Below are 70,837 nucleotides of genomic sequence, written 5' to 3'. Positions count from 1 at the left end.
GAGCCAAAAGGAGAGGTAATATTGTATCTACATTCACAAGGGAACCCGAAAAAAATGACTCACAATAAACTGTTGCTCTCCCTCTGCTGGATGCGTAAGTGGGCAGCTCTTTGCTGATACATCACCCATATCATATTTAAAAGTTATGTCACGTTTAAGAGGACATCAAAAGAGAGTGTGGATGGATATCATGAGTGAGTTATGATTAGGCCTGCACAGAGAGCTGAGGTCCTGTCATATCCTGGCAGTCTCTGTTCCACTAGCTTCTGTAATTCAGTCTCTCATTCAACAGTTGTTTTAGCTGTGTTTCTGAAAAAAATTTTGCTGTTTGACCTAAATTAATGTTTTCAGGGAAGAGAATTAAGTATTTAGAGACTGCACAGGTAACAGATCACCTAACACTGCACCAAACACTCCTTCATAATGTGATACCTGCAGGACAAAGTCAGCGGCGCAATGCACTCATGGCTTTGCTTTTGAAAAGCAGTTTGTTGTTTGGCCCATTTACACCATGAAATCAGAGAATGGAGGGCTCTTTCAGCACACAAAAGGAAATATCATAGGGCATGGCAATTACAGTATTTACTCCACCCAGCATGTTATATGAACTTTGTGGTTCTGTGGTAAAGTACCATTCAAGCGTATGAGAACAGTGAATAACAGAACTGAGAAAACTCTGCTTCCAGATTAATTTTTTCAACCAACACCTATTACATATTTCCACCACACGCCACTGCTCCTCGGGGGATGCAGAAAAAGTAAAGAAGAAAAAGCATTGACCATTAAAAGAGGGCAGAAGGTGACCTATGTAAAGGAAGCGTCTGATCGTGGGTGGCGGGCCTGAGCACAAAAGAGGTGGATGTGAGGGGGGAAGAAAAAGAGGAGAGAGAAAGACTCAGTCACCTTGAATGAGTCATCCAACAAACCTCAGCACTTCATACAGAGACATATTTACAGTATTATACTCCCTCCGTCCCTCTCCTTCTTCCCCTTTTCTGTTTAGTCAAGCGTCACGACACACATCCACACATACACACAGTCAGTGCCTCCTTGTGAAAGAAATGTCACGGTCTGCTGACACACACACGAACTGGATAAAAACAGCATTTAATTTCATTTTTCATCTCTCCGAATTGGCCTGTTATTGGATTGAAAGGGTGTCCTTGACTAACACCACTGTGACTCACTGCAGTGAGGATGTTCGTCACCCAGACACAGTGAAGCGGGGTCAAAGGGTAAAAATAAGCTAAAAATGAAGAGCAGAGAAATAGAGTTGGCTGATGACATCTCATAAATAATGCTGAAGGTGGTCTGAGTTAAAGTGTTTGAGTGTTTGCATCCCTACTGTGAAGTGCTCATATCCTCAAGTAAGTAAGTTTACTCTGCTGGCTTCACCGGCTTTCACCTTTTTTGGTATATATGAGACTTTCAAGGTAAAAGTTGTGATGTGAAGGAACATCAAACAACCGGTTTGTAAATCATACCATGGTTAATGATTCCACTTGTTTCTTAACAGAATCAGCCAGGTGCAAATTATATTAAATTAGTCAGGTTGGATAGCTTAAGGCTGTATTGACAGGTCATATCTAATACCATCTCATACTCAAACACAATAATCATCACAGGAGAAAAATCTGACATGAGATGGAGAGTATCAAATATTTTGCTGCTGCTTCTGGGTCTCTTCAGGTTGACCACATTTTGGGGTCCCATATCAATCAGCTCTTCTTTTGTAAACTGGTTAATATGGGCTGAAAAGGTGCTCTTATCCAAAGCATTTACATCCAAAGCAGTTACCATTTGCCTCCCATTCACCCATCCACACAACCCCGCTGAGATAGCTATTGCAAAGGGCTACCATGCAAGGCCTGCCCATCAAAAGCAGTTTGGGATATCTTCCTCAAGGACGCTTTACACAGGAGGAGCTGGGTATCGGACCAGCAGCCCTGCAACCACTGGACTGAGTCGATAAGCCTCAGCACATAGAAGGCACCTTCATGACCTCCCTTTAGCATTTTTAACAAACTGAATAAAGATTATTTTATATAACTGCCCCTTCCAAGCAAGCAATTATAAAGTGAGCTATAACAGTGTGTGCTAACTGCATATTTTACAAAAGTGTTTCTTGAAGAGTATGGTATGAAGCTGCAGCCACCAGTCAGTTGCTTTAGATTAGCCCAAATACTGGAGAAAGGGAAACAGTTAGCCTGGCTTTGAAGAAAGGTTACAAAATCTGTCAAGAGTAGCACTTAGTTTGTGAAAATCAGTCATAAATAACAAACTGCATTATTATGGTTGTAATAAGTTAGACTAACCAGTTTCTGGCTTCATATTTATTGTTCAGACATGAGTGTGGTCTCATGGTATCATCTGATTCTCTGCAAGACAACAAATGAGCATATTTTCCAAAATGTCAAATTATTCCTTTCTAAACCATGAATGAAAACAGTAGCCAGGTGTTCTGTGAAGGAAGAACAAACATATCCGCATGATATATGATATGATATTGATTACATTATATCAGTTTTAATACATGCAACATCTAAAAATAAGGTTGAGAAACAAATAAAAAAATTCTCTGGATGTAGACCAGTTCACAATGGAAGCCTCAATAAGCCACAGCTGCTAAAATGAGACGTGTATTCTGAAATCATCGGGGAAGAGTGACAGCGAGGGAGGAGGGCTGTCTGTGTTCACTGCAGAGATCACAGACCAATAACGGGGCTCATTTCCCTCCTTCTGTCCCAGAGGATTCAGCCTCTAGGGTCACAGGGGTGTGTCGCTCTGGTGAAGCCCCAGCAGAAGGAGACGAGTTGGGCCATAACCCACCTGATGACCCAGCCCTGTCTGTTTCCACAGTAACCATCCTGCCTTATAGGCAGGCAGACTCAGACTTGCACAGTATATAGTTACTGTGTTTCAGAGGAGACACTTGAGCTGAGTGACCTGAAGACATCACTGATGTATCATCAGGTCCCTGCAGGACACGGAAATGCAGGTGACCCACAAGTACATTTACCCCTTGTCTCAACTGTTTATGTTAACCCCTTTGAAAATCTTCTTGATTCATGGGACTTGAAAAAATCCATGTAATTAAATATTTTCATTATCATTTGCCATATCAACCGCAGAAAACTCTAAAATCTAAAATAGCAATAGTTTCAGCAGTTTTATATTTGCCTTCAGCAATATTGCATCATAGCTCAACCTGCTGTACATCTCTAATATTTTTACATTAACATTTCACTTTACTTGAGGTAACCACATACAATTTTTTAGGACTGTTGCCAGCAAATACTATGACATTCTACTAAGAATGTATTACTTTATACACTGTACATTTATCACCTTATGTAACTAATTTTGTAAAATGAAGGCATACAAACCTCACAAATGACTTAAATGTAATGAAAGGGACAAAACACAACATCAGACCAACAAGGATCATCATTTAATAACAAAAATTATAATACAAACAAGTTACAAATAAAGAGTGGACTCATTTCTGACCATGTCATGTAATCAGGCACAGAATTATCATCGGATAATATTTGCATTTGATAATCATGGCCATTAGAAACCTGAGCTTGATACAAAATGTCATGAACTGTGTGTGATACAAAGGTATGTTGCACAATGAATAGGAAGCATTACAAAAGGTAGAGTGTAAGAGTATAAATATACTATATGTACAACTGATGGAGTAAATTCCCTAATGTGGAATCAGACCAGGGCCTTGTGGTTCTTCAACATTTTTGTCTGTATAGATGGGTGTAGAAATTGCTCTGCTGCTTACTAAAATTTCATGCATCAGCAGGGACATTAAAAACAAATGTGTCTCCTGGCAACATGAAATTAATGAATATCCTCTCTGCTTCTCCCTCACTGTTGATTTGTATTTCTTTAAAGTTTAAAGTTTAAATGTAGATAAAAGGGGAGGATTTGCGGAGTATATTTTGCGGAGTTTTGCGGAGGTGCTGAGCAGAGATAAAACCTTCCCCCTCACTGTACCGGTCAGCAACAGCATCACAATATTTACGAGTAATATTAACGGGTTCTTATCATATTCTGGTGGAAACCACAGAGGTTCCCACTTGGTCAAACTCCATTCAGGCTTTCATTTCAAGGGTCACAGATTGGAGGTCAGGGGTTATGGTGCAGCACTCATTAGGAGGGGGCATCCTCTCCGTGTATAGCCTTATACTTAGACATCTCTTCTGGGAAGACTTTGCTGAGCTCGGAGATTAGAAGGCTCTTGAATTTCTGTCATTAAAGAACAGTAGGTGTTAGTTTATTACACATTTACACTAACAAAGACATGACAGACACAGCTGAATATAAAATAATTACATCAGTTAACTGATGTGTGGAGCAGAGCTAAATGAAACACAAGAAGATTTAAGCATTGTGTCCAAAGACGGTTAATGTATCATCAACACACAAGGCCATATTATCAGACAGGGCTATCTCGAGTATGCGTCACTTTCTACAATTAAGATGATCCTTGAAAGGGACACTTTTATCTTTTTTTTTTTTTAAGACGTTCTGAATATGCCTGGAAGCATTTAATCAGTGAAATAGTTTGTTGGGTCTGTTTACTCTTGCAGTGTCATTGGAGGGGAATCTCAGGGAGCCTGGGATTATCTCTTACCGTCATAGTGTCAATCTTCCCCTTGACCTGCTCGTTCCTCGCCAAGGCTCTCTCCAGACATTCCTTGGTGTACAGCTGAGGGTTTCGGCCTTGGTCAATGTATCTACAAACATAAGGCATAAAATCAGTCGTTGGGACAGTGATGAGGCTATAAAAAACAAATCAGAAATTAGAAATTCCATTGGGTTTGGTGTTTTAGTAATTCGGCAGGTTGCATATTTTCTATTGTTTCAACAATCTTTTACCTAAATAATGTACACTACGAAGAGCAAAAGTGAAGCAATAATTAAAAGTTGGAAATGTTATTATGATTTTTGAATGTTTTTGGCTTGACTTTAACTCTCAACACAACAATTCCGTGTATTCAAAGCAATATAGCAATAACAGACAGCGCAGAGGTGTAAATATATATAATATTTGGGTTATAAAGGCGCAGAGCCACAACAATTTAACAGCTGCTGGACTCACTCAAAGACCTCCAGCGGTACGTTGATCTCATGGAGCTGCTGCCGGCACTTCTCGATGTCTTGTAATCCGGATATCATGAAATTGCTGACGAGACAAATTAACAAAACGGGTTAATATAATTCGCATTTGCATGTTCGTGCCGTTATAGCGTTCTCAAGAAAACATGACTCACAGTTTTTGGTTAAGTACTGCTTGGCTGCTAGGCTGGAAGTCGCTGACGATGATTCCCAGTTGTCGAATATTTTCGATAAATTTCTCCAGATGCTCCTCCAGATTATCAAATTTTTCAGCCATCTTAAATAACTGTGCTCGAATAACAAAAAATAAATAGAAAAAACTCAATTTACAAGAATCCCTTTGTCAAATTATCGCTGTTTACTGTCACCCACCCACTCCACGACAGTCACAGAGCTGAAATGCTTTACGGCAATAAAATAGCCAATCGTTGAGGGTACTGGTCTGCTGCCGTGGTAACGACCAATGACAGAATGCCGTTAACTGACTCTTAAAGCTTCAAAGTGTCGTGCTGCCAGTTAGGAAGAAGCTTCTTTGCGAAGACCACCAAATAAACTGAGTATCGGTGACTTGACTGCATTTAATCAGTGATGTACAGTTACTTTACCACATATAAATGGCCAATTTCTTTAAATCATACTGAGAATATATATTATTTCATTTGGAATGAGTTTGAATACTGATTCAGCATATACAGAGCACCAGTGGCGGTGGTTTATCATAAAGAAAATAGAAAACTGCTTTACAACGTGTCTCTGCCTTTGTTAATACGATGTGTGTGTTGGTAGTAAATATGCAAATACATTAATGTATGTACTTATGTACTTGGTGATTTACATATATATGTTCAAAGGCAATTGATTGATATGCGATATGCTGTGTATTTGTGATTGTTGTTGTCATATGTTTTTGACGGTCAGCTGTCAATATGGTGTCTCTACTATTTTTTGTTTGTTTTTACTGTTCACTGCACATTGTCCTGCCTTCTATCGTTTTGTTACTTGTGGATTTCTATACTGATTTTTTTTCTTTCTTTTTTGTTACATTTAATTGGTTTTTCTTACTGGTGTCAGTCAATATTGATTTTCCGTGGCTATGTGATGGAAAATGAATGACATTGTTTATTATGAAATACGGTTTACACCTTTGAAATCTTCTATAATGTGAATAATAAATTGTTTTAGAAGTGTGCGCTACTACAAGTCATGATATGAGGGAAGATTATAGTCAACCCTCCTATTTAAATCCTCCAATACATTCTGTGAAGGAGAAAGAATCCGAGTACCCTGTGTTTTCCAGTTATCCTCCAAAATAATGCTGAGCTCTGCCCGCATTGTAGGCTAACTTCAGTGTTCATATGCAGTACCGGCTGCAGTCAGCTCAGGAAACTAAAAGCGAAAGTGAACGCCACATATTTTCTACACTCCACTGGCATGTTACCTCGCTGTACTGCCGGGTAAGAACACAATACCAACCTGCACTAAGTTAGCCCGAAGAAACAAGGAAATAATTCCATGAACCTTCAAAATAAAGGTAATGATATATTAACGTATATTGCAAAGGCTAAGGATGCTGTAGTCCTTATTTTAGAAACCACAACGTTTATTTGTGGATACAGTTTTGCTGAAAAGGAAAGAATTCTGAACTTAAATGGGCCTTTTCAAATTAAAATCAGGTTAAAAATGATCCTTTTTCTTGTCTCAGCAAACTGATCCTAATCATCATTAATGCCGTTTCATCTCTTCATTTTTGTCCTCGTGTAATTTGATATACATGTGTTTTTTCCCTCTTTGGAATCATATTTTATTGTGTCATCACACACCCTATAGTTGCTGTAATCGACTGTAATTTTCATCTGGAATATATCAATCCATATGCCGCATATTTATCCGTAAATGTACTCGTTTTTGCTGCTTGGCTTGCCTTGAACGCAATCTAACACCGTGGATTTTATTTTGAAACGGCGCCGCCTTTGCAGCGTCTCACCGGTGAGAACTGACAAGCTGAGAAGGATTACCGGGGGCTGGTTCGTCCTCGGCTGCATTAAAGTAGGAGCTGCCGCAGCTGCATACACATCAAAAGCTCTCCTTCTCCTCCTCACTGCAGCTCCCACCGACGGCACGTCCACTGGATGGTGGAGCCATTTCTTCTTTTAACACACGGCATCTACATAACGGGACATTAAGCGGACATAGTGCGAATTTCACCCGTCCACGGTAAGCACTGGCTGCTGTCCGATTGCTGGTTTAATCTCGGCTCTGTGTGGGCGAGAGAGAGCACATGCAGGAAAATGTATGATATTGTCATGATGAGGACCTACTGTGCAGGTTGTGTTACATTGTGGACGCAGATCTTGTAGTGACTTCATTGGCTTTTGTGGTATTGTAATCCTGTGTGATAACACTATGTAATCTAGAATTTAAGACCAGTTTGTGCATATCTTTATGTCCAGTTTATAGTGACATTAGTAATATTTATATTTCTGTATTTCAATCGTCCACAGTCAGTTGATACTATACATTTCCTGTAGTAGTATAGTGCATCTCCTGTAATAATTAGTCATTATAGACAGTCATGTTATGCTACAACTTTGCGATGCTTTAAGGTGTTTTTCTCTCCCATAATGTTCCTTGTGGTAGCCTTTGGCTCCTGTTATGATATCCCTGCAGTGCATTTTTAACATGCTATGATAACATGGTATGTAGGCTACCGTTCTGTTAAAACAGGATCACCTCAGTGCTTCTGCGTAATGCATCGTCCTGTCGTTGAACAACTGCAGTCACGGTCATGATGTCGGTCCACTTGTAGAGAAAAAAATGACTGAATGTCATTTATCTCTTTTGACATAATTGTTTTATTTTGGTGCCAATAACCAACTAAACTCGCATAAATGTGTTGCTTCGTTGTCTCTTCTTTAGTCGAGTCTTGTCGAGATGCTGCACTGAGGAGAAAACAGCACAGGGTCCCCGGTTGTGTTCATCCTGAGGCTGCAGTGAACGGAGGGGGGATTGCGGTACAGCAAGGTTAATAATCATCGTCGATAAAGGTCTTTTCTGTGAGCGGGAATCGACTTGAAAGGGTGAAACTTGCCCCTGTGCGGGGGGATCGGCGGAGAAATACAGTTATATTAAAAATTATGGCCACCCTACTGCGGAAGATCGGTCTGATTCGCCTGCACGATCGAGACACCGAGGACCCAAAGCACCATCAGGGCTCGTTAAAGGGAACCAAAGGGAACCAGAAAAACAACACCAACAAACACTGTCAGACCGCCAACGAAACCAACATCCTGAGCACCCCGGAGATTAAGGCGAGGAAGCTGGACCAGCTGGGAAAGGACAAGCCGTCCGGCAAGGATAAGCAGGGCAAGGATGCAAAAGAGAAGCAGCAGACGGGAGGAGGCGGGAGTAAAGCGACCAGTGCCTCCTCCATACCACCGCTGGCGCCTCACCGGCAACATTGCACCCAAGTCCGGACGCGGAGGCTGATGAAGGAGCTACAGGAGATCAGGAGGTTAGGGGACAACTTCATCACGGTGGAGCTGGTGGAGGACAACCTGTATGACTGGAACGTCAAGCTGCACCAGGTGGACAAGGACTCGGCGCTGTGGCAGGACATGAAGGAGACCAGCACCGAGTTCATACTGCTCAACGTCACCTTTCCCGATAATTTCCCCTTCTCGCCGCCGTTCATGCGGGTCCTGACGCCACGGTTGGAGAACGGCTACGTGCTTGACGGCGGGGCCATATGCATGGAGCTGTTGACCCCCCGCGGATGGTCCAGCGCCTACACGGTGGAGGCGGTCATGAGGCAGTTTGCAGCCAGCCTCGTAAAAGGACAGGTGAGAGGAGGAAGGGCTGGTGGGTGAGGGTTCTCGCATGGAGTATCATCAATCACACGGCATGTTAATCATCTCTAGTAGATTTATTTTTAGCCATGGCACGCACTGGATATGAGCAGTTCCATTTGTGCGTCATTCGTAATTAACGCGTAAAACAGCTTTAATACACGTACAACATGGCGAGGCTTTCAGTCCAGTATAGATGTTTAAATCAGTATTTCGTTTAATACAGCTGAAAAAAAAATTGAAAATGTGTTTTTGGTCCTTTAACTTATCTCCATTGAGTATTCCAACTTGCAATTGCAGTTCTAATTTGAATTTGTTTCGTTTTTGGACACAAACTTTTTACTTTTAGAGAAAAATATTACAAGACCAAATCATTCAGTCAAACTGATGTTTTTTTTCCATGCAGTCTACTGATAGCTTTTATGTGTGCTCATTATGAGCTATAGGTGTAATATCACAGGCCTCCAGTCTCCTCATCCCCCCTCCTCTCTGCTCTGAGCAAACCCATGATTGTGAATATTATTAATCTTTATGTGACTTTATGGCCGCCATTTCGTGCAGTGCAACTCAGTATCTCCTTGATGCCAGCTCTTCGGTGCAGTCTGGGTTTGCTCCTCTTTTTTATTGCCTCCATAAATCAGCATCCTTTGACAACAAAGACCTGCTATCATGCAATGGAAAAGTCCCCATGCAGGCTCTAATGCAGTCTCACAATATCTGTAGTCCTATCAGATTATCCGAAAGGAGGAAAAAGACAATTATTCAACACATGTGATGATGGATAGAAAGATTGTGGAATAAACAGAGACAGCAGGTTGCTTACCTACCAGCGGTCTTCTGTGACTTAGACTGACTGGATTATGTAATCCCATCAAATCTGTTTTTCACATCCTCAGTCCACTGCAGCAGCAGCAGCAGCTCTGCAATTCTGATGGAAATGGCTGCATCTCCAAATGCACTCCAGGCTACAATCATTTAAATTCTGAATAGATTTTCACTTTTCGCATGTGCTGTCAAATTGTCACTGTTGTGTCATAAATCAGTCATTTCACGTGTACCGTCTGTCTCTTCCTCCTCACAGCTCTGTCTTTTGATGTCAGCTGTATGATGTCACAGTGGCAGAAGACCTTATGTAAACCGTCACGGATTCTCCTGCTCAGCCCCCAACCCTTTTTTGCCTGTGGTGATATAACTAAACATTATTCTAGAGTCATTTGTGGTCATTTAGCATCTGCTACCTAGAGAGGTCATACAAAAACTGTACCCACAGCAGAGAGAGGGGGAAATGTGTGTGTGTGTGTGTCTTTGTCTTGATTTGCTGCTTGAGGAGATGAGCTAGCAGCTCTGCAGTGCTCCCTAATTATGTTGCAGTGTCTTCCTTCTCCAGTTTGCTAATGGAAACAATATTGATTAATTATCCTTGTGTGTGTGTGTGTGTGTGTGTGTGTGTGTGTATACGAACATCTCTTTATCTCTTTGTTTGCCTCTTTCATGGATATGTGCCTACACAGGCCCTTGCTTGTGTTTCGCATCCTGATTTTCTGGAAGATGTACTTTTCTGTCATGCATTGTGACAAGCAGCCACACAGGACTAAATATAAACGTAAATACACTGAATATATTTATTTGTCCTTGGGCAGCAGTTCACAGTGACAATAATGATGTGGCTTGTTTAGAAGGACCCCCCCTCCCACTATTTTTAGAGTGAGAGGATACACGCAGTGACAAAGTGATGAGGTGAAAGTCAACAGAGCTATACGTGTCTTCACCCACAGATGTGAGGAAACACACATGCACACACTTACACACCATACACTCATACAAGCTGAGACGAGATGACATTTTAAGAGGTCTGACTGAACTAAAGGCAATCAGGAATTCATCAGTCTCGCCTTCAGACACTTAATCTTTTAGTTTTAGGGCTGTGACGGTGTAATCTAGCTTGTATGGCAGTGCGTTGAGCCCCACAGTGCTGTGCAGGTGGTAGAAAACAGTTGTCTAGTACCAGGAAACTCTGTGTCATGTTCAATATTGACATCTTTGTAGTGTGAGCCAGCTTGGTAAATGATCTGTCTTGCTGTATAGTTGTCTATACGGCAGAACACTGCAGTGCACTAGTGTCATTTAGACTTATAGTCTATTTACTACTAGCTATAACACATTCTCTTCTTGTCAGTTTGCACTGGAGGCACTTCCAATGGGATTTCTTTGCAAAACATTTCTTTACTCAACACAATTGGCAGAATAAATTTTTGCACTGTACGTTTCTGCAGACCACAGATATGTTGTCATTTTTCGTTTGATATGTTTATACTCCACGCTTCTTTATATTTTAGTTTTCAATTTTATGTTGTGACAGTGCTGGGCTTAAGGTCTGGTTAGGTTTATTCACACAAAACACTTGGTTGGGGTTCAACAAAGGTTGTGTTTTGATTTCAGTTACCCAGTTTTGTCCCCACAAAGATGGCTGGAAAATGTTGGTTGACATAGCCTCAAACAGTGGTCTCTCACTTGGCAGCCATCTTGCTTAAGCTTTCATGCAATATCACATGTACTGCACACATGTTGATATGATTTGCAGAAATGTACAATGGAACTGTGCTGCTTCAATGATCATCTCTGTAAAAAAACAAAGAATCAGTCACTCTTCACTCAACATTTCAGTATTCAGACTTGTTCGATGTTCTGACTGTTAGCTGTTCATTATTCACTTGAAAACACAAACTCATTAAATATAGCTTGAAATGAACTCCAATCAGATGCTAGAAACAACACCCAAAGTAAAATGATGCGAGCAGCAAGGTGATAATTACATACACCATATAAAATTGAAAATGGAATGTTTGGGTTAGTGTGTAATATTTGCATTTTGAGTTCTAGAAACTTCTATTGAGTATGTTTTATTTTTGTTTTACATCTTACAGACTAAGTGATAATTTCACCTTCAGAAATATAACTGACAGATTAACAGATAGTGAAAATTATCAGTTTGTCAGTTTATCAGGTTGTCCCAGCAATTTAGTGTGTCATATCAAGTTTAGGGCCTTTCTCTCAAAGATTCTCCACAGCCCCTAATGACATCAGCAGGGTTATTTTTCAGACTTGGAGAAGTTCCCTCACAGCTACAGGACACAGTATACTGCTTAACTGTATAACTGTTTTCACAGGTTGAATAGCACTGGGCAAAGTAAAACGGATGTGTGAAAAGGGTGGAGAGTCCCTTTAAAGCGCCCTGCTGACTATGTGCCGACAGATCAACTGAGGCGAATGACACTAACTTTGAAAAAAAAAAAAAAAAACAGTGGTATTACCCTTTAATGACCCCACCATCGGTCCCACGGGGCTCTCCTTAATGATCTGATGAGGATGATGATGATGACATTGATCCCTGTTTGTTTATCCCAATCCCTTTAAGCACATGGCTGCATTATGCAATAACACCCCCCAACCCCAACCCCCCCTAACAGCAATTTCCCAACATGCACTGGGGCCTTGCCTGCTCTGCCCATTGACTGATCTCCATTCACACGATTACCCAGCAGCCACTTTACACGAGTGTGTACCTCTCAACGAGCAGGCGCTTAGCTGAAATAGATAAACACTGACATGGCTCTGCATAGGCCCGAGGCGCTCACTCAGTTGAACCTCAACACACACACACGCACACACTCTTTTGTTTGCCCGTTCTTTCTGTCATGAGCAGATATTTTTACTTCTCTCTCCGGCCATCTTTGGATGTTTCATGCTGAGCCACTCTCGTACATGACTGTGAACACAGTAGCACTAATTAATGCTCCGCTAATTTCCCCTTTTCATGCTGAAGACATAGACTTCTGTGCAGGCTTAATACACGCACTCATGAATGTATTTTGACAAATTCTCTTCCTCTGCTTAAGCCCTCTCCAAGGTTCTTTTTCTGTCTCATTCACACCCACATACACAACCACTGTTTTCAATGTAGGCGTGTGCAAACAGTCCATCGACTTTGTCTCCACACACACACACATTGTCCCAATGTTCTCCTCGGGGGGAACAAACCAATGAGAAATTGCCAGCCACTGTGCGTAAAAACAAATACATGATTCTCACAATGATTGGTTTAATGACAACATGTTCAGCTGCAGGTAAAACCGCCCCTGCCATTGATCACCATAGTCACACCTCTTTAACAATGGCTAATTGCCATAATGACATCCATCCGAGGCAGCGGCCGACATTTTGAGGTGGTAAAAACAACCATATGGCGCAGTATGAAGATTTACATGGTTATGGGGCTGCTTTGAAAAAAGAACAACATATCGCAGCTTTTCACCAACACTGCCTGACAGCAGCCAACCGGTGCATTATCTATGTTTGTCAGCCAGGGTAATCTGTATTACAGGCCTCTGGCTGCACAGAGAGGTAGAGCAGGTTTCAGACAGCACTGTTTAGTTGGTTTGTTTGGCAGAAAAGGGGAGGCTGTCTTTTAATATCATTTAGTAAAAGAGAGGAACAGAAAGCAAGTCCCAAAAGAACGCTGCATGTAATATCTATTTGAATGAGTCACTCATTGAGTCATGCATCAGGTTTTTCAAAACAAGTGAAAAACCCTACAATGAAGGGAAAGTTTTCTGGATTCCAGCACAAATCAATTTCCAGAATCAAGTCATTGTCTTACCAGTGCTAAGATGAGTCATATTCTACCCAGTTTCAGTTGTGTTTCATGCATCAAACTCAAGAGAAAAGGAAGTTGTCATGGCAGACATTCAAGGCAGTGATTGATTTCAATATTGATCGAAATCGAAAGTCAAAAAGCAATGGACAAGCTCTTCAAAATGTGTGTGCACCTTTTGAGAGACACAGTGAGACAGTGCACAGTGTTGCTAAACCCTGCAGTGAAATGAGGACAGTGTCGCTACAGGAATGGAAACTGTAACCCTAATCTCCAAATCGTTCAGTGTTATCACTTCATCTCCCTTTAATACCCTGCATCACTTTTGACCCAAAATAGCCAGGCGAGTACAGAATAGGACATGCTGATCATCCATCAGATGTCATGGGTGCAGAGAATTAACATTGGAGTGTGTTTGCTGTGTATCATTGCTCTGGGAAGCATTTAGGTCTAAACTGCAGTCCTAAAATCCACTGAAAGAAAGGTTTAGCCTAAATCTTGTAGTTAAATACTGGGAGCTGTTATGTTTTAGACCCAAGAGTGAGTCAGTGTTGTATGGGGCCACAATGTCTAACGCACACTACAAAATATCCTTTATTCTTATTGAGAATTTTTCTTAAACAACATCCAACGGCCACAATAGCTAAACATCCAATTCTGAGGTGGGCATTACAGTACATAAAGTCCAAACATACAAAACCCCATTTTTTACTTGCTTGCTTTGAAAACAATCTGACTTGAAGAGTTGATTCACTCAAGGTACAAAAGAAAGAAAGGTTTTCTTCCTAACAGTTTCTGACTAGCAACATCTAGCAAATAATTCTGATTTTTGGATATTCATGTCTGAGATTTCTTGCCCAGGATTAGTAATAGTAGTCCGGCATATAGTCCCTTGTACAAGGCAGATTGTCATTTATACTTTGGGTTTTGCAGGCTATAGATTAAACAAACAACATCTAACGTGTTGATTAGTTGTGTGCTTACCAGCACCTCCACTGCTCACTGACTCACTAGACATCAGCAGGCTGGTATCTAGTGAGTCAACAATAGAAACTTTAGTCTAGCTGCAGTTTGACCAGTGGACAAAGTTTTACGGTGCAGTCAGACATTCTTGTTACAGCCCTTTCATAATTTGTGGTGTTTCTTTGTTTGGGAGGTGATTTTAGTATATGAAATGATGCACTTCAGTAGTAACATTCATATGAATCACATCTTTGTCATGGCTGTGTATCAATCAATGTGAAGACAGCTGTTTCTTTTCCTATTCATGTTCCCACGCACTCTTCTTCAGGGAAGACTTGGCACCAACAACAAAATAAGCAGCTTTCTCATCATCTCTTTTTTCTTTTTTTCTTTTTTTTTTAACCCATGCTTATTATTGGCCCCAGTGTGAGAATAAGGGAGGGCTTCAGCAAGGTGGTGTCAGGATGAAAATGTCTCTGTCTGAGTGATATGCTTTTCACCTGCTCATATATTTATTTTCTCTCGTATTTACAACCTTTCCATCATTCAGCGCAGTGGTTGCTTCTGGTCTTCACTTATTTTGCCATTGCCCAGTGTAGTGAAGGATTTACTTTCACTTTGGATTGAACCTGACATCCTAAAAGCCCTTTCCATGCCTTTAAACACTGATCTAATGTTGGTCAACCTGCATTCAGATCAGTTGTCCTGTCAGCATCTCCACTGTGGTGGTGCATTCACCGTCGAGTTCATCCATGTGCGTCTATGGGCTGTGTCTCTGCCTTTCTATAGTTTTGCCTGGAAAGACTTAAAACACTTTTTCCAGAATGTGCTTGACAAGAACACTGACAATTGTGAACAAGAGTACAATTTTTCTTTTGATCTGACAACACATATCCAGACAAATACTGATTTGGCATATGCTGTTTTTTGAATTTTCCTTGAGTGATATTCTTCGCTTGAGTAGACCCAAAGAGAAAAATCAATGTCCACATGAAAAAAATACATGGTGGATGTCAAGACTTTTGTTTCTCTGCATATAATCCCCCTGCATCAGGGCTGAAAATTTCTAACTTTGGCAGCATGCGATCGTAGTACCAAGAATGGCATGCATTTGTACTGGAGTGGACTGAACTGAAAGAATGTCAGTCAAACAAAACATAACATAAATTTTCATTTAACCGTCCATCAGAAAGCGAATAAAAATTCACCAGATGCAGCATGTTTGTAATTATAGATTTACTGTATATTAAAGCTCTTCGCGAAGTCTTTAAAACCTCAAAGACATTATAAAAGACATGACCTTGCTCTGTCTCGGTGGCTCCCAATGCAACTGAGATTAGACGAGATCATGGAATATTGATGTCTTTTTTACACATATGCATGAAATGACAGTACAAATATGTGCAGAAGCCCTTGAAATGAAGGACTGTGTGTATTCAGTAGGTATTTTATATCTTTCCACACAGTTCTAATGTAACCCATTTCCTTTCTCTCTGTATGTCTGTCCTGTCCTCTCAGGGGCGTATATGTCGGAAATCAGGGAAGTCCAAGAAAGCTTTCAGTCGTAAGGAAGCCGAGGCTACCTTCAAGTCCCTGGTGAAGACCCACGAGAAGTATGGCTGGGTGTCCCCGCCCGTGTCCGACGGCTGAGTGTCCGGCCGCCGAGCCTCCCACCCTCCGCGCTAGCCGGACAAATCCCAGCTAGCCCCAACACGCAAAACGACACACCACGCTAACTCAATCTCTCACCTTCACCTGATTCACTCAAGTTTTTTTTTTTTTCAGTTTTGTGTAATAATGTCTTCAGATTTTTTTGTCCGCATTTCCACCAAAACTTTCTGAGAGCAGACACGCCGCCATCATTGTCACTCCTCCAACAAGCGACTTTTGTTCCCCTCCCTCTCACCCAGGGAGGTTCTTTCCCCCATCTTGGAAAGACCTGAGAGGGAGGTGTGTGTGTGTGTGTGTGTGTGTATGTGTTTGTCACGCTGTTGGACATCACCTGTGAGTGTGTGCACATGCATCGGAGTGTGCATTGCTGTCGGTGGATTTTTTTTTTCTTAATGCACACCCGTGCATGTGCAGTCGGATAAATCGGACAGTGTGGACTTTACCACCCACGTGAAAGACTACTGAATGAAGGAGACTCATCCCCCTCTCCTGTCCTCACCATCCCTTCCTCTCCTCCCTCTCTTCCCTCTCCTCCCTCACTCCCTTATTCTTCTACAGCACTGAACTGGCGTCACTTCCCACCGTCTCTCTCTGTAGCTGTCGGGTCATTTACATATAAATGAAGCTGTTAATGTTTAATAGACGGGCAGCGCACTGGCGTTTATACTCATTCCCTCCTCCATTTCCCCTTTCTTTTTCGACTGTGCCGTTGCTCACAGTTCAATGCAACATGAAGATTGTAATTTACATGGAGCTGTGCTCTCTCTCTCTCTCTTTCTCTATCGCTATCTCGTTCTTTATCTCGTTGGTTCACTTTGTTTCTCTTTCTTTCTCTCCGTCTCTTGTGGCTAAATTTAGAGCTCACTGTTGCGTAGGTGGATATTGATTTCTAATGGAGAGATAAAAATTTACATGTTGCTTTATGCAGACTACGTGTGATAAATAGAATGACAGTCAATCACCTCTATTTCTCTCTCTCTCTACTCTGTTTGTGTGTGTGTGTGTGTGTGTGAGTGTGTGTGCGTTTAGGAGAGAAGTCTATAATTCCCATGATTTAGATACCAGATGGTACAGCTGAAGGCCAGGCCTCAGTACGTGTCAGTGTGTGTGTGTGTTTGCAAGGGAGACGACCCTTTAAACAGAGAAGAATATGCTTTACTGTGAATGACACTAAGGCCTAAAGTGAGTGCTGTGTTTTTTTTTTGTTAAATTACTGGTCTTGTTCCACTTTCTCTGTCAGCTCTTGATTATTATTAAACGTGCGTAGTTGTGACTGAATATCTACGTGCACATAGCCTCATCTGTCTTTCTCCGATCCATGTACAGGAACTAAAGGTCAGTAGAATATGCGCTTCAGACGTTTAGCTGTGTTCCAGACATGCACAAACACACACATACACACACACACACACACAAGCTCGCCCACGCGACACACTCACCTGGCGCACACCTGCGGCCTTGACATTGGTGGTAACACCCAGGAATGAAGACAGACAGGCTCGGGCACCGCCATAGATGGAGAGGTGCATTAAATGAGCGTACGCTTCAGAGCCCGCCTGATTGATGTCTGCTGAAAGAGCGGGAGAGGAGGGAATTGTGGGAGCTTTGATCACTACTGGCTGCTTCTGGAAATGTCAGGTGGCTTGCAAAATGGACGGAGACAGATATTATTTGCTCTACCTGTGTGATTACTTAAGAGACGCGCAGTTCTTGAGTTCCAACCTTTAGAAGGACTTTATGAATATCTAATATTAACTATGGCTGCAGTAACGTCAATCTCAATCAATCAGGCACCTACTAGCCACAGACTATCAGTCCAGCTAGTCCAGCAGGCTCCTCGTGTGTTTGTTTTGCTATCTGCCAGTTAAATGTCAGAGGGAAAGCTGCTAATTGGTCTGACATTTCAGCAGAGCGTCATTAGAGAAGAGCAGCTGAGAGCAGAAGGATGGAGGATGTCAAGCCTTCCACTCTGCGCTGACATTTTGTCACTTTCCGCTCCCGCCCTGGTTTTCCACGGGGCGGTGGGAGTGTTGGGAGGGCAGAAAGTGGGCTAGGCGAGGAGAGACCAGGGGTTGTAGGAGCAGCTTGATGCCAGTCAGCACTCAGCAGGCCCAGGATCAGGATGTTTAAACCGCTGAGCTGAGGCCGAGCTACTCTGCCAGCATGCAGAGTTTGGATCAGGCTGCACTGTGTTTCAAAGCCCCCCACACCCACACCCACCCACCCATTCCTGTGTTGCATTTGTGGTCGTTAACAAAATCGTCCGTGCGCGAGTGCATGTGTGAGCAAATATGTGTGTTACACACCCATTATGAAAAAAAAATAGGCAAAAGAGGAAAAAAAAAAACAGCAACTCGCCATCTGGTATGTGATCATGTACGAGAGCTTGTTAGTCCTTTCTGAATTTGGCTAGTCAGTTCAGGGTTGATCGTATAGTGATCTCTTTGCTCGTCGGCGGAGAAAGCTGTAAACTGAACTATTATTAAGACAAAATATCTCAAAAACTGAGTGTTTGCTGGTTTCAAGAGAATAATTTTGTGATATAGTTTAGATTGGTAGTTTACAGACACTAACTGGGTGAACTGATTATGTTGTATTATATTTGCATGTGATATGTGATTGGTAGCTAGCTACTGTATATCTTTTTTCAAGAAAAGCAAGAAAAAACCAGAGGAAAAAGAAAAATGCAAATGCTTCTCTTTTCTTGTTCTTTTTTGTTTCTTTTTTCTGGGTTCTGTAGGCCTATTGTATGTATATTTCTTTATTTTTTCTTTCTAAGCGTCCTAAAATGTCACATTGTGTTATATGAATGTTTGTATTTTAATTTATTTGTGGTTTGCCAAAATGAAGATTTGAAGCATGTTGCAGGTGTTGTCACAAGAAAACGAGAAGAAAAAAAAAACCTTACTAAGAATGATAGCCTATGTATTTGTGTGATGGGGGAAGGTGTGTTTATTTGGGGGGGGGGGGCAATTTCAGGAAGTAAAGAAGGACAGAAGGTTGCAAAGCCTCAAGATTATTAGGGAGAATTGCTTTCATTGGGAGTGCATCAAAGAGGAATCAAGAAAATTCCTAGGCTCTCTTGAAAACTTCCTAGTCCCCTCTATGATGTCACTACTGTCCCTTCCCCTTTGGTCCTGCTCTAGATTTGGCTTAAGGGTATTGCAGGCATCACAATGATCTGGACTGAAAGTTCCTCCAGTCACAGATCTAGGATCAGTATGACCTCCCTATGCTTCAAATCTCACTCATAAAGGGAATGTGCACATCTGACCTGTGATCAGTTACTCTGGGCAACTTCATCCCACTCGCGACTTGAGTGTTTGGTCAAGACCGAGGTCTTAAAAAGTTCAAAAGGTGAAAGGTCGTTGCAAGACCAAACAGGAATGTGCAATAAAAGTTACAGCTTATTCAAACTCTTCTGATTGCACTGTGGTTTTGTTTCATATCTGCATTGTGAGCTAATGTCACACCTGGGAGCCCCGTTTTCTGCTACACTTAGATTTTAATGACCCACTTCAGGCTGCTGTGTCCTCTGCATGGTCCCTGCATTGCCCTACTTTGATTTACTGCAGTTGTTTTGCCATCCTCAGTAAGAACAGTAATCATCTGTCCTCTTCTCTTCGGCTGTTATCGGACGGCCTCCAGCTTGATGGAAACATGGTGTTCTTTCTCTGTGTGTGGAGTGGTCTCCCTAATCTGGCACAGGCGAGCATTAAAGAGAGTGTGTGCACGGGTCATGCTGAGAGATTAAGGTTGGACTCCACCTGAACATGGCATTCAAGTAGTTTTGTGAAGGTTTAATTTGGGGCACTCCAAAAAAGGAAAATCCAGTTTCATCACTAGAACACGAGAATGAATGACAAGTACACTCTCTGCAGACAAACCTCATGGTCACCATAGATTGTTTTGGGGTGGGTTGCAGAGTTTTGCATATTTCGGCTGTAGAGATATCTGCCTCCCTGCCTTCTCTAGAATATAATGGAACTACATGGCCCTACACTTAAGGCACAGTCACACAATTGTGAATTCAGGCTGTGACCATCACCTGCTGAGGCAAAATTCGCATCAAAGTTTAGCAAAATTGAACTCAACATGAAGCAAAGTCACAAATTTGCTCACATGACTTTCTGATTTCACGCATGTGTGACTGTGCCCATACACTGTGCACCCAAACAGGTGCTTTCACTTGTCTTAGCGGATGAGAGCTCTTCTCAGGACTGTGTGGGCGTCTACAGACCATGCTTGAGTGACATCTCGCCCACTCTTCCCCTGTCTCTGTTTGACCTATTGGTACACAGTGACATCATGTAATTCCTGGGTGGCTCCACCCACCTCCAGCAAGAGCAGAGGACTAATCAGACAATTTAAAACAGCCGCATAGTGGCGCATTATCATTGGAAGTACATGGATTGATCTCACTCTGGTGACAAATTGTATTTTTTTAGCTTCAGAACAGAACAGACCTTTTCCACAGAGGATATTTTGCATTGTAGGAGAAGCACAGGTGTAAATAATTAAACAAATGATGGTTTCATTTCATTTAGCAGCTTCAGTTTCAGGGTCTGTGCTGACAGTGATTAGGATATTCAATATATTGGAGCTATTGTCAATATGATGAGTAATACTTGTGATTTTCCAACTATGACAAGTCAAAATGTCTGCTGTGACAAAGACCTTTAGATTCCAGAACAAGAGACAGTGACACACTGTCACTGAATTTTTTGTCTTATGAATTACTCACCATTATTTCAGAGATTTACTCACATGCCACAGGAATATGCTTTCACAGTTGACATACTGACTCACAGTGTGAGCGTAGTATGCCCAGCACAGGTGTGATTTATAACATTGACGATGACTCCAATCCATTTACAAGGTCCAGTTCCAGACCTCAGTGTTGTGCATGAATGCTGACTGACACGACTTACTCTGACACTCAAATGAAATGAAGGCATCCTTGAAGTTATGTGGTTTTCCCCGCTATAACAAGTCAAAATGTTTGCCGTGAAAGAGGTCAGTTATGTCCTAGCGTTACCTAGAGAGCAGCAAATCAGTTAAAGCAACAGCATTTTGGGAAAAATGCTCACTTTCTTCCCAAAACGTAGAACAATCTGCATCCGGTTAGCTTAGCTTAACACTGCATGCATTAGAGAATAGTCACATCTGCTGAACTATGCAAATTTGAAAATGCTAAACAAACATACACACACTCACACACATGCACTCATTGCTGACATACCCCAACTAATTGATCCCAGAGCACTCTTGTTTTTGTCTAGTTGATATTTCCCTGCTGCTCATTAAGGCAGGAGAGAGAACAAGCACAGCACAGTATGGATCAGAGAGAGCGAGCAAGATATTGATGACACCATTCTGAATACTCTGAGGACACAGGGTCAAGCAATGAAGCTTCATTTTACCGATTAGTTAACAAAGTAAGCAAACCAAAAACCCAGTTCTGTGTGTATGTACGTGTGTGTGTGTGTGTGTTCATGTTCGCTCCAGCCTGTGTGGAAGCGACAGACAAAAAACATTCATTATTCAATTGTGAGAAAACAAGACTCAATCCCCTGAAGGTTACCTTGACATGGAAAACATCCAAAACAACCACGACGAGGCTCAGAGAGCCAGAAAGAATAAGCAGAGGAGCAGCAGTGGAGATGAGAGAGAAAACCAAGAGGAAGGTGACCATGCTGGTGTTTTTGTATGTTTATGTATTCAGATTACCGCTTTTATTCTAAAAAAAAACAACAACCCCCCCCACCCTCAGAGGAAGCTGTTTATGTGATTTGTAAAAGCACTCCGCAGCTTGATGAAAGGTGCCACAACAATCTGGGAGATGGGAGCATATGGCTCCTGTTTTCAAGGGGCGAGCTTAGTTGGAGTGGGATTTCAGAAGAGGTTAGGAAATGATAAGCTGAATGTGATAAGCTGTTTTATATGGGTGGGAGTATTGTTTTATTCAGGATTATGAATGAAGTGGAGGGTAAAACCTTTTAAACACAGTCAAATGGTTTACCTTCCTTTTCAAAGCAAACATAAATCTTTGTGATAAAGTCAGAGGATACAGCACTGCAGAGAGCAGCACTGGGCTGTTAGATAAGAACAGGTTGTGTTTTTAAAAGACAAACAGCAAATGCTTTCCTTAAAGTAGACTGTATCGTGAGGTGGCTGTTTGCATGATCTGTAATTTGCCATCTTTAATAGGGAACAGAGCTTCATTATCAAATAACCTCATGATCATTTATTTATTGATTTTTTTCATTTTAAAGAACACTTCAAAAGTTTGTTATATACTGAGCTCAAATTCTCTGTGATGTTCCATCATTGTCTATGAAATACAGGTGTGTTCACTGTTATCTGAAGACCATCTGTGTTTGAAATATTAGTCATGTCCACATGTTGTGAAGGTAGCCTAGTATGCCTTCTTTCTTCTCATCAGGCAGCACCAAAGAGCTGTTAAATACACACCGCTCAGCGCTCACACAATACTGTGTTGAGAATTTACATTACATCAGAAATGCTTCATTAAAAAGTATTATCAAACTTTTTATCATTATGTAACGTGATACACAGTGTCAGTATGATTTCTGATGTCCTACTGACTTCGCTGACAAGTCAGTACCTCCGCTCTTCAGTCATTATGCTGCTCCGAACAGAGTCATTATGTGCATGACGTAAAACATTCACAAAAGAGGTGCAATGAATGAAACCCAATGTAAAAAGAGTAAAAATAATTATTTCGCTCTAAAAATCAAGAGTAGTATGCTGCATTAAAACTATTCCAAAAGGTACAATTCAACCAAAAGATGGCTAGCATTTGAGGAAACAACAGAGAGATTAAACCATAATGTTTTAATCTCTCGAATCTTGAATCTTAGATTTACCCTGCAGTGGAGGAGTGTGATATCACTTGTCTGGTGACAAACTTTGAACAGATGCAAGTCAGTATGGTCCAGCTGGATTTTAGAGGCTTAAAACATGACTGTCAAATTTTCTGTTGGTTGACAAACTGATTAATCAGTTTATCATTTCAGTACTGGGTAGTAACCACAGCTGCAACTAATACTTTCATTATTTCATTATCACTTAATCTTATATTCACAATGAATTGATTAATCATTTACTACACGCAATGTCAAAAAATTGTTAAAAATGCACATGAGAATTTTCCAGAGCTTGTGGGGACACTTTCAAATGGCTTCATTTGTTCAACCAGCGCTCTAAAGATCCTACTGTCACAAATGACAAACAAAAGCACCAAATCCTTACAAAGCTAGAAGCAGCAAATCCTCCAAAAATGACAGAAATGATTAATCGGTTGTAAAAATAGTTGGCAATTTATTTTCTTTCAATAAGCTCATGTATTTGACTAATCGTTGCAGTCACCCTCTGCAAAGCAAACAGAGATAGTGAAAGAGGAGCACTCCAATAAACAAAACAGGATGTAATAAGATGTGAAATAAAGCCACACAGACTGAAGGGATTGGCTTCTCCTCTCCATCTCAATTATATTAGTTTCATCAGATACAATTTGTGAGTTGTCCATTTCCTCCACCCTGTCCTAACTGACACACACAATGCTGAGGAGATTTCCCAGAATATCTCTGTATAAGATCAACCATGGCGAGAGCTGGCCAGAGAACGCCTGCTGCTTGCAGAACACGCAAACATACACGCCATTAGACTCAGTCAAGCATCGAACGCTCTCACGCACCTGCAAGCACTCGCTGTTCAACTGGTGACAGAGTTAATGTCAAGAGGATCAGAAGAGGCCAGAAAGGGCTGTAAACGGGTCAGAGAAAGAGAACCAGAAGAGCCAGAAACCTCTGGGGAGAAGCCATCAAAAAGCCAGTGCTGAATTATAGATCCTCCATCCTTCCCCATACATAAGTCAATATGAAGCATGTAGCCTTTCTTTCAAAATGCATGAAATACTGAAGGTGATTTTAAATCAATGACACATGGCTCACACATAATATTATTATCTGTTCATCATGCCATTTCCCACAGGATGATATACAACGATGCTGTCTTGAGAAATCATATTTTAAAGTAGGAGCTGAAGGACTCCTCTCCTCTCCTCCAGAGCAGGATGAGAAATAATGTAAAATGTGTGCATAAGCGATGTCGTAGCTACAGCGCAGGATGAGATGCTATACTGTGCAGAGCGAGGGACACTGGAGATGTGATTTCATTCTATACAGACTGCATGCATTATGCATCTATGCCCAACACACTAGTGTCTCACTTGGAAATATGATGTTCAATAATTTATTTGTTTTCCCTGTTGATACACAAATGTATGGATAAGATGGTGCATGTGTATGTGTGAGGGAAGAACTGCATAAAGATAATGCAGGCAATGTGCATGTGTGTGAATTGCAATAAAATCCATTACATTATGTCATTTAAATGATACATACACAGTTTTGTTCGGTATATAGATTTCTGATTATAGTGATATTTTGTTTGTGAATCAAGTGATATCTTGTTTGTTTGCTTCCTTGTTTTTTCATGGTTGTGGTTGTGCATTGCCAGTACAAATCAAATGTCATGTAAACCTACTGAACTGCATTGAATTGATTTCAGTGAAAGTAATGGAAAACAACATACATGAAAAGTGAAAGAGAATGAAATTATGTTCGTTATATCTGATTTCTGCTGTGACAGAGAGAGGTCAACACACTGCAGTTTAAAAAAACATAAGCAAATTAAGAAAATATCTTCCATCAATATCAATTTGGCAACACAAACAAGATTCAAACACCCACAACACACTACAAATACAGACAACAGAAGTGTTTCCAGAGGACAATATGGAGGAAGCCAGCTTGATCGTGCTGTTGTTTCTACTATATATGCTATATAGACAAAAGTATTTGGACATACCTCTTTATTGTTGAATTCAGGTGTGATGTGGGGAGGTCAGGGGTTGGGTTAGGCCCCTTACTTCCAGTGAAGGGAAATCCTTATGCTTCCGCAAGTCAAGACATTTTGGACAATGTTATGCCGGCAACAGCTAGGAGAAGCCCCCTTCCACCCCAGCACACAAGCAAGGTCCACAAAGATTGGATGGATGAATCTGGGCTGTTTTCTTAATTTAATGTTGTAGTGCGTTGAGCTCTCCTGGCCGCCATACATTTCTGTATTCTCTCATGTTCTGTATAAAGTAAAAGTTAGATTTTAATCATAGTTTTTTAGGAAATCTGTCCACTTTTCTTTGTGCACCATCAGATCTCCTCCTGCAGCATGTGAATACAAAGTTCTTGCACTGAATTCAAATTATATGAAGAAACCACTTTGTCTTACTATGACATAATTGTTATCAAGCTTGGATCCCCACTATCAAGACACATTGTTTCATCTGAGTTTCATCTGTGCCCTCCCAGACTACAGTGCCAAGGTCAACAGGAGTCAGAACTGTTTTATGCAATTATGGTACAGTCCCAAAACCAGATTACTAGAGCTCTATATATTGTCCTGTACTGACATCAGAAACATATGCTGGTCCTCAGAGACTTGAAAAAATATAACATTAATAGCTATGGATGATTCATTTATGCAATATTTATAATGTAGTTTTGGTGCACATGCCATACTGTATTATATGATCCAGACCCAGAATGAGCGGTCATTGTGTAATTTTTGATCAATATCAGACTCTTCCATGTCATCTGTTGCTCTCACAAAACTGAAGTGCATATTAAATTGTTAATTTAATTTTGTTGAATGGGTTCTTTGAAATGGCAGCACGGGGGTGCAGTGGTTAGCACTGTCGCCTCATAGCAAGAGGGTTCCAGGTTCGAATCCCGGTCTGGGCCCTTCTATGTGGAGTTTGCATGTTCTCCCTGTGCCTACGTGGGTTTTCTCCGGGTACTCCGGCTTCCTCCCACAATACCAAAAACATGCACATTAAGTTAATTGGCTACTCTACATTGCCCCTAGGTGTGAGTGTGAGAGTGTGTGGTTGTCTGTCTTTGTGTGTCGGCCCTGCGATTGACTGGTGACCAGTCCAGGGTGTACCCCGCCTCTCGCCCATAGTGAGCTGGGATAGGCTCCAGTCCTCCCGCGACCCTGATGGATAAGCGGTATAGAAAATGGATGGATGGATGAATGGGTTCTTTGAAATAGTCATTTTTTCAAAGTGAAGTGAAGTGAGGGATAAAGAAAGTCTGTCAGTATCAATAACATTAGTAAAAGTCCACAAGTTTCTATGGAGAGAAAGTTTATTTCCCCAGGACAAAAATAGTTGGTCAATAAAAGCAGACTTCCATTCAAGTGAAGGTGAAGTGGGAGTATTTCCCACTCATTAGAGAGTGATAATGAAGAGTGATATTCATTGGAAACCCCTGACTGTCCCAGATTATGGACAGTGTGACAGCAAGCAATAATGCAGTCATACTATTTTACTGCCTATTTTTTTTTTTTGACTGACTATTGTAAATAATACAATGCAAATAATGTTGCAATAAGGCAATCCAAATTATGATTTTGTGTTCTTTCCTTATATAATTTTTGAATGATCACAACTCCCAACACTGTAAAATGAGGACATGAGTAGTAGCGAGTTGTAGGGTACAGAGGGATGATAAATTTAGATTCCTGGAGAAAGAACACACAGTAGAATCAGTCCTCTCTCCCTGTCACTCTCTGCCTGAGTGTGTGTGGGTGTGTGTTAAATACAGAGAGAGTGTAAAGCTCTGTACTCCTCTCTTTCAAACTGCAGTTAGCTCTTATGTAAGCTCTAGCACTTGGATGGAAGCTACCACAAGCTTTGGCAGCTACTTCCTCACTCTCTCTCTCTCTCTCTCTCTCTCTCTCTCTCTCTCTCTCTCTCTCTCTCTCTCTCTCTCTCACTGTACCATCTTTGCCATTCTTAGCAGACTGGGGCTCACTATAAATATTTTATATGGCACAGTGCATGTGGGAAAAATGTATTTTTAGCCTCTTTCAGTGCTTTCACTGAAAGCCAACTCTCTGTGAAGAATGCAGACAGCTTTTTGGTGTGGATTAATTCAACTCTCCTCGTCGGTGCATGTGTAGACGCATGCGCACCAGGGCTGGCCTTGATTAATTCAATCAATTCTGACTGTTGTGCACTGGCAACAGTTGCAGCATTGATTCTCATTGAGTTCCTTTAAGGTGGGATATGCTACGTTAGCTTTAAATTCAATAAAGTTCCAGTTTTAAGGACTTTTACACAAGGTGATCCCTCTCTCCCAAAGGACAATTAGAAAGATAGAGACAGTGATAGCGCAGGGACTGCAAGGAACAATCAAAGAATAGGAAGAGAGAGAAGCCTTTGCAGACTTCACCAGTGAGGGATGGGATGTTAAAATGCAAAGCACACCCTTCCCCTGGTCACAAAGACATGCATGCTTGAACATGAGCGGCAGACAGCGGTGACACAGCGCAGCACTGCAAGCACCAGAGGATGCAGCCTTTTTCATCTGCTTAGAGAATACAGAAGGATTAAAAAAAGACAAATATTCGTTGGTAGTTCAGACTTTAGACACATCCTTGGATCATTAGCCACATCAGTGCAATGTTTGTGTTTCCTTACATGAACAGAGGAGGAACTGTTTCAATCAAGACGCATGGTGATGTAGTCACCATGGGAATTTTGAATGTGGAAACAACAACGATGATGATGTCTTTGTTTTCCATTTTCTAACAAGACTGCAGGTATCTGGGTCAATTACACATACACATTCTTGCTTCCGCAGTGCCCTCAGCGTAACCTTGAAAGGTTACATGTTTGGATGAGACCCACGGCAGCATCTCGAGCACTATGCTTCCTTTAGAGAAACTCAGGAAACTGAATATCTATCAGAATTGTTAAAAAAATCACTAAATGTTGGTTGGATGAGCGCAGTACGTTTGAATTGCAGAATATCAGTCGAAAAACAAACACTGACTGAGCAAGAATGATGAGCGAGTGCAACAAATGCTATGGCAACAACCTTGGTGGATGCTTTGTGACAATAGGATTTCCCTGCATTTTCTCACCTCTGAGTCTACTTTTCTTCCTTAATTCATCTCTCTCCTCCTGCCTCTCCTTGCCCTCCTTTCCTCGTCTTCTTCCTGACAGGAGGACTGCAGCCACCCTGACTGCTAATGAGGGACGGGGCTTTTGCTATTTGTGTGTGTGCGTGTGTTTGATAGAGTCTGAGGAAGAAAGACACAGAGAGAGTGTCTTTGTTTGTGTGTGAGTGTGTGCATGCCTGTATTGGGATTTTGGAAGAGTGTAAGGCCAGCGGCAGAAAGAGAATGAGTGAAAAGATAAAGGGAGATGTGCTCTCCAGCTCTCTTCCCTCGATCTGTTTCCTCTCTGTTACTAGGCAACACCTGCAGGCATGCACTAAATAAAGCCTTGTACCCACTATTCACCCCCCCCCACACACACACACACCCCCATCTCTAACTACAACTCTAACTCTCCTCGTCAGCCTCATCCATCTCTCCTTCTCTCATTCATCGTATAACTCTCCAAGACTCTTAGCCTTCACCTCATCATCCCAGCACTCATTACTTTCCACCTCACACATCCTGTTTTTCCCCTTGTCGTCCTCTTCCTCCCCTATCATCCCCTCCGCACACTGGAAAGTAACACCGGTTGGGTTCTGGTTTGACACTGAACAGGAACGACAGTAGTCTTGGTTTGGGGAAAAACAAGGTTAGGCACACAGTTATCAAGGTAAATCAGATTACAGGAACCCGTGTTGTATTTAAGGACTGTTTGTACTGAAAAGTATCCACGCTTCCTCCAGCTGTAGGTGTTAAATCTAAATTAACAATAATGACTCTATCACTAATGATGAAGGTGACCTGCAGATAAATGTGAAGTAGAAAAAGCAACTGAGACACAAAGTAATGGCCTGATGGGTTGCACCAGCTGTTCATAAATCCAATATACTGTGAGTAAAGAAAGTAGGTAAGAACCTTTATTTATATAGCATCTTTCAAAAGCAGAGGCCTCACAAAGTGCTTCATAAAAGACTTATGATGACCAACATACACACAAACATAACACACCATAAAATAGAAATAATGAAAAATTACACAACGGTAAGATTAAGTATGTACTAAGTCTAAAACCATCCTGACTGGAAAAATCACATACTGGGATGTGCCATGTGACATGTGACATGAGACAGGACACATTTTCTTTAAACATTGCAGTTATGACTGAAAATGAAAAGAAAGACTCTACTTTGTCAACTTCACCCATCCCTGCAATGACAATCAGCCACCAGTTTTCAAGACAGAGGGGAAGCTGTTGTTAGCACTGCACCACAGTGATTTGATTTGTATGCTTAAGTTATTGTCCGAACTGATAACAACGTTCACGTTTCAGACATGGCATTTTGAAAAGGACTTAGTGAAAAACCTACAGTCTCTGACTCACCTGTGCACATTTAGATTGTCCCTGGGAGGCTGCAGTAAGTGCTTCAATACCAAAAGGCATAAAATGTTCTTGAATTGCCAGTACAAAAGTGAAAATTGTCCTCATTAGGGAGAACCAAACCATGAAGAAAAGAACGACTCTGTGGAGGTGAGTTCAGTTCTAGTAAAAGTCTACATGTTGTTTTTTCTTTAGTGGAGGTTTTCTATTTTATTTTTTTAATGCCCTTTTTGTATTATTTTGTTTATTGTTTTGCATGCAAAGCGACTCAGAACTCCTTCAAAACACCAATAAACCAGCATCAACAAACCGCTTCCACACACATCAACAGAAACACTCTGTTCTTTTGCTGCTATATGGAGAATTTCATGCATTCTTAAAGGATTCTGAAGCGGTAAAAGCTGCCATAAGTACTTTCTGGTACTGTACTTGTTGAAGATTTATTAACCACAGTTCAAGCAGTACAGTGTAAAAAAGCTGAGTGTTTTGAACTTTATTATTAAGAAAGATGGATCTGAGCCGACACGCTTTTGCCATTTTCATGTTTGGGAAGCCCATGAGTACACTTTATTAATACACAAGGTGAACAGGTGACCGGGTCCTCACCTGGAATCTGCCCTGAACCCTCCATTCATTTACCTTGAGAATATTATTATTTCTCTTTGGTAATTTGTCAGCTGAGGCGGTATGAGGACTGAGGTTACAGAGACACGGAGACAGACAGAAAGAAAGACAGAGTCAGCAGTTACAGACAGACGCGTGGGGGCACAGGCAGGTAAAACCAACCCCAAACTGTCATTCTGATAAACTACCCCATCTTTCTCTCCATGCTGCTGAGGAGGATAAATCTTTGGACCATATATGAGATCCGTCAACCTGACAGGCAACGGGTAAGTGCAGTTTGTAAGCAACGACCCTGGACTGTGCTGTGAACTTGGACATGACCAATATGAAAGGACTTTTGTGCTCTGAGACTCCTAGATCCTTCTATTTAACACAGGTAAGTAATAATAATTATAACATATAGATCTCCTTTTCTTTAGATTGTATTGAATCCATATCAGTGTTTTGACCAAATTTGATTGATAAAACACACTTATACAGTTATTCTAATATGTTACCTTATTTTACTTCGTATTTCTCTGCTCACAAAACTAAGTGAAGAAGAAGTGATGTGCGAGCAGAAGGATTCATTGTGATGTAGGTGCTGTTCAGCTGCTGATTACAATAACTGCGAAGAGTACTCAAGTCTGCCTCTTGGGGCGTTAATTTGGCCTAATGCAGGAGTGGGTGTTTGCTCACCTGTGAGAGATGATTTTATTACACATTAGGGGTAAATTCATGTTTAAACCTGAGATGCAGTCCTGGGAGACAGCACATTCAGACACACACGCACAAACACACACACGTTTTTGCACGAGTCAGGGACGGAGGACGAGAGGAAAAAAAGGATTAAAGCCTGTGAAAGCTGCAGCATCGTACGCTAGAGAACAGAATGTGTATCAGAGATGGAAATAGGACGGGCTCTGTCTGTGCCTGTGTAGAGTGGGAGGGGAGCTGCTTTACAGTGGTTATATTTTGTCAGTGCACGTGCACACATAAATACAAACACACACAGGCTTTGCACAATAACACTCAGGCAGAGCCAACATCCATAACCAGAGATTTACCAGCGGATTTTAAAAGGGCGGGCAGTGTGTGTGTGTGTGTGTGTGTGTGTGTGTGGAGCTGAGTGGGATTTGGTTTAATCCAAACATGAAATACAAGATTCCCCCCAACACACACACATACACACCACACCAACCCTCCACTTTGTTTCTCTCTCTCCCTCTCCCGCTAAGTGTGTGTGTGAATTGCCCTCCCTCAGTCTCTTTCAGTGTTGCGTAACAGCGTGATTATATAATCCCAGACATATATGCATGTCCACGAGGCTGTGCACTAGAGTGCATGAAGCATGCAAGAGCATCAAACTGAAGAGGGGGACAAAGTTTGGGAGGAGGAAGAAAAAGAAAAGAAAGGGGTAACCAGGGGACAGCTTGCTCAGTGCTGAGTACCGAGTATGTTTCCTGTCAGGATCAGGTCTCTAATGACGTCACACATTTAATTCTGTAAATTCACCAGTATTGACAAAAACTCGTCTACTGATGAGCAGCCAAGGCAGGATGTTTTATTAGGCCTCCGCATCAGCGATACGTTTTCGGGTTGTTTGTCTGTACATACACATATACACCACTATGCATATGGACCTTGAGATTGTGATCTCACGAACACCTTGAGGGAACTCCTTCAAATTTGACACAAAAGTCCAGTTGGACTCAAGTAAAAACTGATGCAAATTTGGTATTCAGAGGTCAAAGGTTAAGGTCACTGAGAGCATGATAAAAGCTGTGAATGGATATAATTCATAAAATTGCACACACTATAAGGAGAAATAGTTCATGTTGGGTTCGTCTCACACCGACAGCTAGTATGTTTTAAGGCTTTTTATTAAGTATGACTCAAACTGCATTTTCTGTTTTTTTTTTTTTTTTGAGAACGATTTCATTGTGTCTTTACTCATAGTTGATTGAGCCCATCCACCCCCACTATCATTCCCTGTAGCTCTGCACACAAGCAGCAGTAAGGCTTGACTACTGTTTTCGTAGGTTTTTTTCAGACTGCAAATTCTGTCTTTAACACACATAGAATGGACGGTCCATCAGACTGAAATCCGGGGATTTTGGAGGCCAGGTCTCCTTGAATTCTTCGCCATGTTCCTCAGGTCAGGTTTTACAGTGGGACATGGTGCTTTGTCCTGCTGGGGAGCAACTGCTATCGGAGAATGTCATTGCCATGAGAATCTGTACTTGATCTGCAGTGGTGTTTGGATGGGTGGCACACCAAATGGCATCAGCATGGATGTCTGGGCCCAAGGTTTCCCAGCAGAACATTGCTTTGTAATGAGATAATCGATGTTATTCACTTCACCTGTCAGCGGTTTTAATGGCTGATCGGCATATGCCACGATTTAGTAAATACTACATATGTAAACATTTTTCACAAGTCTGGTTGACTCTTTAAATGGTGTAAAGCGTTTGTTCTAGTTTTTTAAATGGAGGGGAACAACTTGGCCGGTGGGGGGTGGCGTCACCTTAAACAAAGCATGGATCTGTCACGGCAATCAAGTTTTATCATTGTTAATGGTTAACGAGATAACAATGCCACAGAGAACAAAATGATACCTGCAGGCTGCTCTGCTGTATGTCAAGTATATTTTATGGTATTTGCTCATTCAGTAGTGATAACATTATGTATTGTGCTCCACTATTTAGGACTAAGAGTGTAATTGCAATGTTGACCTGGGTGTGTTTGCAACATGGTTGAGGTAGCCCAACGCTGGCTGTGTCAAACCACCGGGGTACCAGTCTGTCTTTTCTGTGTGGGACACAGAGTTTCATCAAGTACTGTTGCTGTTTTAAGGCTAACTTGTCAAACAGCTTCGAGTAGGTTTGCTTCGCGGCCACTGAGTGAGGCCTTAAAAATGTTTCAATATACCATACAAACGTGGAGGGTAGAAGAACAATAGTGCTCATATAAAAGCAATGGTGTGCTGAGAGGGAACTAAAAGCAGTGACTTAAATTGAGACCACAGTTTGAGAGCATTTTAGAATCTGAGCCTTGGGTTGCTGTGAGTGCTCTCAGGAAGCTTTTCCAGGGAGAAATATAATCAAAATGGAAAGAGGAAGTGAACAGTATGAATAAAGGACTGCACGGAAATTTGAATAGAAAGTAAAAAAAAAAAATACTGGACGAGGAGAGGACGAAGGAGAAAGAAGACAAAGTTAGTATGTTAGTCCCTGTGCAGAGTTGAAGTCATCATTTGTATTGAAAGGTTGGCAGTAAACGTTGAAACTCAAAGGCAGAAGACATCATTCACACTGACAAACCAGCACACACGCAAACACACTGAAATAGGCATACATTCACATGCAGCTTAACTCAAACACACACTCCCACGTACACAGACTGTCCTATGACTCAGTAACAACTTTTTGCCTTATCTCCAAACCTTTCTCTATCTGTCCAATTCGATTTATTCATCCCCACCCTCTCTCTAACCCTCTGTGCACTCATCTCTCTTCATCCTCCCAAGGCTTTTATCATTTTCAACTCTTCCATTTTCATGTATTGTCTTCCACTCAGCTCGAAAGAAATTGAGCCTTTTTCTTCTCCTTGTTCATCATTTGACTGACCCCACAAGCCGGTCACCCCTGTTTTGGCCTCACCATCACTGTAAAATACTACACATTTTTTAAATAAAATCTAAACTTTTTTCCTCTGTATCCTTTCTATCTCCTTCTTCAGCCATGTTGTTCAATAATCGACCATTTTTAATTTTCATCTATCATAAAACCTGTAATAGAGGCTGGAAATCAATCTAATTTATCACACAAAATCTTAAAGAAAAAAACCCCAAAACATGCTACAACTGGGTTTAGGCTTCCACTCGATCCTCACATAACCGTAAACCAAACAGGGACTCTTGTCGTCTCCCCGGCCTGTCCCCTTCTGTCCCTGCAGACAGCGCTGTCACTGGCATATCGACAGCCGAGGGAATTGACATGACAGCTGCACTACTGCTTGGTAATACCCACTGCCATGCACTTTAGAGGTCACAGACCAAATGATAAAAGAGGAAGGGAAACACGGCTAACACAGGAAGAAGAGGAAAAGTGAGTAGGGAGCTGGCAGAAGAAAATGAGAAGACAGCAGAAGAGTAGATGATGTTCTCTGTGGTCCCTCCATACTCCCGTCACCAGAGAGAGGTGAGGGGGCTGGTTGTCATGGCAGCTGTACTGGGTAATAAACAGAGGGAGAGACGTCTGTCCGGCTGTACATCCAGAGCAGTGAAGCTGCCGTGGCAACCGGTGACAAGATGCAGCAAATATGCTCTTGTCACGGGAGGTTTAATTATATGTTTTTCATGTTTTGATCGGCACCTAAAAGTCATTTATGGTTCTCTGTTGTTTGAGGAATCTTTAAATGTTCTTGCTTATCAAACACATAAGATTTTAGGGCAGTGGCTCACACGCTTAATGTGCCAGCTCTTAAATCCGATCTGAAATAACTCAACAACTGTTGAATAGGTTGGGCACAAAACTGTGCAGCCATGGTGTCCAGAGAATGAATCCAGATGAATTTTGTGACTTATCATCTTGTTCCAAACCTTGACCACTATAATATCTCAAAATCTACTTGATGGATTGGCACAAAACCTGGTACACAAATTCATGGTTCCCAGACAACCTCAGTGTCATATACACGTGTCATATACATCATACACTACATTTGGTACAGACATCACACTTATGTCAGGATTAAGAATTAATTTCAGTTTATTCTATGCTTTGGTTTAAGACTTTTAAGATGTTTGCAAAAATGACAACCTTGTCAGCAGCCGCAGTTTGCACTTTGTGTTAATGCCAACTAGCCAATGTTAGAATATTAACATGCTCAACGACAGTGAATATTACCTGCTAAAATTCAGCATGTTAGCATTGCCATTGTGAGTGTGTTAGCTGATGCTGCTATGTTGACAGTTACATTCACTCAAAATTCTTGTTTAGTCCACAGCAGGGAGATTCATTTTCATGGCACCTTCCCATAAACTATGCTAACTAGATCAATTTACTTCTACTACTTTACATCTAATATTATTTCCATCATTTGGCTTTCGGTTTTCAAGAACAAACACACTTTTGCCACTTTGCTTTTAAATGTGGTGAAACTTTGTCAAAAATGGCAAGTGATAAAAATAAAACTTGCCATTGGCTTATCCTTGAGACAGCCAAGGGTGCCAAACTAGTTTAAGAATTTATTTAATTCCTTATAGTTGCTTTATTTTGTCTGTGGACAGAATAAAACACACCTTTCACACTCCAACAGGCCAAGAATGAACTTCAGGTCAAATGATTTGACTAATGACGAAGTTAGTCTTGAACACGTTTAATCAACTCCATATTTCTGCTTAATTACATGTGTAGAAAATGAGGTGGAAGTTAATCCATGCCTTCTCTAAACATGGGCAAGTGAAAGCAAAGAGATGCCACTTGGTCAGTGGAATAAATCTGTTAAACCATAAAAAAACAGCTATATAAAATAAGACAAGCCATTTAACTAAAAAGCTGACTCCCAGAGGGGCTCCAACAACTAAAAATCCCAAGGGAGTCCATCTCAGGGAGGGAATCCTTCTGCAGCAGCATCTTGCTAAACAGAGAGACTCATGGAGGCATATCATCCTTTTATTCTGCATAATGTGGTCTTAGCTGGACGTGGTCAACAGCTCTTAGAGCTCTAATACGTCTTCATTCTGTATTTCTCTCTGCTATCTCCTCTCCATCCTCAGCTGCTAGTCCCCTGGTTGCTGCTGTCGGCCTTTGGCTCTGACGATCCGTTTTCATCACCATTCTCAAAGTCCAGCTCGGCCTCATTTTCCGCCACTCCTTCCTCCTCTGCGTCCTTTTCCACCTCTTCTTTACTGTCATCCTTCTGTTTCTGCCCGAGGCCCTGTTTGTCTCTGAAGACCTCCACGCCTAACATTCGGAGGTAATGAAACCTCTCGTTGCGAGGGACGAAGGCTCGGATGGATGTCTTTCCCCTCCAGCCACACAGCTGGATGGGACATTGAGGTTCCGCTGTGTTACTGACAAACAGAGGGTCATGATGGGTGTCAGACCAAGAACATGAACTTGATAATGACAAAAATATACATTCAAACACTTAAAATCAACAAAAAACACAACAAATGAACAAAAAAAAAAAAAAAAAAAAAAAAAACTTACTTTGGGTTGGGAATGTACTTCAACACGATGCTACCCATAACTGTGGAGAGAATAACAGATTAATAACTAGAAACAATCAACAACACATTCAAAAACCACATTTTACTGTTAGATACTCCCCAACACTGTCTGTGTACAAATACTTCGTATCTGACAATTTCCCAGTGTAACTACAGTTTTCTTTTGTTGGGACTGCTCAGCAGAGGTTTTTGGGTCAGTGCCTTGCTCAAAGGCAGCTCAACACCAGTTATTAAGGAAGAAGGAGAATTACTCATTCACTGTCCTTCATTTTATGCTAGCCAATCCACTGCTTTGACTTCTAGGCTGCTTCGGCTGCTTGTCACTATCAAAACAATACTATTTCTGCTATAATTATAAAATATCCATTCATTACATTATTTTGAAATTGTATTGTGAAATCACAGTGCTTTCAACAAGAGTAAGTCATAAATGTAATCAGTCTGAACCAAAACCAAATACGGACAGATGCCGACAGACTTTTGCCTGTCTGAAAGTGGACATTTAGTTGGAATACGTGTCTTATGTTTTGGTATGAGAATCTTTTGCGACGTGTACCCATTTTCTTGGCTTGAGCGTGAGCGTCGTCCTGCAGTTTGCTGAGGAAGGGGTTCTCCTGGGTCAGCAGCACTTTGATATCCTCCACACTCACTGTGATTATCCTGGAGCGAATGTAAGGCTGAAGAGTGTAGATACCCTTATAGGACAGAGGAGAGATGTGGTTGACGATCTGGAGACCAACATAATAAATCCAGATTCTTTACAGTTACACGGTGCATTTAAAACACATTCATTAGAAGTGCATTTGAGTGTGAACTCGGCCATCTGGCTCCCTTGTTATTCAGCTATGCTCATCGCCTCTGTGGTGAATAAATCAATGATAGTACAAATAACTTACTGTATGGTAGTACTAGAGTAAGTGCTTTTAAAATGAAAAATATCACAAAACCTAAACAGTTAGAAGTTCTAGACAGATGAGCTACCACTAAGCAGTGTGTACTACTTAAATTGATCTGAAGTGTTAAGCTAAAAAGGTCCCAAAAAGATGGTTATAGGAGTTGTGTGTTAATATGCAGCTAAAATGTGAAGAATATTTTGTTTTCACAATGATACATCTTCCATTTTATAACAAAGAACAGGTTAGATTTACTCCACTGTGCGAGGACGAGACGTGGTGTTCAGGGGTGCTGTGTTGTACAGTGCAATGTGTGTGTGTGTTACCTCCTGAGCCAGTCTGAAGGCACAGCCAAACTCCTCTCCATCACTGTTGCGAGACCACACCTTCACGCCTGTGTTAATGACCTAAGGAACAAGTAAAACACTGACACTGACATACGGCTCAGCACAGAAACAACACAGTGATACCAAATTCTATTGGCTAAAGACACTAATTAACACCTCTCTGGGAAAACACAATCAAGGATAATTTAAGTAACAATAAAAGACTTATTATGCTACTTGTGGTGTTGTAGTACAACTGACGCTCACCGAACTGCTTGCTTGAGGCACCAACTGTATAAGATATTACAACAGTGTGTGTAAACACAGTGCAGCTCTGGTGTCCCAGCAGGAGTGGGAGGCAACTGTCAGTGATCTGCACAGTAAAATTCAGCTAAACTATGCATCAATAAATATGCATCTTGACTTCCTCCATGAAACTTGAAATGTTGTAAAGAACAAGGAAAATAAACATTTGGGATTTCTTTCATTTTTTTCATAAAAAAAAAAAAAAAAAGGAGGAGTTTCATTGAGGTATTACACTGACAAGCAGTTAGAGTAGCAGAACTGTTAAAATTAAGGACACCAATCACTCTTTCACAATGACCACAATCTGGAATGACGTGGTTCTCTGTGGTTTAGCCCAACAGAAAGTGACTAGAAAGTAGGAAACACTAAACACAACGAGGAGAACAAATAGACTGAGGCACATGTGCATCTGCATGCATATACACATACATACACATACACACACACACACACACACACACACACACACACACACACACACACACACACACACACAGCCACCTGTGCAGGTGCTACAGGGTGGAGGGACCATAGGGATTTGGGATAGGAGAGGGTCCCGTCTGTTCGGCTGGTTCCCTCTCATGGGCTGACACACACACACACACACACACACACACCTACCAATGTAAAACTGGCCTGAGCGCTGCTATATCTATCAGTTTGTTTGACTAAGCTGCGTAGTTTGGTCACTCCTCAATGCACAGTCACCAGAACATAATTGATTCTTTATTTGTTGCCATCTATTTTTAATCAGATTTCCAAACGATTTCTGATCATCGTCATCAAACCCGGTTTTGAATGTGTACATTGATCAAAACGCTAATCCACAAGAAACACACCTTCATGCGCTCACTGTTATTGAGGAGCACGTTGCGGAGCTCTTTGGACACCATGTACAAGTGTCTCTTCTTGCCCTCGTGGGTCCTGGTCAGGACATTCAGCCTGGGGAAGTTGGGTGACAGATCATAGAAAGATCTAGAGAAAACAAAACAAAAAAAAATGTTTTGCACCACTGGTAATGCTGTAAACAATCATTTCCATGTCTAATGCACACAGAGGCACTCACTGAATGGTGGTGAAGACAGGGTCATCTTCAGTAAGGAACACAAAGGGGTCTTCTTTATAACCAAACAGCTTCATCTTCTTAGAAGCTGGAGGCCTGGAAATCATTCATTCATTCATTCATTTTCAAACATCCAATTTACTCAGGTTGTGCTGCAAAAATACCTCATGTCAGTAGTTGATATAAAACTTTTCTGACGAAAAACATTTTGTGTGAGCTTTTAATGAGGACTTATATATTGATTATCAAGTGACCAATGGCCATGCAAGGAAATTACTTAAAATCAGCGTATTTCGGGACCATCTTTGGGTGCATTTCAAAGGGTAATTTCTTATTCAAGAGCAATGTTATTGTTTTTTTTTTTGTTTTTTTTTAAAATGTCTCAAGACTTTGCAATTTCCATTTTTGCTTTGGCTCCCCACGTCAGTATGACTCACCCACACACTCCATCTCGTATAGCAGTGGCCTCCTGGGCCAAGGACGCTCCTTTGGGTGCCTCCTCATATACTTTTCCTTCTGCGCCTGCCCCCTCCCCCTCACCCAAAGCATTCTCGGGAAGGTGGGGAGTGTCTGCGGGGGTTGAGGCTTCCGAAGAGCCCACAGTCTGGGCTGCTGAGAGGGACGAGACGTCCTTCCTAAGCTGGGGATGATAGGGAGGGAGGTGAAAGACAAACAAAAAAGATAAAAAGAATTTTCACCTGAGTAACACTAAACACGTGAGTGATGAAAAGCTCAACACCCATAACCACATGTCGGAGTTCTGCTCCATTTCCTTCTTCAAGTAAGACTGACATTGGAATCATCCATTGAGTGTATGTGTTTGTGAGGAGGTACCTTGGGATATCTTTTGTTCCAAGGCATTGGGGCTTTCTTCACCAGCACGGCCACAAAGAAACCTCCAGTGTTCTGGTGATGTGGCAGAATCCTCATACTGACACACACACACACACACACACACAGAAATATAAATCAGGGCTTTGAGTTTTATGGTGCCACCTACTGTGAAGATAAACAAGGACTTTTTTCCAGCTTTAAATAAAATGATGCTTAAGGTAACGTGTGATAACAGCTCCATCTGCTGGCTGACATTGGCTAAGTCTGAGCAATAAAGTAAAAGCTGCAGAGTAGAAATGACATCACCCCCCTCCTCCTTTTGTGAAAGTGCAGGTGTGTACATGAATGTGCATCCATGCAGACAGCCTCTATGTGTGTGTGCAAAGCTGTGTCAAGAAAATAAATCAGATGCGTTACTCAGCTAATGAATTTGGCATCAGTGAAAAACAGAAAAGGCTGCAAGTGTGTGTGTGTGTTTGTGTTTCTCTGCTTTCAAAAAAAAGGTTTTGGGACAGAAAAAGGCTCTTCCTTTTCTACACAGTGACAAAATTACACTGCAGGGAAAATTTTATTAGATGTGTACATTTTTATAACTACCTCCTTGCCACTGAACTCACCAATAGAATACACTCATTATTCTGGCACTCAATGTGGCGTTAAATAAGGCAGCCTGCTCTCACTGCTCCTATTTGCTTTGGCTGTAGAGCCTTTCGCTGAAGTCATTAGAACTGAGCTGACCGTGCATGGATTTAAAGATTAACATTTGGGGCTTGGAGTTATAGGAAAGGAACTAAAAGATCATAAACCAAGTGAGTGTATACATACCATCTCTCCAGATGCATGCTAGCAAGTTTCTCTGGGTCTTTTGGAGGGAACATGGTGGGGCGGATCTGCGTGTGACGGCTGCTTGGAACCTCGGACCAATCCGAGTACCACTGGCCCTCCTTGGTCATCAGCTACAAGACACAACAGTCGTTTGTTTAAGGGTGTGATCCCATCAAAGAAATCCACAGTGAGGGCCAACAAAATCCCGTCTGACTTTGAAGTTGAAGCCCTTCCATAACTTAAACACTGTTTTCCTTTATGGTTTGCTATTCTAAGCGGTTGGCTTGTTTTAAAAACCACCAACGACTAAACGTTCCAGTACCTTCCAGGAAGTAACCCCAGGCATCCACTTCAGCCCTGGCAGATCAGCTGAGCTGTCGGCCAGCTCCAGCGCTCCTGGCAATGGGGATGGGAAAGACATTACAACTGAGCAGAAAAAGACTGGTTGTACTTAGATGTAATTTTCATATACTATCATATACTCGTTTAATATATTCCGACACATTCAGAAGCTCAAAAGTGAAGATTTTATTATAGGCTCCACAGCTCTGGATCTTGAGTATCCGAGTGCTGCACCTCCACTGTTTAGTGTTATCTGACCAGTTTTACAATATAATACACAGTCCTGAAAATCTCCACGACAGAAGGAAAACAAGACTTCTTCCTCTGCAGCTTTTAACAGTACGATATGAAAACAGAAATATGAGGTTCAGTCAGTCAGATTCATGTGATAGTCAGTTTCAAGACTAACAAATCAGAATTTAGAAGTCAGCACCTGCTGGTATTTTTGTAACCAATTAGGACCAAAGCAACAACTGGTGCAATTGAAATTGCATCTTTTTATGGCCTAAAGCTGATCGAAAACTAAGACTTGGCACACTTATCAGTCATGGTAAATATGGAAAAATGTGGATGTGTCATGGGTCTCGACCACAAGTGTGGCAAGATGGCACATAAGCACACTCAGAAGAGCAGCTCTTTTGATGCAAGTTTCACTCATAAGTATGAAATTCTGAAGAAAGTCGACTTCAGATTTGCTCTGTACAATATTAACACTTTAAGATTAAATGTCAATCACATCCTGAGTTTTTTTGAACAGTGTTGACAGTCCCACAACGAGGACATCCACATATCAATAGGCAGTTAGTCACATCGCCACCCACTGGCAACAGGATACATGTTTTATACTTTGACATACTTGTCCTATTGGACAAACCAGATCCACCTCAAATGTGGCCGAAAAAGCCATAAGACCTTGATGATATTTTAATGTGAATATTTTGAGATTTCATCAAAGCATACCCCCTGCCATTTCAGTATCAATGAGTGAAAAAGTAATTTAACTCGAGTCGCAGTCATTGTGCCGCCCACTGGCAACAGGGAGTAAGCTTTGCGTGACAATCATCATTTGTCTACAAATCGTACACTGAACCATAAAACGGTGAGACACTGTAAAATCTAACAATGAGTTTTTATTTGAAAAACAAAAAAAACAACCGTCACATATTGCTTAAACTGTATAGCCCTGCGTGTGTATATTACCTTCGCTCTTCTCCAGCAGCGCAGCGATAACCGCTTCGTCCTCTATAGGATTGAGCGAGCAGGTGGAGTAGACCATCCTCCCTCCCACAGCCAGCTGTTCAACGCCACGCACGGCAATGCGCAGCTGGAGCCTAGTGAATGCAAACACACGCTCTGTAATATTGCCAACTTTTTTTATTTAACACCAAAAGAACACACTCCATTCCCTTGTTGTGTAGTCAATTTGGTCTACCACACAAGTGTATGAATTCCTATGCTGTGACAAAAGCACAAACGCACTCAGCCCCCACTCACCCATGAAGGTGCAGGCTGTTGCTCGTCGTCCACTTCTTCCACACGTCTATGTTCTTCCTCATGGTGCCGTCACCACTGCAGAACACAGAGCAGACAGCAGCAATAGTCACACACTTCCTCAGTTTAGCCCGAGGCTCTGAAACCATTGGAGATCCCCGATACTTCTCAGAGGGCAAAAATGTCTGGCAAGCACAAACTGTCTAAACACTGTACTTTAGCTGACCGCTCACATCTCTGCCGCCTGCCTCTCTCTGTCTTCATTACAGCTTTTCCTCCCCTCCCTCTCCCCATGTTGTGTTTGGCAGGGCCTTCTGGCTTCAGCACCACAGCTGGCCAAACTCACACCGCATTTGCAAATAAATGTAGTTCCGTTTTGGCCACAAAATGATGCTAGACTTCATGAGGAGAAGGATGTTTTACAACTAAGCCTGTATTGAAACATTAAGAACAAAACACTATTAGCCGGGTGGGTAAATGCACTGCATTTGACAGACTGGGTAAAGCCTCATCCTCCATCTGTCACCCAAAATCTCTTCTCCAGCCAAACAACCACACATCCAGCTAAGTTTATCCACCATATTTCTTTCTTTATCCACTTCCTCCTCGGACTTCCAAAGCCCAAATCTCCAGCAGCGTTACATAATGTGTGTCATTGATTCAGACACAATATCCAGCGGCAGTCTGCTGACCTGCAGGGCACGTCACACAAGATGCGGTCGTAGAAGAGGATGTCCTTCTTGCTGTTGGAGTTAATCATGAGCGTGGGGATGCAGGAGGCGTCGTGGTTGACCACCATAATGCAGGGGCTGTTGAGACGTTTGGCTTGGTGCACAAGCAGGTAGCAGCGCTTATTGTCCACATCGTTGGCAATGACAAAGCCCTCTGGAGGGTAGAGGAGTGGGTTAAAAGTTGACTACTGTTAAAGAGTGAGGTTATGGCAGCAGGGACATCTTTGGGTTATGGGTTATGTTCAGATTCTCTGTGCTTGATAAGTACAATAAATTGGTGAGTTTTTTTCCAGTCAAATACAAAGTAAACAATTATTGTAACATTTTTCTTGTTGGGAATACGTGTTTCTTACCTGGAAATGGCACATCCATGTCAGCATGGAGCATCTCAATGAGCTGGGCTGTCTTGGACCCCGGAGCTGCGCACATGTCCAGGATCTGGAACACATGGAACACTTGAAAACAAATTGTTTTGTGAAGACAGCTGTTTTCAAGCCACAGGCAAAGAGTTTTATGACGGTGCAGAGTATGGGGTCAGAACAGTAACAGAGAGTCCTGGCATTAAAAAAATAAAACATAGTACTGAAAAACAAAACATGAACTGAAAAAGGAAACATTGGCATAGTATTTGAAAAAGTTGTATTCGTACTGAAACAAATGTTCGAAAGCAAAAAAAAAACTTCATTTTATTATGTTTTATTAATCTAAATCCTGTCCTCTCCACATCAAAAAGGTGATAGAGAGCTGAAACTGAAAACTAGTGACACTGAAAAACTACTGACAACATACAAAAAAAACACTGTCATTGAAAAAAAAGGCAAACATTAAGGAACAAACAAACAAACAAAAGAAAAAAAATCAGAGGACTGTCATTGAAAAACATCAAAGTGGAGATCAATATCAAAATAATTCTTTATTGTATTTGTATCTGTTGTATTATAATTACTGTATTTCTTGTTATTTAATTTGTAATATAGTAAGTACTGGCAGGTGTACTATTCTTAATGCTCTAAGAGGACCTTTTACCTTGTGGTGGGATTCAATCTTCAGGAGGAGAGGAGGGATCATACTGACAGCTTCCTGACGGCTGATGTTACCCTGCAAGGACAAGCACAAGCTCACCTCTTTATTTTGCTGCCGACTTCTGATGTTGTGTTCTCTTTATTTTATTTGCCCAGTTTACATTCTGTGAACATGGCTAACAATGAAATCTGCAATGTAACTCAAACCTGTTAAAAGTTAGCTTCTTTAACATTGGGGCTACAGGAGCTTCAGGTAAAATTTCTTTCTTGTTTGTGTTGGACTCACCGACTCAGTCTCGCTGACCAGAAACTGGTGGAACTTCTCCAGCAATGGAGACTTCCTAATGATCTTCCTGCTCATGTTGGTGTGCCAGGCCTGCTCATCAGGATACCTGAAGTGGATGGGACACAGTACGTACTGAGGTTCTAGTCTGACTCCATGCATCCATAGGTAAACCATGAGATCTTACCAGCTCAGAGGCTGTGGAGCCTCAATCTTCTGGCCATCAATCTCCAGCTCCTGAATGTCCTTAAAATATTTTTCCTTCAGACAGTGGAGGATTTCCTTGGCATGACTGAAACAACACAAAAAGCAGGTGAAATTGGGCAGGTTGCAACACAATCCAATTATTCAAAGCACTACCATTAACAAGCCCAAATATTTGACTGTTGATCAAGACGATGCAGATGTGCAAAGGTGTGGGCTGGTTCAGAAAACTTTTGAGGATGTTCTGTGGGGTGCATATGTTTGTCAGAGAGAAAAGGCATTCTTTTTTACGTATCTTGCATAGTGGTGAGCATCACACTCTTTACAAATAAGACAAAGGGTCTTAATCCAGGTTATAAATCTGCCCAGCTCACCTCTTGTATCCAGTGATGCGGATGGTGGCTGGTAGTGGTTCCCTCATCGCATCCATAAACTGTTCAAACTCTCCATCAGGCACCAGCCCTTGCTCCTTATAGTAGTGCTCAAATAGCTTATTCTCCTTGACAATGTCAGCATAGCCAGCTCCCCAGCCCTGAACACATGGATGTGTGGTTAATAGTGAGGGAAGCAATCTTTTGTATTAAAACATACATTAAATGCCATTCCAATCTTATGTTTATTTGCTTGTGGTCAAGGGCAAACAACTTATTGAACGTCTCACAAGATCTGTTAGATTTTAGTACGATCTAACGGTCAATTCGGCATCCACAAACTTTACTTTGTCAGTGATATTTTTGTTTTTCCCCCCCGACCGTTCTTGCTTCTTCCCTTCGCAGTGCTTTTAAACGATCATTAGACTTGTGAGTGGTAAACAAATTTACCCTCAGCATGGCCACGTACAACAATATTTCTGAATAAAGTCTGGTTAAACCCCAAGGTCTCTTCCGACGATAAAGCACGTACATCTTGAATAAGGCTGAACATGACAAATGGTGGTCACACATGGCTTCAATACAGCTGAGTTAACGGTAGCTAACAGTAAAGCTCTCTACTGTTTCAGTAGTTTAGCAGCGTCCTAGCAGCATGACTGCTCAAGATAAGTACAGAAAACTCATATGACACACAAAACGTTCGTCCCAGGTCCTTTCGTATTTAATAAATAAAGGTAATATGTGGCCATACTAAGCACTTTAGACCTAACATAATCAAGAGTTGCTGCAGCAGAAGTGACAATCTTACAGCGTTGTCCCTGTTGTCTCTGCCAGCAGTCGGGTTTTTCTGTCGCTGCCTGCTTCTTTTTCCCATGTTGGAATAACAGATGAGTCTGGAGAAAGATCTGCGGAACGACGTCGTGTGTTGATACAGGGAAAAGTGACATGCAACCGGGATAAAATGTAAATCAATCGAGAGTTTGAGAGTGGACTGCTATGCTGCGCTGTATACGCTTCAAACGCGTTGCATCTGACGCACGTGAATCAGGACCTTCCGAGGTGGCCACGAAATGTGCCTGAAATAAAGTAAAACATTATTTCAGGCATATTTCATTTCTTTTTTTAAAATCTACCTTTGTGTAATATAAAACACACCCCTGAACTAGCTCAAAGACATAAGTATTTTGTTTTGTTGTTTTTGTAATATAATAGCGTTTATTCTGAGAATGTCTCATAAATTTAAGTACAAGCGAAGCGTCATTATAGTGAATTACAAGGCAGCCAGCTCGTTGTTAGATTACACTGGATGCATATTAATTAGGAATGTGCATTAGTACCCTCGACACCCAAAGTTATTGAATTTCCAAGATGCAAAACCAAGAATTTTGATTGGCTGATTGGATTTATCGCCATATTTTCAGGGTCTGTGATTGGTCCTGGATGGGACATCCATACATCCATCCCATTTACGCAGTACATGCTGTGTTAGCTAGTGATTGTCAGTTAGTGGCAAATGTTAGCTACATTTCCAGTATTTGAACTTTTAGTTTTGTAACATTAGCCTTCCCGTGATGGACTCGCTGCTCTCCAGGCTCTTCTCCTCGGAAAAGGAGGAGCTGTACATTTTGGACTGCTTGGCTTACTTTATGGTTTTCATGGCAGCCTGCACATTTGTTACTTTGCTTTTTGAAAATGTCCCATACGGGCGATATGCTAACATCAAATATGGATTTTTAGTTAATGCCAGGTTTGCTTGGTTCGTTCAAGAGCTGCCCGCGTTCATGGTGCCTCTGTGTCTGGTTGTTTGGACGTCTTGTGTGAAAACCTCATTACTGCCCAACCAGCTGCTCATTGCTATGTATTTCTGCCACTATGTTCAGAGGTGAGTCATTATGATAAGCAAAGGTGCGCTGTTTCTGGTATTACTTATTAACTAATCTATGCCAGTATGTCAAAGTAAGTATTTGAAATAACCGAATTATGTTATTAACATTTTTCGTTCTGCTGCAGATCTTTTGTTTATCCATTTTTAATACGAGGAGGTAAACCAACACCATTCGCCTCATTTGCCTTGGCCTTTGTTTTCTGCGTCTATAATGGCTACATGCAGATCAGGTACCTGAGCCATTATGCTGAGTACCCTGCTTACTGGGTTACACATCCATGCTTCATCACAGGTAAGTGTCCTCTGCCTGCTACCAGACTGGTTTGCCATTCATGTGCATTCTTGAATTCATACTATTTACATTCAAGTAAATAGGGGTGGGCGTTCTGGCTAAAAAAATCTGTTTAGTCGCAATCATGATCCACAATCTAAATGTCAATATTTTCTCTCACTTTTAAAATAGACTTTGCCAGACTTGAAATAGTCTGCATTTTTCAGTTTTCACCACTGAAACACCATTTTGCTGTAAAGATAGTTCTGGCACAAGATCCTCATCCAAAGCCCTTACACTCACATCTCTATAGTGCTCTTATGAGTGCCACAGTTTTGTGTGTTGTGATTCCTGTCAATACCGTGCACTCAATACATAGTTCAAATTGACTTTAATCTTGGTTTAAAACCGAGATTGTACCACATCTTTTATGTATCAGTTGATGGATGTTATAATTCCTGGTTTCAGTGGGTGCTGTTGCCCTCTCAGCATCCCTAAAGTAATATTTTTCACATGGTTGTTCCTGGTTATGTAGGCAGCATGAAACAACATGGTAAGAACATATAGGACAAAGTGTAAAGATAGTAGTCCAGCTTTGGCTCATTGTAGTTTTACCACAGCAGATCCATGCCAGTGACATCTGCCATCTCTTACTTACATAGCTTAGTGTAAGTGCAGACGGGTTCTCTTGACACTGTGGTGGTCTTTACTTAAGTTGGTAGGACGGCATTTTTTGATGATTTGACCGTAGCCGAAGTTGGTTCCTTTAGAACCCTCTCAGCATGCACTGGGGCAGCAGATAAATGGACTAAAGTCCAATTTCATGTGTGTTCCTGCATTGTACTCCACCAGTTGCTCTGACAACAGTCCTAGATAAGTATTAAACCAGCTTGGAAAAGCCAAGAAAAATCTAGACTCATGTCAAATGGTCAGGATTCTAATCGCTCAAGTTAAATAAAGATGTAATAAATGTGATAAAAATATAAAAAAAATATCAAGTAAAAGTACTTGGTCAGTAATCTAGTCAAAGTACAAGTTGCTGTGTGTTTTGATATTGCAAAGTATGTGCCAGTTAGTATAAAATACAATAAGTTGAGAGCAATGAATTAGAGAGGAACGAAGTCAGATTCACAGTACACAACAGGATCCCTTACCATCGCTCTCAGTTCCCCCTTTCTATCCCTCTTTCCTCCACACACCATCTCTCGCTCTCTCTTTCTCTCCCTTTTAAATGAAATGAAAAGGCAAGGCGTTGCTTAAAAAACATAGCTGTCATTCAAACTGTTTTGCCGTCTCTCACCTTTTGCTCCACTGCAGGTGCTCCTCACGCCTTCCAAACCTCAAAGTGCTCAGCAGTTTTCTTTGGCTCTGCTTGGTCTTCAAGCAAATGCAGGAAACTGTCAATTCAGAATATATGTTTTTCTACACTGTTACTGTCCCTCCACTCTTCATACAGGCCCTAGTAAACCTTGCAGTGTTTTATTTATTTCCAACATTAACTACCCACCTTTGATGGGGGGAAAAAGGGATTCCCAGTAGATATTATATACATGTATATTCACTAAATTTATATATTAGGTAAAGCACAGTAAAATTTGACTTAGAGCTGGATAGTAATCCAAATATAGGGAATTACCAATATTATAACTTTTTAAGCTACTAAACTAAAATTACCATCCCTATTTCAGTGAATGTATAGCCTGTAATTAGCCTTACAGGATTGCTGTTTCAATTTGAATCACAAAGGAAATCTCTAGAACCAGGCCTATATAGAGTAATTACACTGAGTTAGCCAAGTCCGACAAGTCGAGCCCAGGTCATGGTGTCAAGAGCGACAGAACACAATGTCTGAAATATCAAGTTCAGTTTGAAAGTTTATCATGATACAGAGTTTAGGTCATAGATTTCCCTGATATGAACTACTAAACATGCTACATGCAGGTAAAAAGATTACATCACTGTTTTCATGTGGTGTGGAATGTATAATTTCAAGTATGTTGTATTATTGCATTGTAGTTCACAGCAGTGGAATAGAAATGTTCAACAGCAGACTCATTTGCTCTTTTTCTGAATATTCTGGGAAAACTGAGGTCAGATTAAGCTTGTCAAAGTTCATGAAACACGGAGCTGAAGCCAGGAGGCCATTAGCTGAGAACAGCATAATGGTTGGAATCAGGGGGAAACCGCTTATTGCACGGATATGAGACTGATATTGGTCAATTCATCTTACTCTTGGAAAGAAAGCAAATAAGAGCATTTCATCAAAAACACAAGCTGGCTGACTGGTCAACTAAAGCAGCTTTCGGGTTGGTTTGTCTCCAGGGTCTGTGCTGTGGTTGGTCGGTTGGCTGGTGAATGTGCACTCTGACCACATCCTGAGGAACCTGAGAAAGCCTGGAGAGACTGGTTATAAGATTCCCACAGGTAAGGGCTTTAATCATGAAACCGTGGGCGGAATTATTTCTCTCACCACAGAAAAAATTTCCTATTACAGTATGTCTAACCTTCACTGAGGAAAAACCTTGGCAGTATACAACTCTGAACACTAAAATGCTTTAGTTTAACAAACTGAAGGGGACCGTTCTTTTTTTTGTTATGAATGCTGGACATTTACTCTTAAAGGCACATTTTGCATTGCAATTATACCTCTGCTTGGGTTTAGAATTTGGATCCTTTTTTTCACCACTGCTGTGGGGTGACGAGAAAGTCAAGAAAGCAGTAATCACATCATGGCACAGGACTCTGTGGTCCTTGGGTGCAGCGCTACATGCTAATTTTCCAGTGCGGTCGCATGATTATACAGGATCACACTGTAAGCAGAATCACAGGTTGTCGGGAGTTATCTTCCTCCCTGTCTTGCACCCTGTGAGCCCATACATTAGTGAAGTAAAATGTTTTTCTCTGCTTTGACTCTAATATGGTCCAACTCAGCTTGTGTGTCACTGACTCACAATGCTTGTAGTGTTTGTATGTGTGGTTTTGCTTTATGTGACACATTTTCTAAACACCCCAGTGTTGATAGTAATCATGTTAGACAGCAAGCCAGCCCTACACTGGAACATTATGTGTCTTTGTAAGGAGCAACCAGACTTATTTCAGATTCACGCTAAAAAAGCATCCAGCCTATGCACTGTAAAAAAGTGTTCATGTTATCATCAGATAGTTAAGTCGTTCAGGGTGGCAGTAGCTTCATCCATAGGGACTTGACTTGGGGACTGGTGGGTAGTCCAGCATTGACCAGTCAATACGGAGGTGGAGGGTTGCAACCCATCACTCTGCCCTCTCTCTGCGTTAATTAGACACACATACATACATACATACACATACATTTCTATGTGTGTAAAAAGTAGAATGGAAAAAAAAGATACATTTCTCCAAGAGCACAATAAAAGTACTTAGTAGTGTTTTTTTTTATTAATTCATCATTAAATTAGTTATTAATTATGATAATTTATTATAACAATTCTGCTACCTGGAATGCAATGATAATTAGTTTCATTGTGCAAATAATGTATTAAAGGAACTGTTTGGGAGAACACTCATTAACTTGATACCACACTCGTGTTTCTTACTACCAGCACTGCTGGAGCTCCCTAATTAGCATGTTATATCACATTTGTCTTATTCATACACAAAAAACAAGTTGATTAAAACCATTCACTGAAAGTTGAAAGAAGGTTTTTATGGTGAATTTTTGCAGTGTATGACCTTTACTGTGGGAAAATGGATGCACTTTCTATGAGATGTGACAAGTACAGGGGTGAGTTTAGGTAAACAAGATTTTGGCCCATCTCCAAATTCCTTTTGACAAACAGCCTTGAAGGTTGTATGTATTGGACAAGCAAATTAAAATATATATATTTCTGCTTTTTAGATCACATAACTTGCCAAATTCAAACCACAAGTTGGATTTTTTTCCTTTACTAAATGAATCAGTAATCATAACAGGTTCACAGAGAGATTGTGGCTCCACTGACTAAGAACATAGTCACAACAATAGTACCTTCAGCCTGAACTTGCTATGAACCTGTTGAAACAATCCATCCCGGACCCTCAAGAAAAATAAAGTGGAGGAGGCAAGGCGGGAGGAAGCTGTGAGCTCCAAATGAACCTCCAGGCACGTCTGGAATCCCCTCAGCCAAGAATCTGCCATTTTCACATAAGAGTGTAGCAACACAACACATGGCCTGCAGTCGAATAGTGAGTGCTCAGCCATCTATGGTCAGTGTGGAGCTAGTTGTGTGGATACCCTTTGAGGTTTTAACACTCAGAATTAAATATATAGTTGAAATGCTATCACTCATTTAGCTAAGTTTTCAATGACAGTCCACCTCCACAGTGAAATATTTGGGCTGTTTTTGCTTCGGTGAACATATGAAAGAATGAGCATACCTGTACTGATTCCTACATCTTCCACCCACAGGTGGAATGTTTGAATATGTGTCTGGAGCCAACTTCTTAGGAGAGATAATAGAGTGGGCGGGCTTTGCTCTGGCTGGCCACTCTATTCACAGTTTAGCTTTCGCCATCTTTACCACAGTGGTCCTCTCCAGCAGGGCTGTGGCCCACCACAAGTAAGAATAATCACACACACACGGAGTAGCTTTTCGTGGAGTGCATTGCACACTTCGAAGAAAATGTCTCTTTTGCTCTTTCTCTCTACAGATGGTACCTTGCTAAGTTCGAAGACTACCCTAAAAGTAGGAAAGCAGTGATTCCCTTTCTCTTCTAAAAGCTTTGTGGGTACTGGAAGCCTGAAAAGGTACTAGTTCGTACAGTGGCTGAGAAGAATATTCCCATAATCCATTTTCTAATTTAAGAAAGCTCAAACTTTGGAGATAAAGCTTTTGTTTTTGTTTTTTTCTTTTAATTAAAACAGAATGAAACAGGTTTTGTGCTTGTAAATGATCTCATCTGAGCCACAAGCAAGCAACAGTTAAAAGCCATGAATTTCATAAGACTTTTACTACACTTTACACTTTGGTAAAAATATTTATGAAGCACAAATATACCTCAAACAAACAAACTGAATGTGCTGGAAGACTTGTGTTTTCCAGATTGCCAACATTTAGGATTTCTCAGGAGGAAATAAGATAGTGAATGGAGCATACCTCACCAGTAATACAGTGGATTTATGACACTCTGCACCAGCAATAAACAGTTTTAAGACCCTCGGCTAATCTGCATATTCCCCCAGATGGAACATAAACTTGGAAATGCAAAGCAGACATTTAAAGTTCTCATTCATTCTCGTGAGTCATCTGGTGAAAATGCATCTTTTTCCATTTGAATTAAATAGATGAAAGAGGGGCCTTGAATTAAGTCCGGCCTCGTTTCGCTCTGGGTGTCATCAGAAAGACGTTTCTACTTACCTCATCGTCTTAAACTCCTGGAAGAGAAGCCACTTTGGAACAAGCTACATCTCTGTCCTGGAAAGACTGTAACAGGCCGGTCCACGGCCACTGGGCTGCGGGGAAATCAAATGGAGATCGAGCATGACCCTCAATAACTCACTCATGCCTGAAATGAGAAGAAGAGAGTGTGGCCTACACATCACTCCTGGCAGGCTGATGTGAGGAGAGAGAAGAAGAAGAATGAAGGAATGAAAGGGAAAAGCACTGAGGAGCACAAATGAATGACACCAAATAGATGAGGTTGTGTAGGACTGGGAGAAGAGAAGAAAAACTTGGTCTGAATCATAACATCTCTTTTGTTCTGTTGTTTCAAAATCACTTTTACAATGAGCTCGGTAATCATGTCTGTGCGAGTAAGGACTTTTCTAAGAACCAATTCTTACTTTGTGATCCTCCTTTTAAATGCTTTCAGTATGTTCAGTGTTGCTCCACTGAGGTTTAGTTCGAAAACAAGTGCAATTACTTCATCACTTTGGTAACAATTTTCACAGCTTAAACTCACTGAAAGTGACATTGGCTTATGGCAGGTTGTATTGAATTGAAGCTTTCCACAAAGAATTCACTAAACATGCCAGGGTTAGTTTTCTCTCCTAACTTCTATCTCTTTCCGGTGGATGACATTTTCCAACACCAATCGCAGCCAAGGTCACGTCATGCTGAGTTTTAAAAATGTGTTGTATTTGAAATAAATTAATTGTGTCGTTTTTACTCATGGTTTCATCAATAAACAATAGGACCGTTGTGTCTGAGTGTGATGAAAAATGAGGGCTGTAAGTCGCTGAAGGCTATACAGAGTGACATCCTTCATGTTCGATATCCCGACTCTCACTTCCTCTTCGAGGCTATTTTCTCTGTGTATCCACACTTCTTCTTGTAATTGCATCACTGTATTACACAGCCAGTATTTACTGACCCTACTATCTGACTCGTAATACCATTCATCTTAAGGCAAGACAACCACTGGATTTTGTTTTTATATGCAAAGTGTTGCCGTGAAGCAGCTTTTAACTCTCAAACTTGGATATTTACACAGGGTGCGGATATATATTCAGTTATCACGTGCCAACCTGTGCCACCTATATGAAAGAAAAACTGCTGCAGTTTCCCTTCCTACAGACAAAGAAAGGTGCCTCAGTTTTAACACTAGCACCACCTGCAGACAAAGTGTTCAATCAGCAATTTTTTTAATAGTCGCCATTACATTTGTTCATGGAGTTTGACCATTTCAGGTTGTGTCTATAAAACACCACTTTAGATTTGCAGGACTTTGCTTGAACCATAGATCACTAGAGGCTTCCTCTGGCTGAGCCACAACTTCCAGTTTAGCCCTTTGATAACTAAAATGATTTAATCGTGTGGCTCTTCTAGATTTTTCTTATATTATGAATGGATCAAATTTTGATATTGAAGCGAGACTTCGTGTGCGCCACGTGATGTTGTAATTACAAATTTTGGCCACTATGTCAAATTGGCTTCAAAACTTGTCTTACTTCCTGTGGTCTTGATAAAGATGAATGTAAAATATCAGTCAATTCCATCAAGTGCTCACATATTAAAGTAAAATTTTTCCTTGCCTGTCTTTATATACAGTCAGTGGATGATACACAGTAGCATGCCTACATCTTCAGGTATAAAACTGCTGTTGTTACTTTTCTTGTCTGTTGGTGGCGAATAGTGACTGGGACTGCAGTAAATCTGTCTAAAGTCTCAGGTCTGAACCTGCAGCTGGATGCTATTCCCTGTTCTTATTATAACTGTCCTTGTTCTAATAAACATGACCCTATATTGGAGCTGAGATGCCACAGGCAATATGTTCATGTGTAGAAATGTGAAATGGTTGTTGATATAACAGTACAAATGCAGCTTTACACTAATGTGGGTTAAATATCTGGAACATGCTGCGGCCTCGTTATCATTCAAGCCACATGCAGACTCAGACTACTGCTTGCTTCCTTAATATTATCTGCTGTTACTGTTAAGCTTGAGAGCATACTGTTTACTTCCCTTACACTGTCTCTGTTTATACGTGCATGTGTTAGGCATCTGTGAGCTATGGTCCAGTCATCACCAATGTGGTAATCCCATAAAAGCAACAATGAGGCAAACCAGGCTTGAAATATCACACGCACACACACACACACAGGCACATAGTCAGTGTTGGCATACATAGGAGATGGGAGAAATAGCTTATTCAGTATTGTTTGTCATTCAAACACTTTCGTACAGTGTAAGACATAGGGAGACAGAAAGATGAGCATAGATTTCTACAGGCGTACAGTGGGAGTGAGCAGCTGTGTGTGTGCCTGTGTGTGTTATACAGAGAGCTACATATCCTAGCTGGCACGTAGTTTGCTCGGGGGGTTTTCCTTGACTCTGTCACATGCTGCACGTGCATAGCAGGGGTGGGGGGGCAGGCATTATGCAAGATGCTGTCTCCCTCACTGTCTCTTTAACATGTATACACATCCCAGAAGGTGCTGGTTATGCCTCATCCAGCCTGCCTCCGCTCCTTCATGGAGCTTAACGGACTGAGAGAAGGCTATTACTGGTGTCGGCATGATCAACACCACCTGCTTAGTATTGCCCCTTGAAAACGAAAACCTACTGGCAGCATCATAGCGACATCTGAAATAATAAACAGAAAAAGAAGAAGATCTATTTAAGCTTAGAGATTGAAAAAATGTGTGTTACCCTGTAAAATGCAGTGTGTGTTTACTGCTGTTTGTATGTCCGTGAACAGAATTTCAAGGGCCCGAGGTTGTTATTATGGCCCCCCAGGAGAATTTGAGATGCCAGCTGACGTCACAATGTGGTCTCCCTCTCTTTAATATTCATGTAGCAAGTGTATTTTGCTCAAGAGTTATGTTGCTTCATTTCTCTTCGTTTCAACAATTTCAAATATTTTCAGTGGGTGTACAAAAGCATGAGAAGCTGTGAATCCACGGAGGAAAACAGATTCTATGGTGGTCCCAACCTCCTAACCCCCCCCCCCCCCCACACACACACACACACACACACACACGCACATATTGTTGTTTTTATTATATACTGTATATTACTGTCTACTATTGATGGGGGATCCCTACTATGACCCACCCACCGCTGATGGCCGGGAGGTGGAGATAGAGTGTTCGAGGACCGCTGGGCTCCCAGGCCTTGCTTCCACACTCGCTTGAGTCATCAGAGGAGCCTTCATTACCGTTGTTTGGCCGTGTACTTCTTTGGTTGTTTAATTAAATATCTATCAAATAAAAATTCAAATATTTATTCTCTGCTATTCATCAACCGGCTGAAGTGATGAAGGAGTGGGCGGATGGGGGGCGCAGTCGTCGTTTAAGAAACTCCATGAAGAGCGCATGCGCATGGATTTGAAGAGAATACGCCATATTGAATTCCCGTAGGAAACGGCTAGCATTTTTTCCCTAGCGATGTACGGGGGCCACTTTATCAATGGTCCTAATTCGGTTTAATGTTTAAATACTTCTCTTTTTAATTATCCCGGGCAGTGTAGCGACCTTTCAAAGGTCCAGGAAGCGGCTCATATCCACAACGGACTCGCTAGTGTTAGTTAGATACTTCTAGGGGGGTTACCAGAGGAAGAAGTTGAATGGATCCGAGGGTAGCTTGGATTCAGCCCGAACAGAAAGGACCTGCGAATGCCTTATGGATGCATGTCTGGGAGACCTCTCAGGGAGTACGGACACTCTCCGCTCAGCAGCAACTCCACAATCAAAACCACAACCAGTGCGTGAATTACACTGCACTGGATGTTTTAAAAAATGTGGCGACCGCGGTGGCATCGAGCAAGAGCATTTGCAGCAGCAACGGTAACGCTACTGCCAGTTTGAGCAACGGCAGCAGCCATCACAGCATCATGAACGGCACTACTAATATTAACGGCACTGCGATTTCCTCGCTGGGGATAGCGCTGTCCAACGGGAACGTACATAACTCCTTATCTACGCCAACCACCGCTGAACCAGGTGAGGGAAAAACCCTTCCCCAGAAGACGGGATCTGTCTCCTCCTCGTCGTCCTCACAGGAATCCGGGACGGACAGCCCCCCTTCCAGCTGCTCACTTGAGAGGACTATGTGTGGAAATGTAACGGGCAACATGAATAAAAACGTCGGGGGTGCCAATCTGCTTTTCAGCATGAGCGACAACATGGACAATAATGTCAACCTTTACCACCAACATCATCGTCACCTACAAGAGCACCCGGCTTTCAGTTTGCAGCAGATTTGCGTGAAGCGCCATCAGGTTCACCCATCTGTACCTGTAAATCACACACACAGTCACCACCCAGGCCGAAGGAAAAGTGACAACAAAGCGAGCACTTATGGAATGAATTACTTGCTTTCAAACTGCACTAATGGCAATTATGCGAGCACTTGGACACCCTGGAAGACTAGGAAGTACAGTCCTGGGGTCCTTGGGTGAGTGGCTGAACACTATAACGTTAACTTTAACTGCTTTAGGATTATAAAGCTAACGTTAACGTCTGCCTTTTGCTTATGGTTTTAATGATTAAAGCTGCAGCCAATTTTCGACTATGTGGTACGCACAACGCGGTGTAGTTAGCTATTCATTTCCCAAAGCAGTTAGGTACGATAGTATACGAAGCATTGCAGTGTTAACCGGAGTCAGGCTCTTTGCTGGATAGCTGAAAAGCTACCGTTAGTTTTGTAAAGACAGCAGTAGCCAGCCGAAGCAAGACCGGAAGTGGTCCGTTTTTGTCTGTTGAAGTTTGAACTGAGCCGTTAAAAAATTCGACTTTGCAACTAACTGTTGTACAAAACATACACTGTGTGAAAGTGTGCAATAGTAAGCTAAATAACAGCATCGAATTTTGATGAGGAGTGTTCTTTTTTCAATGTATGTGTTATATGAAAGGTTTTGACCGGATATGTTGTCTTCTAGTGTAATCCGTTTGTTAGCCTGACCGAAAAGCAATCTTAGCAAACGGGTTTCTCGTTTGGCTCCATGTTAAAGTTAGCAAACCAGCAATTAAAAACAAAATAAATAGGCCTTACTCGACCAATAAATTAAATTAGCTCGAATTGGAAAGTAGAGTCGAGCCTCTAAATAGCAAACCAAAATAAATGTAAAAAAAATGCTCCACCATGCCCCGGTATTCGCTAACAGGGTTGGATAACATTTAGCTAACTTGTGTAATGGTTCGTGAAGTAATGTCCATTTACCTCCGGGCAACCTCCAATGAGCATAAACTATTCCCACTTGCTTGGTTATAAAAACAATCAGTCTACTTACAATGAGAATATGATCAAACGTAAAGGAGGAACCGTGATACTGCATGTTTAAGTAGTTCCCTCAGCATGTAATTGCATTGGATAAAAGTGAAGTAAAACCGTTAGACCTAAGCTTTTGAGGGTGCGATCAATTTAGTCTCTCTTCTTTCCTGGTTATTCTTTACGAAACTCTGTCACTGTGACATAACAGACAGGGGTGGGACTTGTATGTCCTATTGATAAATTTAACATAAGTAAAACACAAATATTTGATTACATCTTAACTGATGTATATTTTTATTTTATTGTCACTTTCTTCTTGTTTGATATTTATGAACGATTATGTGTAAACGTATGATAGCTACGTTTTTGTTTGTGTCGAAAGAGTTGTGTGACTGAATGTATTACAGGTTTTTAATACAGTTATAACTATTCATTTTGTTGTGTCAGAAGCCCTCTTCAAAAACAAATGGACAAGGAACTTCCAGATGTGTTGCAGGCCCTTGTAATATTTGTAATGGCTGGTTGCACCCATCTGGGAATTTTCTGTACAAGGAATCAGTGTTTGTCATGAAAGCTCTTCCACATGCTTGATGCTAGGTTTCACAAAAACCCTAAATATAAGTTAACTGAAAAACTTTTAGTTGGTCATTGATGTCTAGCCCTGCAAATGGTGAGTGAAGAACATATTTTGCTTTTTGCAGTTCTGTAAGTTAACTGATGCAAGTTTTGACAAGTCTTGTCCATCTAGTCATTCAGTAGTTCGCCTTCAGGGTGCTGTTTGAAGTTCCACATAGAGTGATTTGCACTCCAAATTGAAAATACAAATAATTGTAAAGTTATACTGAATTGATATTGTGATGATCTTGTGAGGTTTGGATTTGCATATTTGGCAGGAAGACATTGATTCTCCATTAGAATACATGGCTGTCTTGGTAATGTGGTCATAGATTGCACCAGTGAACACTATTGATTACTTTAATGCAAAGTGCTAAAGTTAATGAAGAGCTGTTGTTTGACTTTAAACTAGATAGCTGTAATAGCTGTTTTTTGACTGTGTGGGGCTGAACAATAGCCATGCCCTCTGTCAGCGGTGGAGTATTGGCATGGGTACGCCCTGGCTTGCTGGCAGAGAATTTTCACTAAAGAGCGGCCACATGGGCTGACTGCATTTCCTCCAGGGCTCTGGTAATTGATTGTGACAGTCTCCCTGTTCTGTATTTCACACTGACATCATGGCATGCATTCCTACAAAAATGAATGGCCACAGGGTTGAACAGAGTTCCACTGTTCGGAGGCATTTGACTGGTCAGAAATCTTTACATCATATGTGTCCAGCCACTGTTGCCATACACAAAACCGTATCAGCAATAACAGTAAGGCCTGGGATTCCTCAGGTCTCCTCTGGATCATACGGCCTTCATTGTTTTACTTAAACCTCTTTTCAGTTTCCTCTCAAAATATCAGATGGGAACCAAATGTCCATAGTGATAATGAGATAAGATTCCTGCAAAGTCTCTCTCCCTGTTAGTTGTGACTACTTCATTTCTGTCTTATTTCTGAGTAGTGGTTATGTTAAAGGCTGTGGTCACAATTGTTGTTATGAATATGAATATGTTATGAATTGACTCAAGCGACTTGATCCTAGAACTTGCCTGTGTTTTATCGCGGTATTCATTTTTAACTAAAAACAATGCTACTCATAGTTTCACACAGCTCTGGTTAGGTTCTAAAGTAAAAGTCGGCCAAAAAAAACGTAAATCATGTGTGAGGCAAATAAAAGCATCGCTTTGGCACGACAGGGGTTAATGAGAACAGTGATAAGAATGAAGCGTATCTCAGGCCATCTGGAGAGCGTTTTTTTTTTCCTCCAAAATGTAAGCTGAAACTGGTTTGTGTGAAAGTCAAGTTTCAGAAACAATCCTCATGTGATTGTTTGGAATAACTTTAATATAATATAAAAGACACATGAAATTCAAATCAAAACACATTTCACATCTTTCACAGGCCCATCTCTTAATCCAGGCTACATTCTGGTCTTTGAGTAGCAGTATTATTAAATTGGTGAGAGTAACCCTTATCTGTCATCCTCCTTTTCATCCAGACTCCACGAGGAAGTGATGGACTTCTACAACTTCATGTCTCCTCGGCCAGAGGAAGCAGCTATGAGGAAGGAGGTGGTGAACCGGATAGAGATGATCATCAGGGAGCTGTGGCCAAGTGCAGATGTAAAATACACACACACCTGTGTTTATTTTGGTCAACTTTGGTCTTTCAGGGTCTTAATATCTTAAAGAATAGTCTCTTAAATCACACAGTCCACTGGTGGAGGAGGAGTTATTGGCACACAGACGTACTGTGATCTCAAGTTGTTCAGAAACATTGAGATACTGTGTTTCTTTTTTAAAGATGAGGCAGTGTTAATACGAGATAATGCCAACTTACTGTATGTTTATAATGCTGTTTCTAATTCTGTAAGTGCTTTACATGAGTTAGATGGGTCAGGCCTTGCCAAAAAAGTATTGAATTTGTTTTTAGTTATCTTAAATGTGGTTACAGTTTGGGTTAGTTGGACTTTTTGGATTGGGATTGTGTAAAATTTAAAGGAAGCTATCAATATTTTTGGAAATATTCTTACTTTCTTGCCAAGAGTTAAATGAGAAGACTGACTGACTTATCTGTATGAAGCCGCTGCCAGCAGCTGACCAACTTAACTTAGCACAAAGTTTGGAAACAGCTAGCCTGGTTTTGTCCAAAAATAACATAATCCAGCTAATTGACATGTAGTATCTTTGTACAGAAACCAAAATGTAAAGAGGACTATTCGTTGTTATATGGGTGATTGTGCACTGGACTGTTTTCTTGGGGGTGGGACCGGTGAATTTCTAGAGTCTTTACTGGTTGCCTGGCAACTGGTCCTGGCCAAGAAATAGTTTGGCAGACAATGTCATTCCTTTTAAAGCTAACCAGGAAGTGCGTTATCCTGATGCTGCTAATTGTAGCTTCTGTAGATAAAGTGAACAATTGACATAGTTGAAGTAGTTTAAGCAAAAGTAAAAGTAAGTATAAGTCAGCATTTTTTAAAATATGCTCATTTATATTTTGAAGTGTACTCACTCTGTATGTGCAGAAATAGTGATGGAGGATCCTGCAAATGGTTGAGTAGGGTTGATGCAGTGCCCCCTCTCATTACTTAATCATGTAAAACACGCGCTGTGGTGATTTGTTGGCTGCCAGTCTTCTTCTCTTCCGCTGTGAGTCAGATTGTCAGGTAAATGGATCAAGCCTGTGATTTGTACCAGTCTCCCTTTTCATTTCAACCTATTAATCCTGGTCTGTCTTTGTGCTGTTGCCTTGTTGTATTTACCAGGCAGAAAGGGAAAGAACTCCACTCTACTTCCTTTGGAGGGCTTTCGCTCGCAGTCCCCAAACACAGCGTTTTTTTCCCCCAGCTATTGTATACTTAATGTGGCAGCTTTTTCAGCTTGGCAGCATTTACAGTCTCGGAAGTGGAACCCGGAAATACTTAGTTCCTGATTGTTTGCAAACATTTGAGCTGGATATATACATTGTTAGAACAAATGAGCTGTGGTATGATACAGGAGCTGTACTGTCAGAAGCATGTAGTCAAGCCCATTTTAGTTAGAATGTTAGAATGACAAGCAATAAAATGTGTTTGAGACTTTTTATGCCTCTGTACTGGTGAGAGCTGTGGCTGGAGCCATTATATTTTTTAGCTGTCTGTCTGTCCGTCCCATTCTCGTGAACACGCTATCTCCACAAGGCCTTAAAGGAATTTCATTACATCTGACAACAATATCCACTTCGACTCAAGAATAAATACATTAGATTTTGGTGATCAAAGGTCACTGTGACATCATAAAACATGTTTGCCACATTGAAGATGTGTTTGAAGCATCCGTGTATAAGAATTTGTAGCTTCTTTGCAGCAACATCCGTATTTGAAGCGTTGTAGTCCACAAGATGCTTGTTGGTTTTAACTATACTGAGCTTCAGGTGATTGTTGCACCATGTCATGAAGCTCTCTGTCAGGCTTCTGTACCCCCCCTGTAAAAGTAGTCTCTAAATGAAGTCAGCATGTTTATCACAGGAAATCACTCACTGGAATCACAGATGTCAATATAATGACTTTCATTTTGCCAAAAAATACAGTCTGTACCTTTTTATTAAATTCCTTCTACATATATATTATAAGTCTGGACAGATGCAGATCTGAAATGCAACTTGATTGGTTTGCACAGGCATACAAGCACAAGCTGGTAATTGTAATTTGAAAATGTGTTTACCTATATGCTGCATATATGTGCTACTTTCTAACTACAGTTATTTTGGTCATTCTTTTCATATTTCTTCAACATTTTTTTCAGGTCCAAATATTTGGCAGCTTCAGCACAGGGCTGTACCTTCCAACAAGGTAAGACTCTTGTATTTATTAGAATTAAATAACTGGTTTGTTTTACTGCTCACTATTTTAACATTCTGATTTCTATTTATTGCCTTTAGTGATATTGACCTGGTGGTGTTTGGAAAGTGGGAGCGTCCCCCGCTTCAGGAGTTGGAACAAGCTCTTCGCAAGCATAATGTGGCAGAACCTTTCTCCATTAAAGTGCTGGACAAGGCTACAGTGAGTCGGACATATTTTTCAGCTCTGTAGGCTTTGTGGACGCGTGTCATTTCGTGTTCATATCAAGTACTTAAAAAAGATACACAAATTTGCAACAATAGATTTCCATCAAGGACATTAGTTATGTTAGATGTAAAAGACATAGTTATTGTGGCATTCCATGTGTACTGATGAACTGATTAATTATCTGGCACAACAGAATTGTTTGACCATTGATTTCAGTCTTTCTTAAGGTTTATGTGTAACATTGCAGCTCAACCAATTAGGATAAACATAGGCAAAGTTTTGGCAGCACTTTTTACAATCCTAGAAAAGTTCCTATAAACTTTAAATGTTAGAAATATAAAGCCTTTGCTCTTTCACTCTTTTATCTCCATGGAAATATGAGGGGGGAAAAGAAGATACTCAGTTAGTGTCTCCCATCTGTTTGCATGATAGGTGTCACACACACACGCACATACACACATTTAGAACTGTAAATATTCAGTTTGTTGTTTGGCCACTATAATGTAACAATAACAGCAGATATTTTGTCAGCTCTAGATAACCCAAAATGAAAAGTGATCATCAACTACTTACCCTGTCCAGTCATTACTTTGGTTTGTTTTTCTCTATTGTTTTGAAGTTAAGCCACTGTTTTGCAGCTAAAACAGGGCCATGTGATGTGGGAACCTACGCTGGAAGGGTTTATTGCTACCCGCAGTATCCCACAGTAGTATGGTAGCTCTGTAGCAAGCACTGTCATCCCAGGACCATGCTAACCACTGCGTGCTGCAATGCTGTCTTGACTGACATGATAATTAGTAGTTAATGGCTGAATATTCATTTTTGGATTATATATTCCTTCTAAAAGGCTGTCAGTCACGATAGATGTTTTTCCCTCTTATTCACGGTCGTTTTGGTAAAAGCGTCCTTAGCTGATAAGTTGACTGCTATGTTTACAAATGCATGTTTCTTTTTCTTCCTCCAGGTGCCAATCATCAAGCTGACAGACCAGGAGACTGAAGTGAAGGTGGATATCAGTTTCAATGTCGAGACTGGGGTCAAGGCAGCAAGCTTTATTAAAGATTATGTTAAGGTAAGATATACCTGTGGTGGTACTGCTGCAGGATCTTGCGCTTACAGGTACACTTCATGTTATTTTATTCAATAAGTGAACCAGACCGGAATCCGTTACACATTTTGCTGCAGCGTTTTAAAACCAGAGAGGAGTCATGAATTTAATTCTTAATGCACTTAATAAAATGTTGCCAAAATGTAAAAAACATGTACATTAAAGCAATACATGCACATGGAGGAAGAGAGCAGGAAAAGGTCATGTAAATACATTGAAGTAAAAGCCACAAGAGGAGTCACATAATTACTATTTTACAGTGTGGTCTAAATACTGAACTGTGGAAATTCCCCCTGTGAATCAGACAAGCCAGCAGTTTTAAACCATGACACTTCACTCCAATCTCACATTGGCACATCTCATTTCCAAAGTGATGCTGGAACGAACCCCAGAATCTGTTCTCAGTATAATCTCCACTCAACTCAAACTGAGCCTGTGTGTAGCGGAAGTGAAATCCTCCCCATGAACTCCCACAGAATCCCTGCTGAAGGTGGATCACTGCCCGCTTTAGTCACGGTTGTAGTAGTTAATGCAGGAGAGGAATTCCAGGTGCTGATGTTCTAGCATGTTGTAAGGTTTTGGCATTTGTCCTTTGTTGTTGTTGTTGCATTTTTTGGAATTATGGTTCTCTGGGAATACATGTCACAGCTTGAAGGTTGACAGCTGCACCCTGCATCAACCCAGTGATAGTTTATGTTGTTAATGCATAGGTGTGACAGTTTCCAGGGGGTAACTTCAGCGTTAATCCTCGTATGTCAGGTTAATATGCAGCCTGTTGGAGCAGCGTTACCTCACAATTGTGTTGTCATTTCTTAAAGAGAAATTTGATTCTAGCATGTTTCATGTACAGTCAGTGTTGATGGTAAATGTACACACAGAACACACACACAAGCAACTAGCATGACAGCCTTCCATTTAACAATAAAGCTTGTTAAACCAGTACTGCTGTATAAACACACAAAAAGCAACCTGAAAAAACAATTACAGACTTTCAGCCTAATGATCTGGCATCATTTATGTCATGTTCTCACGGCGTCTCTTGACTGTCCTTCAATATTACAACATTAGTCCCACAGCCTGTGGGAATATAATAGATGGTCTTATTAGCTGCACAATACGCTAACACTAAGTTTAACATACTAAACTACAAAATTTAAAATTTTAATCAACATAAAACATTGCAAGATTTACAGCTTCTGTTTTTGAAGTTGGGTCACACCCAGCTGGTATCACACAGAATTCAGTAATTTCTACTCATCGTGGGTACATTTCATTGAAAAGGTTATCTAGAGTCCTATTAGCAACTTGAAATGTCACCTTTAGCTAGTCTCCATAAAAAGATCTCTGCATATGAGTGAAGATAAGTTAGAAAAAGCTAATAAAAATTGGAAAGGGTGTCAGACAGTATTCAGTGGTTTCTGAGATGTACAGCTGAATGCTTCTGATACTACAGATTTTGCAGATGCATGTAGATAGCCATATTTAGAGATTATACTTCATACTTACGGCTTGAATAACTACGTCACAATGTCAGCCAAAACTCTGTAAACATTCTCTGCACTCATATTCTGGGATGTCACACTTTTCCTATTGAAAGTATAGCTAACTTTCAAGCGAAGAGAAGCAAAGAAGTTATGTTTTTGAATGGTAGCAGGTCCCCTGGGTCCCCACAGACGGAGATTATATTCAAGTTGAAACAGCCCACAGTTGTCGAGAGAAGAACGGATTCTGTAGCAGATTTCTCAGTCAAAAGGGCGAGCAGTGAATAATTTATTGCTTCGTTTGACTACATTTACCATCGACACTGGACATCCACTTAAAACATGGTGTATATTTCCTTTAAAAGTCCATTTTAAAAGTAACTGGAATCTAGATTTATGTGTTAAGTACGGAGGTTCAAAATTCGCAAATGGCATTGATTACAAATTATGATTATTCTGTTGGTTTGACTCACAAAAAATTCAATCATTCAATCATTGTGGTTTCAGCAATAATTATGGCATCAGCAAGGTTTTTCCTGGTTTGGTGCCATTATAGCTTCCTAAAAACACAGTATAAAACAGTATGCAATGTTGTCTCACAGTTACTGCAGAAACTGACTATTGTATGAAACTGCCTTAGGCAGTACAGCATTTCTGTTCTGTGGCTGCAGGGCGTGCTGATAATTTTTCTAGTAATTTGTTTGACTAGAAACAAATACAGAATCCACTGCACGATTTATTTGCATGGATACACAACACATGTTGCCTAATAGTTGCTTAATCAAATCATGATTGACAAAATTGAATTGTGTCCGAGCTGAAAGGAAACTCCAATCAAAGCTGCAATCATCAAATCACTTACTGAGCAATTCAAAGTGATATTTAGCCAAAAATTCACCCTTCTGCTGTCAAGTGATGATATGTAAGTGCAATTATTTGAATAATTTGTTCTCACTTTGAATGTAGTCTAGTCTCTGACTCACTCACTCCTGAACTCTATATACCTTATTTATCTCACCAGCAATCCCCTCTTATCCTCAGAGAGTTATACAAATGAATGAGTCTAATTTAAATCCCCTTTTTTTTGTTTAAAATTCTCTCCTTGCCCTGAGTTTGACTGAACTGATCCCTCACATTATTCCACGTTTGTCTCTTTCAGAGGTATCCGGTGCTGCCTTACCTGATCTTTGTGCTGAAGCAGTTTCTGCTGCAGAGAGATCTGAATGAAGTCTTCACCGGGGGAATCAGCTCTTACAGCCTCATCCTCATGGTCATCAGCTTCCTACAGGTACACCAAAATTCAGATACACACCTAAAGACAAACCATGTTGTAAAAAGAGCAAAAAAATACTCTGGATGTGTTCGCAGTTGCTCTTTTTAAAGCTATTTTAGAGGCAACAGCAGTGTTTATGAAAGTTGACATGCTTATCATGGTAGTGGCGGTGTTGTTGTATAATAGCCGTAGTGTTTCTTAAGGTAGTAACTGTAGACATAATTGGTATTCATTTTTAATACACAGTAAATGTTTTAAACAAAATCTAATCCTGCGCTTGCTCTTCAGCTCCACCCTCGCATTGATGCCAGAATCCCCAATAAGAATTTGGGTGTCTTGCTGATAGAGTTCTTTGAGCTGTATGGTCGCCATTTCAACTACTTGAAAACTGGGATTCGTATCAAAGATGGAGGTGCATACGTAGCCAAAGAGGAGATCATGAAGGCCATGACTAATGGATACAGGCCATCCATGCTCTGCATAGAGGACCCTCTGCTTCCAGGTGTGTGTTTCACAGCTTTACAATGACTACAGTGAATACAACTGATCGACCACAATGGAATACAGGGTCATTGGGCTGAAAGCAACATATAAACTGCATTTGGTTTGTTTTCTTTGTCAAACTTATGTCATCATAATAATTTGAAATATGCTCTAATTGCATAAGGAATTTTAGACGTAATGGTTTCAAGTCCGTAATTCATACAGTTAGACATATTTTTGGAGGTCTGACTGCAGTGTATAGCAGCAGAGTTCTACCATATGGTGTAGTGTAAATATATGCTTGAACATGGAATATGCCACAGCAAGGGAAGAGTTTAGAGCAAGTAAAGTAAAGAAGGCTATAGAAATTATTAAGGTTGAATATTGCAGAACTTACTGGGACAGACTGTTGCTTTTTACGCCCTAATATTTACTATTGTGTTGCTGTGTTTGTCTGTAGGTAACGATGTAGGGAGGGGCTCCTATGGTGCCATGCATGTCAAGCAGGTGCTTGATTATGCTTACACTGTCCTGAGTCATGCTGTGTCCCCACTTGCACGGTCATATCCCAACAAAGACTCTGAAAGGTTGGTATACAGTTCATTGAACAATACTAAAGATGCCCAGAATAAAATTAGTGCTCTTTTAAAATCCCTCTTTCTCTCCCCTGCAGCACCTTGGGCAGGATAATCAGACTGACCCAGGAAGTGATCGACTACAGGGAATGGATCATTAAGAAGTGGGGGGGCAGGGACGTGGCTCGAACAGAGAACAGAGGTATTCCTCAGACCAAATATAGAATTCTATAGTAATGCAGAAAAACTGCTTGAAACCAAGAGGAGTCCATGATTAAGAGTTTTATTCTAATAAAGGAAAATGACTTCCTTACAAAATAGGAACTTTTGCTGTAGATGAGCTACACCTTATTGAACAGCTCACGAAATTTTATTAAAAGAATAAATTTGAGCTCTTGGTAGACTACTGAATAGGAAGTCATTTTTTTATGTGTAAATAATAAAATCCTGACATGCAGAACACGTGAATTACTGAATCTTTTCATTTGTCTTTTTTGTAGTTTCCCCTCCCAAGGAGCCGGTGTCGGAGCAGGAGCCCTCTGTACTTGGCGGTGGTGTTGGTTCAGAGGAGCAGCAACGGGACTCGGTGTCACCCCACAGCGCAGACTCCCCCATGTCCATCTCCAGCCCCCAGCAGCACTCTTCGGCCTCGTCTGTCTCATCGCTGTCCGGGTCAGACAATGTAAGTAAACACATGCAGGCCAAGCTGATCGGCACACACACTCTCTTTATAAGCACTTGATCTGTTTGGGTTTTTTTTCCCCTAACAAAAATGGCAGCAAGAAACATGAAGTGTTGTCAGGTAAATTGTGACATAGAGAAGAGTTATTCAACTTAACCGCTTCTCTGTTGTAGCCAAATCAAACAAACCATGACAATTTAACCACGACCTTGTTGCAGACAGAAGTACAGTATATGTATTTTTTGTGATTGTGTAATTGGCGTCCAACACAATGGAGAAAGACAGAGTAACTACAAATGACAACCTTGCTCATTGTTTCATCCTTTTTTGTGTGATTTGCCAGGACTCTGATTCAACGCTCCCGTGTCCCGTCCCTCCGCCAGCCCTCCCTCCATACCCGTCTTTCCCGCCTCTGGGCTTAGCTTTACCGCCGGGCCTCAGCATGGGCACGGGCAAACCTGGCATGGGAGGACACCATCTCCTTATGCCTCCAGGCTCTCAGGTAGAGACAGAGCAGTAACTGCTGGCACTAGGGATTGTATTTGATTGTGTATGGAAATTAAAAGTAAAAATGATTAGAGGATTCCGGATTAGGAAGCATTAAGAGAATGATTGACAAAACAATTCAAAGTTATTGCTCTTTCCTATAAATAATTATTGTCCTTTCCATCATCCAGGCTCGTGTCTCACTGCCCGGTGGTCTAGCAATGCACTCCATACCTGGCAGACAGGTGTGTATAGACACCGGGCTCCCCCCCTTCTTCCACATGCCCCCCCCAGCCCATGCTCATGCCCCTGCCCCCTCCAGCCCCCAGCCTCCGCCCAGCCCCCACTCCAGCCACACACACAAGGTAGGCGCCGGATGCCACAAACACACTCAAACGCACTGTCAAGGCTAACTTGTCTCTCTCTCTCTCACTCTCTCTCTCTATCTCTCTCTCACGCACACACACACACACACAAACACACACAGACTTTCCATCTCGTATTATCTATTATCTATCCATTCTTTGTCAAATGTCTGGTTTCTCGCTCTCTCTCTCTCTCACGTACATTCCGTTTTACTTTACATTCAGACTATTTGTGTAACAGATTATATAGATATGAACGTAGTCTATAAGTGAGCAGTAAACACTGAAACTATCACTGCTGCTCTGAGGCCTGATGTTCCAACATCAGGTGTGTAATGTGTGAAAATGACATAAACAACTTATCCATAACAGTTTAAGCCAGTTTTTAGTTCGTAGGGCATACAGTCGTATTGAAAGAGTAGTTCAGCATATTGGGAATATGTTTATCCACTTTCTTTGTAAGAGTTAGAAGTGAAGGTTGTTACCACCTCCTATATGTACATTAATCATGAAGCTACAGCCAGCAGGCAGTTAGCTTAGCTTAGCTTAACATGCACAGTGAAGGCAGTGGGAAGCATCTGGCTTTTTTCGGAAGTAAAAAAATAGACTTGCATATAACACACTGCAAAACCACATCATATTGTCTTCAACATATAATTACAGAGCTTTAGATATGCTGGTATGGACCTTCATGGACCCTTTTTTTTCAGCATTTAAAGTGAGTCAGGCTAGCTGTTCTCTGCTGCTTTCAGCTTTGATGCTAACGAGTTACGTGGCCCTGTAATTATTGTCATCTCTTGTCTGTGTGCTTCATACAGTATTTAGCATACAGACATAAGAGTGGTGTCCATATTCTTATCTAACTTTCAGCAAGAAATATCAAAGAAAAATCTTTATTGAACAGTATCACAAATGTAACAAATGTTCTGTCCGTTAGAACAATGAAATGAGTAAACCTAATTTCCTTTATCATCCATAAAGAAAATATCCATGTTTTTCTTTCTCTCTCTTTTTTCCACTCCTTCTCAGAATGGAGCCAAGTTCAATATGAAGGGCTTCCACAACCCGCCACTGGTCAACAACCCTGTTCTAGCTAACCGCGGACACACACACACACAGTATCACCGCAACACATGGCGACGCAGAAAGAGGGACAGCCTACCGGTTAGCCTCAGCAGATAGAAACCACTCCACTTCCCCCAATTTTTCCTCCCTCTCTTCTCTGGCTGCAAGACCGTGGCTCTTCGTTCGTCTTGAAGGAGGATGGACAGACAGACAGAGGACCAGAGACCAGCAGTTTGTACTCTTGGGCTGCCACCACATGGAACCACAGCCCTCAGCTCTGCATCTTCCTCCTACTATCTCTTCCTATCCGTTTCTGCATGACTTTAGTTCAGAGTCATATTTTCAGTATTACATCACTTTCAGTATTTGTTTTGCTTTCCTCGTGTCCGTTTCAGGTCAGTTCCTGTTTTTTTTTTTTTGTTGGATTTGGGGGTGATGCCATTGCCAAGTTCACTTGACCTCGTCTTGACCCTTGCAGCCAAGCTGCTTGCGGTTCAGTATTACTTTTTTTTTTATATATATATACAGTTAAAAAACAAACTGTTTTACATTTTGTGCAATAATGTTAATTTTTTGGGGGAACTAAAGTAAATGCTTATTTAATTTTTTGTGTGGGTATGTAAAAGCATTTTATACTGT

The 70,837-nt window shown here is 41.2% G+C and overlaps 5 protein-coding genes across 7 annotated transcripts; 3 read left to right on the top strand and 2 right to left on the bottom strand.

Moving 5' to 3' along the window:
- Window positions 1-3,429: 3,429 nt before the first annotated feature.
- Window positions 3,430-5,550, bottom strand: med10 (mediator complex subunit 10). The gene is made up of 4 exons (XM_046418525.1): window positions 5,292-5,550; window positions 5,120-5,203; window positions 4,652-4,754; window positions 3,430-4,263 (listed from the first exon to the last, which is right to left on the bottom strand). Exons 1-4 carry the CDS (start codon window positions 5,411-5,413, stop codon window positions 4,168-4,170), a joined length of 405 nt encoding a protein of 134 aa, XP_046274481.1. The 5' UTR covers window positions 5,414-5,550; the 3' UTR covers window positions 3,430-4,167.
- A 1,597-nt stretch (window positions 5,551-7,147) lies between these two features.
- Window positions 7,148-17,544, top strand: ube2ql1 (ubiquitin-conjugating enzyme E2Q family-like 1). The gene is made up of 3 exons (XM_046418301.1): window positions 7,148-7,350; window positions 8,053-8,975; window positions 16,114-17,544. The coding sequence occupies exons 2-3, from the start codon at window positions 8,271-8,273 to the stop codon at window positions 16,243-16,245; spliced, it is 837 nt and encodes a 278-aa protein (XP_046274257.1). The 5' UTR covers window positions 7,148-7,350; window positions 8,053-8,270; the 3' UTR covers window positions 16,246-17,544.
- Window positions 17,545-35,646: 18,102 nt separating this feature from the next.
- On the bottom strand, window positions 35,647-46,283 carry nsun2 (NOP2/Sun RNA methyltransferase 2). The gene is made up of 19 exons (XM_046416930.1): window positions 46,018-46,283; window positions 45,213-45,370; window positions 44,822-44,926; window positions 44,638-44,743; window positions 44,356-44,427; window positions 43,683-43,767; window positions 43,291-43,483; window positions 42,602-42,676; window positions 42,308-42,438; window positions 41,088-41,161; window positions 40,766-40,896; window positions 39,941-40,037; window positions 39,544-39,746; window positions 39,110-39,202; window positions 38,883-39,018; window positions 37,738-37,818; window positions 37,075-37,213; window positions 36,499-36,538; window positions 35,647-36,359 (listed from the first exon to the last, which is right to left on the bottom strand). Exons 1-19 carry the CDS (start codon window positions 46,081-46,083, stop codon window positions 36,059-36,061), a joined length of 2,286 nt encoding a protein of 761 aa, XP_046272886.1. The 5' UTR covers window positions 46,084-46,283; the 3' UTR covers window positions 35,647-36,058.
- Window positions 46,284-46,543: 260 nt separating this feature from the next.
- Window positions 46,544-53,521, top strand: srd5a1 (steroid-5-alpha-reductase, alpha polypeptide 1 (3-oxo-5 alpha-steroid delta 4-dehydrogenase alpha 1)). Of its 2 annotated transcripts, none has more exons than XM_046416932.1 (6): window positions 46,544-47,091; window positions 47,220-47,386; window positions 49,688-49,789; window positions 51,789-51,939; window positions 52,031-52,127; window positions 52,245-53,521. In XM_046416932.1, exons 1-5 carry the CDS (start codon window positions 46,781-46,783, stop codon window positions 52,095-52,097), a joined length of 798 nt encoding a protein of 265 aa, XP_046272888.1. In that variant the 5' UTR covers window positions 46,544-46,780; the 3' UTR covers window positions 52,098-52,127; window positions 52,245-53,521. The 2 variants fall into 2 exon arrangements, with proteins under 2 accessions (XP_046272888.1, XP_046272887.1); XM_046416931.1 differs by having other exon boundaries at window positions 46,546-47,091; window positions 52,665-53,521.
- Window positions 53,522-55,942: 2,421 nt separating this feature from the next.
- tent4a (terminal nucleotidyltransferase 4A) lies at window positions 55,943-70,315 on the top strand. Of its 2 annotated transcripts, none has more exons than XM_046416929.1 (13): window positions 55,943-57,216; window positions 60,134-60,257; window positions 62,418-62,464; window positions 62,554-62,674; window positions 63,645-63,752; window positions 66,429-66,557; window positions 66,831-67,044; window positions 67,486-67,612; window positions 67,699-67,802; window positions 68,101-68,282; window positions 68,626-68,784; window positions 68,960-69,013; window positions 70,163-70,315. In XM_046416929.1, exons 1-13 carry the CDS (start codon window positions 56,387-56,389, stop codon window positions 70,313-70,315), a joined length of 2,352 nt encoding a protein of 783 aa, XP_046272885.1. In that variant the 5' UTR covers window positions 55,943-56,386. The 2 variants fall into 2 exon arrangements, with proteins under 2 accessions (XP_046272885.1, XP_046272884.1); XM_046416928.1 differs by having other exon boundaries at window positions 68,960-69,133.
- The last annotated feature ends 522 nt before the right edge of the window (window positions 70,316-70,837 follow it).

This window comes from Scatophagus argus, chromosome 17 (genome assembly GCF_020382885.2).
Source record: "Scatophagus argus isolate fScaArg1 chromosome 17, fScaArg1.pri, whole genome shotgun sequence".
Taxonomy (NCBI): domain Eukaryota; kingdom Metazoa; phylum Chordata; class Actinopteri; family Scatophagidae; genus Scatophagus; species Scatophagus argus.
Note: the sequence above shows the minus strand (reverse complement) of the source record. Positions and strands in the feature narration are given on the sequence as shown.

Coding starts and splice junctions, on each gene's coding strand:
- tent4a (XM_046416928.1), top strand. CDS start 56,387: ATGGATCCGAGGGTAGCTTGGATTCAGCCCGAACAGAAAGGACCTGCG. Junction 62,465..62,553: donor GGGCTGTACCTTCCAACAAG/GTAAGACTCTTG, acceptor TATTGCCTTTAG/TGATATTGACCTGGTGGTGT. Junction 69,134..70,162: donor ACTCCAGCCACACACACAAG/GTAGGCGCCGGA, acceptor ACTCCTTCTCAG/AATGGAGCCAAGTTCAATAT.
- med10 (XM_046418525.1), bottom strand. CDS start 5,413: ATGGCTGAAAAATTTGATAATCTGGAGGAGCATCTGGAGAAATTTATC. Junction 5,204..5,291: donor GCAGTACTTAACCAAAAACT/GTGAGTCATGTT, acceptor TTGTCTCGTCAG/CAATTTCATGATATCCGGAT. Junction 4,755..5,119: donor GTACCGCTGGAGGTCTTTGA/GTGAGTCCAGCA, acceptor TTATGTTTGTAG/ATACATTGACCAAGGCCGAA.
- nsun2 (XM_046416930.1), bottom strand. CDS start 46,083: ATGGGAAAAAGAAGCAGGCAGCGACAGAAAAACCCGACTGCTGGCAGA. Junction 37,214..37,737: donor CCTTCAGACTGGCTCAGGAG/GTAACACACACA, acceptor CTGTCCTATAAG/GGTATCTACACTCTTCAGCC. Junction 36,539..37,074: donor CGCTCAAGCCAAGAAAATGG/GTACACGTCGCA, acceptor TTCTCTCCACAG/TTATGGGTAGCATCGTGTTG.
- ube2ql1 (XM_046418301.1), top strand. CDS start 8,271: ATGGCCACCCTACTGCGGAAGATCGGTCTGATTCGCCTGCACGATCGA. Junction 8,976..16,113: donor CCAGCCTCGTAAAAGGACAG/GTGAGAGGAGGA, acceptor CTGTCCTCTCAG/GGGCGTATATGTCGGAAATC.
- srd5a1 (XM_046416932.1), top strand. CDS start 46,781: ATGGACTCGCTGCTCTCCAGGCTCTTCTCCTCGGAAAAGGAGGAGCTG. Junction 47,092..47,219: donor TTCTGCCACTATGTTCAGAG/GTGAGTCATTAT, acceptor GTTCTGCTGCAG/ATCTTTTGTTTATCCATTTT. Junction 47,387..49,687: donor ACATCCATGCTTCATCACAG/GTAAGTGTCCTC, acceptor GTTTGTCTCCAG/GGTCTGTGCTGTGGTTGGTC.